This window comes from Salvia miltiorrhiza, chromosome 2 (assembly GCF_028751815.1).
Source record: "Salvia miltiorrhiza cultivar Shanhuang (shh) chromosome 2, IMPLAD_Smil_shh, whole genome shotgun sequence".
Taxonomy (NCBI): Eukaryota; Viridiplantae; Streptophyta; class Magnoliopsida; order Lamiales; family Lamiaceae; genus Salvia; species Salvia miltiorrhiza.
In genome coordinates this window covers 36,687,983-36,760,071 of record NC_080388.1, presented here as the reverse complement: position 1 = coordinate 36,760,071, position 72,089 = coordinate 36,687,983, and the positions used below count along the sequence as shown (strand labels likewise).

The following is a 72,089-nucleotide window of genomic DNA, read 5'->3' as shown; positions in this document are numbered from 1 at the left end:
TGGTATGACATGTTTGATGCCGAGGAAGATGAGAACATTGAGAATATTATTTTGGAGCCTACTTCTCCATGTAATGATATGGAGAATCGAGTGTTGTTGATGGATATTCCGGCTATTGGGCAGAAACATGAAATCAGTGCTGAAGCAAGCAGCGCTTCGACTTCGGAGTCACAACGACAGTCGAGAGGTTTAAAATCTGGTTCGGTTTCTCACTCGAACAAGGGCACCATGCCGGTTACTAAAGATAAGACATTGTCCTCGGGCAGCAAAGACAAGATGTCGGCGACTCTGGTCCCAGAGGATATTGTTAGTCGCATTAGTCATTTAGAGGAGCAGGTTAGTCAGGGGATAAAAAGGCTCTCGGACGTGCCGACCAAGCGAGGTCATGGCCATCCAAAGGGCACGAGAAAAGGCATGGAAAGAGAGCCATGTGCAAACAGCTCCGCAAGACAACATAAAAAGTCGCCTCAGGAATATGGATGAAATTGGCTATAAGCCGAGGGAATTTATGGTTGATCTTAGCAATAGTGCTAGTATATGTGCAATGAATAATATAGTCCATGGACGTTGGTCGAATGAAATGGATGTCTATCCTGGTTTGTAGATGATAGATGTATTCTGCGTCTATTTGAGCCTTTGATTAGGTTTCTTTTTGTTTAACGATCTATTTTCGAGTTTCGTGCCTTTAGTTTGCGTTCTTGTGCTTTCAAGGGATTTTTTTTTTCCATTTTCTTTTATAATAAGTCTCAATTCGATCATCTAAGTAAGTTCATGTTGTAATTGAGAGTAAATTGAAATTTGGTGTATTTTCTAGTCAGATTATAAGATAATGTTATAATTGCCATTAAATTGAAAATTGGTGTATCTTGTAGTCAAATTATAAGGTCATGTTATAAACCAGAAAATTGACAAATTATGAGTATTTTCGACAATAACCCCATTTACTTATGTTAAGATTTTCATTTTAAGCGTGTTAGTTAGTGTGTTACCAACATGATGTGAACACGTGTTGGTTGGTGTGTTACCAACATGTTATGTTGTTTGTTAGTTGCTCACTAACAAACATGAAAATCGTTACTCATTTTTGACCACTCGGATTTTCCATCCTTGCGGTTTATTTAATCAGTTTATCTTCCTATTATATGTGCACCATTTTTATAGTGTTTTACAGGTTATACAATAAAGGGGAGGAGCAGTTTTAAAAGGAGTGGGCAATGACGGTTATGGAGATCATGGAGATAATTACTGAAGGAGTTACCTCAACTCATGCAACTGATCATCCATGAAGTCCACGATCTGTGGAACGCCTATAAATACCAGAGAGGACCTCATTCACGAGGTTATGTATTTTGAGATCCATAACCCTTGCTGCAAATTCAAGTGCTCCTCCAAAGTTCATCATTATGCCTGCCTGTGTTGGCTGCTTCGTCGTCTGACAGAGTTGCTGTTAGTTCGGACAGATTGTGTAATCTGTGTGATTCGAACAACACAAGTGAAGGTAGTCTTATTTAGATTGTTCCTAGAATGATCTTATGTTGTTAAACTAGTCTAGGCTTAGATTAGTTCTTATTGTATATTCTCCGAGGCTAGGTCATAGGATCTAGAAGGTAGAATATGTTTGTCAGAGAATTCCTTAGGCAGATTTACGTCTGTAAAGGTTGTTTTCCGTTTTGTTTGTTGTTTCAACTAGTCTAGGCTTAGATTAGTTGTTGGTTCATATTCTCCGAGACTAGATTGTTGAATCTAGATGGTAGAATATGTTTGTTCTACTATGTTGTAATTTGTATTGATTCATCATAGTAATTTACCGTCATTATGACAACCGCAGATTTATCAATGTTGATAAATATGCATAAAGTATTTCTGGTGTCATTTCATTTTCCGTTGTTTGTTATTTATCGTGTTTGTAACACTCGTGATGACACATGAACTGTCAACTTATGTTTATAAGTTTGTTTTAACGAAATTCGTACGTTTTGTACAAAACATGGTTTTCGTAGTAAATTTAGGCACTAAATGTGTTTCAACTTATATATTTTTATTTTTAATAATTTCTTTTTAATATTTGTGTAAATTTCAATTAGCCTATATATATGGGACGAAGATATGAAGGGAGTACATTTGTTTTTATTTTGTGTATCCGAGAAAGTTAATTATGCAAAGCAAATATATTATTTTACACACCTTTACTTAACGAACCTATATATCAATGCAAGGAATATATATTGTTATTTGGACAGAATATGTCCGAACAAAATATGATTAAATACTTTATAAAATAAATTTATTTAAAAACTTTGGTTTAAAATAAAATAGAATTTAACTAGTTTTATTATTTTCTCTGTATTGTAATATTTCAGTAATTTTCTAATAACTTTTTAAATTTTTTATTATTTTTAAAATACAAAAACTACAAAAAAAAACATAAAATAAAACAATTGTTAAAAATTACAAAAAAAAAAAACTACAATACGGAAAAAACAATTAAACTAACTAAGTCTTATTTAAACTTTGTTGGGAACTTAATGAAATATCATAATCCTTGTTTTGATGATACCAAAATCTTTAGGTTTTCCTTGTAATAGACTAGAACTGTTCGAACTCAAGTGTTAGAGTTCTTTTTCTAGTTTAGTTAGTGTTATGAAGACTGAAGCCGGAGGACTGAAGACTGAAGTTGCCGACTGTTGACGATTTAAGGCAGAGTCAAATACTGATATTTGACTAACCAGTCCAAGAATCAGTTACGACTGATTACTTAATGCGAGTCACGTGGATTCAGCGGATTGATACTAAAGTCAAGTATCAGTTAAACATTCTTCCTTGGACTGAAGCTCCAAAGCTTAAAGGAAGCCACGCACTCTAAAAGTACAGCCGCATTAAATGCAGAGATTTCGAGGATCGTCCTTTCTCTGCAGAGGCCCTTCCTTTTTGGTGATTACCTTTTCAGAGATGTCCAATCTCCTGCTCTCAAGTAGCCGTTCTCACTAAACAAAGGAACCTCGAAGATTGAAGCCTCAGCCCAAGTTCAAATTACTCTCTAACGGAAGAATTCTTGAAGACCATTTCAGCCAACGGATCTATTCAAGACGTCTCCTATAAATAGAGCTCGATGATCACTTCAATCTTCACCTATTCAACTACATAAGCTGAAACGCTGTGGAATTCGTCACTCAGCATTCAAAGCCATTCCAAAGTTTGAATCGAAGAAGAGAATTACAAAGCCAAAAATCAGTCACTACTGATTACATGCATTCTCTTAGAACTTAGGAAAATATTGTATATTCAAAGCCTAGGTATAACTGATTGCAGAGAACTTGTTCTTTGTAATCTAGTTGGCAAGTTTTCGAACCTCTATTCAACTGACCGAATTGAGAGTTTGAGTTGTAAAAGAGTTCAGACCAGTGCTCTGTCTCCGAAGAGATCGTAGTGCCCAGTGTGTACTAAGAGTGAGAAATCCAACCAGGTGTGTTGGTACTGAAGATAGGATCTTCAGTTGTCTAGGTTTGCTGTGCACCCGTAAGCACATGCCCAGTGAAGTTTGTCAGTGTGATCGACTGACCGTGGATGTAGGAAGTGTTTCCCGAACCACGTAAAAATCTCTGTGTTGTTTACAGCTTTCAGTTTTTACCTTCTTACTTGTGTTCAAACCTTCTCCAACTGAAAACTGATTAACTGCAAAGAGAAATTTAATTTCTGACAACGTGATTAATCTCACAGGCTATTTCGAAAGAAAAGTTTTCCGCTACGTATGTTATTAGTCTAACAAATGTGGTCGCAGTTAAAAATATTTTGAAACTTTTCCAGTGGATGTCGGGATTGACGGTTAACTTCAACAAAAGCTGCTTGATGGGCATTGGGGTGGATGAAGAAAGGGTGGCTCTTTTGGCTGCTTTGTTAAAGTGTAAGACCGGAAATACTCCTTTCAAATACCTCGGAGTCAAAGTGGGAGGACACTGTAAAAGAGTGGTGGATTGGAACTACGTGGTGGACAAAGTCAAGAAGAAAATTGAGGGGTGGAAAAACAGGAAACTCTCTCTGGCCGGACGGATTACGTTAGTAAAGGCAGTCCTCCAAGCTATTCCAACTTTCCAACTTTCCTTTAACTTTATGCCTAAAGCAACGGTAAAATCTCTTCACTCTTTGTTTGGCCGTTTTTTGTGGGGAGGAGGGAGGTGTGAGTCCTCTCGCTCGATTTCTTGGGTTAGATGGTGTGACCTGTGTCTCAATAAAACCGAAGGGGGATTGGGACTCATTAATATTGAATGGTTTAATATTGCTTTGGTGATGAAATGGTTGTGGAGATTCCTTGCTGGGAAGGATGCTTTGTGGGTTAAAATCGTTAAATCTCTGTATGGGGATTTGGTGCGGGAGGAGGACGGATTGAGATGTGAAGGGAGGAGGAGGGCGAGGACAGGGTGGTGGGATCTGATCGTGAAAGCCGGGAATGGGATGATGGGTGGCTGGTTCGAAAACAACATCTCTCGAAGAATAGGGGATGGAAGGAACACGGGGTTTTGGACTCATAAATGGGTTGGGGATAAACCTCTTTCTCTCGGGTTCCCAAGATTGTTTAATCTCTGCGAGAATAAAGAGGAATTGGTGTGTGATTTGGGAAAATGGGTGAATGGGAGATGGGTTTGGGAATTTAGATGGAGATGGGAACTTCTTGAGAGGGAGAAGGAAAGCGTTAACACTCTACTGTCTTGCCTTTCTGGATGCGTTCTTATTGCAGGCAAAACGGATGGCTGGATCTGGAAAGAGACTAAGGATGGAATTTACACAACAAAATCTGCCTATTCCAGTCTCCAATCTGGAAGTTCGGAGAGCTCGGCGCCAAACGACAGAGTGAAGTTGACAGCAACGGTCTGGGACATTCCAGCCCCGCAGAAAGCTAAAGTCACGGCATGGCGAGCGCTCAGAGATAGATTACCGACGTGCGCAAACTTGAGAAAAAGGAATGTCATGATCGATGATGTTGAGATGAACTGTAACGCATGCTTTGAATCAGTTGAGGACCTTAACCATACTCTTCTCCGCTGTCCGAAGGCTTCGGCAATTTGGGATGGTATTTCAAGGTGGATAGGTTTCCAAACGGCCCGACCGCAAGCTGTGCAAGATCACTATCTTGCTTTCTCTCATTTGGGCAAAGGTAAGAAGAGTAAGAAGTTCTTGAAGTCTCTTTGGGTGTGCACCGTGTGGATTCTTTGGAGACAAAGGAACGTAAGCAGATTCGACCGAAAGGGGTGGGACATCCCTGGTACAGTGGGGGAAATCATCACTAGAATGTGGAGCTGGAATAATATCTTTAACATCTTTGTTTGGGATTCTCCTTTTTCTTCTTGGTTCTATCTTGGCCCCTCGGCCCTCCTCTGTACTTAATTGTTTGTGGTACCTCTGGTACCTTCGGTTCTAGTTTAATCTACCTTCGTTTTTTCTGATCAAAAAAAAAAAAATTATTCTAACTGATTAATCTTCGGATAGTCAGTAAGATTCATAACATCTCTCTGTTCAACAAACTTGACTAAAGTTTTACGTGTATCAGTTGAAGTCTCAGACTTAACTGATAACTCCTTACTGAAGAGTATTCAGTATCAGTCTTCAACCTAAACTTTACTAAACTCCTTTAACTGAAAAGGTTGTGTCAGTTTGTATTTCAAATTTCGTTTTGAAAAATAGCCTATAGGTGTATTCCCCCCCCCATACACCTATTCGAGACCCTCCAGACCTAACAAACTTGAAGTAAAATTTATAAATAAAATAATTTTTAAAAATTTATAATCTTTTTTTGTTTGGACAAATATTATCCAAATAGCATTGCTCTATTGAATAACTGCACATTAACAACAGAATGATACAAATTCCCAAAAATATAATAATGCAATTGTACAATCGAGACCGATAGCATATGTAAGAGTAAGACTAAGAGGAAGAGATTTTGAAAATTTTGACTATGGGGGACCCTTAATCCTTCAATAATGAATAATTAGGAAACGATTAGCATGAATTGGATGAGATTGGGCATGTGGTCGGCAATTGATCCAAGAAAAGTTCGTAGTTTCCAAATTCCAATGTAGAAGAAAATAACAGAAAATAATAATAAACAAAATGTAAAAAGCGTAGGAAGAAAATGTCTGGAGAGTGGCAGCAATAAAAGTAAATTGGTTGCTGTCTATCACATGCTTCTCCCAACATGCCAACTCCTGTCCCCTTCGCCCCAACACCACCACTCCAAATTACCAACCACCTCATTTTCCACCATTATTCAAAAATACACTAAATTCTTATTAAATATTTCAATATAGAGAGTGGTTCAATTGAAAAGCTCAAATGTGTTTAAGAAGTTGAGAAGCAATCTAATAGATGAACATGTTAATACATTTTGATGAACATGGCAATTAGACCCTAGATCAATAAATTCTTTGAACATACCAAATATAACTGACGAACATACGAATCTATTTAATTTGTTAAAAAATACATCACCGCCAAGGATCGAACCCCAGATCAAACTCGTGTTCATAAAAGCATGTTCATCTATTAGATTGTTTCTCAACTTCTCAACACATTTGAGCTTCTCAATAAAACCTAACTCTATTCTAAATTATTATGTATTTATCAATTTTACTTCGACTAATTAGTAGCAACTATACAAATCTACTACTGAGTACTGAATAAAATTTTTATATTTGAAAGTTGGATAGGATCGTAGCGAATCAAGATTCAAGCATGAAAATATATGCTCTCTCCGTCCCGTAAAACTTGAGCAGTATTTTTTTTCGATTGTCCCGTTAAACTTGAGTATTTATTCACATTTTCACCTACTATACTTAACATATAAAATACTAACTCTTCCAAATTCGTGTCGAAAAAAAATTGCTTAAGCTTCGAGGGATGGAAAGAGTATTTAAAAATGAAGTTATTTAATGCGGCATAAGCTCATTTTATTCATTTTTTTTTTAAAAAAAAATTAGCCTTTAAATAGTACTCCATTTTTTTTTACACATATACGTCCACGTCAAGGTGTATCAAATTCATGACGATCCAACTTAAGTTTCAGGAACCCAATAATATAGATCGTGTATTAATATGTCAAAGTCGGTAGTTCATGATATTTTTTTAAGTGATAATTATATTTTGTGATAAATGAATAAAATAAAATAAAATTACCTCAAATAATATAATTGAGATATCTCAAAGTTTCAATTCATTTTAATAACATAATGAATAGGCTTATATTATTTTTATTTATCTAGCATATTTCTCAAAAGTAAACACCTCCTAAATAATTTAAATATTTAGTTATTCTTAGAGCATGCACAGCGGGGCTCAATCGAGCGGCTCGAGCTGGCCCTCAGCAAGCCCCACCCCATTGTCGAGCTCCCTGGCTCGAGAAGGGGTGCGATGTGGAGAGCCCAACTCTAGGGAAAAAGTGGGGCGCGTGCATTGCACGTGCTCCTCTTTAAAAAAATTAAATATTTATATTTTTAATTCTAAAAATGATACTCCCTTCGTCGGCCAAAAGTAGACCACTTTGGTTGGGCACAGGATTTAATAAAATTGGTGATGATTTTGATGTAGTGGAGAAAGAGTCCCACCACTTTTATGAGATGTGTGGTTGAGATTTAATTTGTGGTGATTTTTTTGTAAATAAAGAGTGTTTGTAAGGATAAAAGATTAAAGTGGGTGGTGGGACCATTTCCATAAGAGGAAAGTGGTCTACTCTTTGCGGACGCCCAATATAGTAAAAGTGGTCTACTTTTGGCGGACGGATGGAGTAAAAACATAATTTTAAATGTAGTTTTTCTTTCTATAATGAACTTCACATTGTAGAGAAGCCTACTCTTTTCATATGAAATTCAATACAAAATCAAATTAATGTAGTTGCTCTTTTTTATAGTGCACTTCACATTGTAGAAAAATCTACGCTCTTCGATGTGGGACTCAAAGTGTATATTTTTCTAAATAGCTTCAATTGTAATTATTGTTATTTTTAAATTTAAATTTAATGAAATTTTTATTTAACATTCAATATTTATTTTAATCTTGAAATGTATTATTTTTACAAAATGAAATTTAAATCTAATGGGCTCTTCATTATGGATGCTCTTAGATCATCCAAAAAAATATACTCCCTCCATCCCCATAATAATTTTGTAGGACAGAAAGACATGAATTTTAAGACGAAAATGTGAAAATGTGAAAAATAAGGATAAATGAGGTATTGTGTAATACCCCGTTTCCTCGAGCTAAATTTAGAATAATTTTGAACTTAGAATTTAGATGATTCACGTCGGATTGAGAAAAAGAATTTATTTTAATTCCAACAAAAATGATTTACAAAAGCATTTGTAAATTTAGTAATTGAATTTATATGCATTGCATATTTATTTAATTAAGCATTCAAGCTTTTAAATGTGAGTATGTGAATTTCTTTTCATGTTGGGCCTTATGTTTTATTTACATTTGAGTAAATAAATGAAAGCCCAACCCATCTTCACATCAAGCCCAATCCATCTTCACCAAGATATTTCACTCCACCTCCACCGCCTCACTATTCCCCCTCTTCAAATATAACCTCCTCCATTGCTACGCCCAAATCATTTTTTCTCTCATTCACTCACTTCATCTCTCTCGGACTGAACCTCAAGAACAGCACCCAGCGAATTCAAGAACATCAACCATAGCTCATTCTCGATTCACACAGCAGCCCAGCATTCAAGCCAAGGTTTCATCTATGAACTCCTTTGCCCTTTCATTCTTACTCAAGATCGAGCAAATGATTTAAAAAAAAAATACATGTTCATACTCTGTTATGTTTTATGCTTGCATACATTGGGTGTTGGTGTTATAGAATAAGGATAAAGGTAGAGTCTTGATTTATGTTGCTGTAAATCGAGTTTTGAGTGTGTTGTTTTGTGGAGTTGGCTGTGTGGGCGGATAAGTCGAGAGTAGATGAGAGTGAGGGTAGCGGCCGTGGTTTGTTGCGATCGCCGGAAACAGAGGGAGGTGACGGCGCTTCGCCGTTGCCAAGGAAGGTGATCGGCGTGAGTTGTACTGGTAGGCTGAGAAAGAGAGAGTCGGCGTATGTTCAGAGGTTGGGGATGAAGAGGTGAGTAGGGAGATGAGTACTGAACAGAGTAGCGAGAGTCCAGAGCTGGGATACCCGAGCTGAAATGCCATAGCTGGAAGCCAGAGCTGAAATGCCAGAGCTGGAAGCCAGAGCTGAAAGGCAGAGCTGAAAGACAGAGTTGGAAGCCAGAGCTGATGCCAGAGCTGACCGGCAGAGCTGACTAGCAGAGCTAGAATGAAGAGCAGAGCTAGATCGCAGAGCAGAGCTAGATTTGCAGAGCAGAGCTGGGATACCCGAGTTGTAGAGCAGAGCTGGGATAGCCAGAGCTGGTAGAGACCAGAGCTGGTTAACGTAGCAGAGCAGAACGAACTAGGAACTTGTGCATATTTTAGTAAACACTTGTTATGCTTATGTATGAAATGAGTCATGCATTGCATTATGATTTAATTGGGTTTTAAAACTCCAATTACAAGAAAGACGAGTAAGAATATTGTTGGTGTTCTTAACTCAAGAAAAATATTTTCAAATATTTATTCATTAAATTTTGAAAATCCGGCTAAGTGAATCATAGAATGTTAAGCATTTTACCGTGACTTGAGTTTAGATTTAAGAGACCTATTGAGAATAGATTTCTTGTAGGCTTTGAACGTCAGGAGGATTAGCACTGCTATTCCGATTCAGAGATAAGTTAAACGACAGGCATTGCCTATTCAGGTGGGCTTATTTTCCAAATGTATGATTGAGCTAATGAGCTTAAATGTTCGTAAAATAAACTGTTTATCCAATAAAATGTTTATGTGCACTCTACCATGTTTAAGGCTCGCCACAACGAATCAATTGAGGTTCTCTTATAGCCTAACACGTTATTTGAGAATTGTGTACACTTGTTAGCTGACTCAGTGGGTTGATCTCCATCGGGCACTAACCAGAGGCGTTATAAGGGTGCTCGACGGGATGTGTTCCGGAGCATAGAAATGATAGGCCTGTCTGGATTAATTTTCGAGGTTTATTTTACTTGGCTGGGTTACGCCCTCAGTTCAAGTCAGCGGGAGAAAGAGATCCGTCGGTGACTAAATGGTCCGGGATCACAGCGAGTAACAGAATGGAGTGTGCAAACGCGCGCAAAATGATTAAGTATATATATATAACGAAATGTTTTAACATGCTTAGAAGTTATTTCCCTTCAAAAACCTTCTAAGTCATGTCAGTATGATTGGATAAACTGTTCTTCAGATTATGAAATGTTTCAAAAGTTGCAGCCCACTAAGTACATTAGTACTTAGCCCAAAAATCTTTAAATGTTTTTCAGGTTAAAGGCCGGTGCTGATGGGATGAGCTGAGGCTAGAGTTCAACTCCTTATTTTGACTTCCGCTGTAGAACTAGCTAGTATATGTCTTTTGTTTTCCTTAACTTAAGACCTTTATGTTGTGACTCTAAACAATATCTTTTGTTGAGTCGAGACTATAAATTCGCAAGTATTTCATTTTAAATGTTGGTTATCTGAAGCATGACACTAAACTTGTGATCCTGATGTTATTATGCTTGTTTATTGATTTGTATCGTTTGAATACCTGTCTTTTTTCATCCAAATGGGCTAAGCCCGATTGTTATCCCTTTTATTCGGATTTAACAAGGTTTTTCCCTTGTTCATATTAAATGATGAGTCGTACCCCAGTTATAGTTATTGTTTCAAGAATTGGGGTGTGACATATTGGGAGTGCTAAGGTGAAAAATAAGGTTAAGTGAAGTATTATTAGTGGTGGAGTATAGTCCAAAATAGAAAGAGAAGTTTTTTGGGGCACAATCCAAAAAAAAATTATGAAGTTATTTGGGTGATGGATGGAGTATTATCTTCTGAAAATATGAATTTTCTGAAATTTGAGAATAATTGTGGCCCAAAAAAAGTCAAGAAGTTATTATAAAGGCGGAGGGAGTATTATCTTCTAAAAATATAGTAACTTTTTAAAATTTGAGAATAAAATTGTATCAGTTCCTTCCTAATTCGAATGATAGCTTGAAGCCTCAATCCCCTATCCTTATACTGCCTTTGATCTTATAAAAAATATTCATTTCTAAATGACACATGTTTTAATAAAGTACTTTATTATGAGTGGAGTAAGAGTCTTATTTTATTGTGAGCGAAAAATTTATCAAATATAGTCTGGATACATTTTATGAGGACGAACAAAAATGACAAATTTGATACATTTTATAAGGACGAATGAAGTATGGAAAATTTAATTGATTACATCACTCAAATAAAGTGATTCTATTGGGCATTTACTTTGTATAATTGGTAAAATGTATGATTGAGTATTTTTTTTCTCAAGAGTATGATTTTCCAATTTCATTCTTTTTAATGAGATATGAATCAAGCAAAATTAGTTTAAATCATAGAAATAATTAATGTCATTAGAATATCTTAAAATTTCAATCCATCAAAATAAATAAGAGATTAGTCTTATTATTTTTAGAGTCAATTCAGTTGTGAGATAGTCATATTGAGCAATGAAACTCAATATTTAGCCACCCATCTAACAAACACAAATTTTGGCCATTTTTAATTATGTTTTTGGACTATTTTGCCCTTAATTAGGGTGGACCGGATTCGGGTTTGCGCGCTGGTTAGGTACACTTGGCACTATTAGTGCCAAAAGTACCAATAGAAAAAAAAAAAACCAAATAAATTGATACTTTTGGCACAAATGACAATATTAGTGCCAAAAGTACAAACAGAAAGTCAAAAAAAAAAAAAACAAGTAAATGACAATATTAGTGTCAAAATTATCAACAGAAAAAAACCCCCCCAAGTAAATTGGTTCATTTGGCACAAATGATAATTTTAGTGCCAAAAGTATTATTCGATAATTAAATCCTAAATGGAGAATTTAAACCATAAATCGAGAATGTAAATACTAAATGGGGAATCTAAACCCTAAATGAGAATCTAAACCCTAAATGTAGAATCTAAATCCTATGGAGAAGTGTTCAAAATGGTCATACAACTGCACTCATCTATATAAGACAAGGTAGTGTATCAACACAAGTATATGTCACTATTGGCACTAATATGGTCACTAGTATCATTCGTGCAGCACAAATAGGCGTGACCAACGGGTAAAAGAGGCAGAACGCGTAAAATATGGCCAGATTTTGTATTTTTCAAAGCAGGGCCAAAATTTATATTTGCTTGTTCAAAATGGCCATATGACTGCATATTTTCTTATTTTTATTTATTAAGACTAATTTTTTAGGGTGTGTTCTCTATGGTTAATAAACTTTCATGAGAAAATGAGGGATAACAAAAAAAAATCTCCTTTAAATGTCTCATTCCTTTTCCTCATATTCTATAAATAAAGAATTTCATTATTTCTCATTCATTATTTCCACTTCAAGGAGGGATAGTGTAATAGTATTATTTCTTCTTGGAGTGAAAAGAATGAATGGGAAAAGATGAAATTCTCTTTTTGTAGAAAATGAGGAAAAAGAAATGAGATATTGAAAGAAGGTTTTTTTTTTTTTTTTTTTTTTTTTGTAATCTCTCTCATTTTTTTATGATAAATTTATTAAAAGAGAACAAACACCTATGAGAGTAAAGGCGCTTCAACGGACAAATTTACTCTAATCTGACATTACATATATCTATACTATATTAAAAAGAGAGTTTTCAATTACAAATTGATTTCAAATCAATTTCAAAATTGAGTGGCAATTTTGTAATTAGAATAAAATTGAAGGTTTATTTATAAGCTATACATCTTTTTTTTCTTTCTCTTTAACTTCTTATTTTTCTATTTTATTTCTTTTTAAAAATTATGAAATTCGACTAATTATAGAATATTTGATATGCATGTCAAATTAAAGATCATGAAAAGAGCTTTAATTTGATACTATATGTTATGTAAATATTAGATTTAAAATATAAAAATTATATTTATTTAAAGATTAAAACTTAAAAAAATTCTCTCTCATCTCTCCTCTTTTTTTTTGAATAAATCTATTTTTTTTAATTATCTTTTAACTTATATTGTTTTCTTTTTTTACAATATCAATGTTTATTAATAAGAATTATTCTTTATTATTTTTATATTAAACTAAAATATATTTATCTTAAATTATAGCATTTTAAATTATATTTAGAATTTTTATATAATAATCAAATTAATATTAATTTTATATATAATAAAATACAAAAAATATTTTTCATGTATTGCACGAGTGAAAATGCTAGTATGAAATAAATGGCAAGAAATGTGCGGATCCTCTTAGATGTTCATTGCATTCATTCAACGTTTTGATACATCATTGGTTCAATTCATGTAATAATGCATCCAAAATAAAAAAGAAACATACCATATTGCGCTTCGTAGGCAATAATAGTAGTTAAATTGCGTAATTAATGTCTTAATAATGAGTAGCTCCCATGGGGCTAGATTCCCCTAAAAATTTAATTCTTTTATCCTACTTTTTCCTTTTCCTTTACTATGAAATTTCTATATGACATACATATACTTTTGATTATCCTTTTTAAACTTATGATAATTCAAGAACTTTATGTACCTATGTATCTACTACTAACATCTTTATGTGCCTAAGAGACCGATCATTTTTTATTCTGATGGTGTGTTCTCTTTGATTGTAAATATATTATTGGGAAAATAAGAAATAATCAAAATTTCACCCTTTAAATCATTTCTTTCTTTTTTCTCATTTCCTACTTAACCCTTATCCATTTTTCATTTTCACTACAAATGAAGGATAATATTATCACACCATTTTTGAAGGGATAATATTATTCCTCCTTTATAGTGTAAATGAGAAATGAGTAAGGGTCAAGTAGAAAATATGGAAAAAGAAAGGAAGGATTTAAAAGGCGAAATTTTTTTATCCTTCATTTTCCCATGATAAATTTACAATCAAAGAGAACGCGCCCTTAGGAAATATATTTAAGAGGAAAATCTTATTATAGCCCTCTTTCATAAAAACATAAGTTTTATAGTCCTAATATAAAATAGATAAGTTATATAGCCATTTTAAATTTAAAAGACTATAATACCCTTTGACTTTTTTGTATTTTCATTTACTTGATGGCACCATCGAGTACTCGATGACACCATTGAGTACTTCGATTACTCGATGATGTTATAGAAAATCTTCATTCTTTTTCATTACTCGATGGTGTACACGATGGTGCCATCGAGTACGGCGACGGTGATTGGAACGGCGCAGCGATGGCGACCCGCCGGAGGCAATTTTGATGTAGAGAGAGAATGTGTAGAGAATAAAATGTTAAATAAAATGTAAAATATTGAATAAAAATATAATGTAAAATATTAAATAAAAATACAAAAAAGTCAAAGGGTGTTATAGTCTCTTAAGCCTAAAATGACTATATAACTTATCTATTATAAACTAAGGCTATAAAACTTATGCTTTTAATAAAAAAAAAGGCTATAAATAATTCCCACTACAGTTAATGTACTTTGTAAATATTTTATCTTTATTTACTCATTCAAGATGAACATATTGTATTGCATGTTATGAACATGCATAAGCATAAATGGAAGTATAACAAACACATAAAAGAAAGAACAAAGTATAATAAATTCGCTAATTTGGATATTAAGGCATTGTTTAAAGAGTTATTATCTGTCTATAAAAAAAAGTTATTATTAAAAAATACCTTGAACTTTGACTTCATGGTGATTTTTAGTTCGAATTTACAAAGACTATAAATATAGTATGGACTTATCTTTCTCGTTCAATTTATATCCTCAGTCAGAATTTCGGCGAACTAAAGGGAGGGTAACGTGGCTCTTCAGGTAGCTTGTCAGAAATTGATTTGGAAATAAATAAAGAGAGCGCTTTTGAAATAGTCATTTTGAAGAAAGAAACACAATATTTGGTCACTAATTGAAAAAAATACAAAATCTGGCCATTTATTACGTGTAAAGACTGTTTTGCCCTTAATTAGGGCGGACCGGATTCAGGTCTAATTCGTGTTTGCTCGCGGGTTAGGCACATATGACACTAATAGTGTCATGTGCCAACCGAAAAAGAAAAAAAAAATCTAAGTATATGGCACTAATGACACTAATATGGCCATAAGTACCGTTCGTATGGCACTAATGACACTAATATGGCCATAAGTACCATTCGTGCAACACTGAACATATGACACTAATAGTGCCATGTGTGCCTAACCCGCGCGCAAACCCGAATGCGACCCGAATTTTATCTGCCCTAATTAAGGACAAAACAGTCCTAAAACGTAAAAAATGATAAGATATTTTTTCAATTAGTGGTCAAATATTGTGTTTTCTTATTCAAAATGACCATGTGAGTTTATTGTTTCACAAAATAAAACTGTATCAGATGTTTTATCCACACATAAACTCTCAAACGTCACTATTTTACTCAAATTTAAATCTAATGTTTGAAAGTTGATGTGGAGATAAGACATCTGATGTAATTTTTATTCTTTTCTTACCAAAGTTAACTTCCGACGAGTCATGCCACCCCTCAGTTAGCAAGCATTTTGACTTATAAACTCAGCAACATAAATAAATTCAGCCTTTATTTTGAATTTTTGTAAATTTAAACTAAAAGTCATTGTGAGGTCAAAGTTCAAGCTATTTTTTAATAATAACTCTAGATTAAAATAATTCAAATGCATATTACTCCCTTTGTGCCCAACTTTTAGTATTCATATTTCCATTTTAGTATATCCCATATTATGGTATCCATTTTTATTTTTGGCAAAAGTAGGTGAGACTCTTACTCTACTTTAATTATTTTAACACTTACAAAAAGGTGAGACCCTTATTCCAATCACAACACACCCAACCACTTTATTAAAACTTGTGTCACTCTGACATGAATCTGAGACGGAGGAAGTATAATACTGTTTTTTGAAAAATAAAATATTTGAGATCTCACTTATCCTAGTATTAGGACAAAAAAAAAAAACACCTATTAAAAGTGGATAATCTTGTCTATTTGGTAAATCGAATTTTTCTCTAATGATAATGTTAAAAGATTATATTGAACCCATAACTCTATGAAATTATCAGAGCACTCATATCGGGTTGATTCATACATCGGCTCGAGTTAGCCTTGATCACGATGAATCAACCGATTCAGGCGGAGAGGGGAGGGGCACGAGTCCTAGCATGATTATATGAGCTGAGCCCATGAGGTAAAAAAGTGTGGCGCATGTGGATAGGTCACCTACTATTCCAAACGATAAAATCGGTTTTTTTTTTGTCCTTATTTCATCTATAAAATTCTCATGCTCTTCACTATTTCATCAAAACTTCACTCACTTCCTTTCTTCCTTTCAAATCTTTCTTTCTTTTAAATTATTTCTTTCTTTTTGAAACGATGGGAAAAATCGAAGAAGGGTTGATTTAGAGTTGATGTTGATGCTTTATTTGACAAAGATAACAATGCGTTTGTCGTAACCATATTCAGGTGGTCGTGGCAAAAGTACGAGTCCGACGTCAGCGACGATGATGGGGGAGGTAATGACTACTGTTCATGGTATTATTACGAGCATGGAGCATGGATCGCCTCTCGTGGAGATCTACATCGACTCCATTCTTGGTGCGCAGCTTATGGCAAACTCCGAAGAGGAGGCTTAGTTCTTGCCAGATGATATTCTTTATATTTTGAGTATTACTATGCAAAATTTTCTTGTAAAGATTGCCGATGTTTATTGAACTAACCAAGCAGCTCATAGATTAGCTCAGTTTTCTAAATCTTGTTCTCAGCCGATTTGTTTGACCATGGCTTTCCTTATTGGCTGATGGATTTTGTTTCAGATGATATTTCTTGAATAAATGTATGGCTTTCCTCTCAAATTCTTTTTTCCTCTCAAATGGATCCCAATAATCCCAATTTTTTTATCTTCAAATTTTTTTGTTCATGGATACGTAGAGAATGAAACCAGAATAAATAGAAATACATGCGCAAAGGTGGTTAAAATTCTCACACGAAGAGGAGCTGAATATGTCCCATTTTCATATTTTAAATTTATGTAATTTTAAATTTTTTTCATTTAAATTTAAGTAATTGTCTTATTTAAATTTGTGTCATTGCATTAATATAATTTTGAATTTAAATTAAATTAAAATTCAAAAAATCAAAACTAATTCATCTGATATAACATAATAAGCTAACTCAATGTAGCAGTTGATTCATAAGTTCACCCAAAATATGGATGAGTTAAAGGTTGGCTCAATCAATGTTGATGCCCTTAGAAAAAGAAGTAATTGTTTTAAGGGTTAAGGTACAGATACCCTCCTAAACATGACCTCCCTAGAGCGTATACCCCCCATTCTCCAACTTGGTACAAATTGCCCCCCAAACTCGACGGAAAGTATACATTTAAGTCCAGGCGTTAGACAGACGTCTAACGCCGTCAAGAAAAAAAAAATTCGCCGCTGCAATTACGGGTTTGGGATCTCCGCCGCCGCGTCGCCCCCTTCTGAACTCCGGCGAGAGGTCGCTATCTCCATCTCCATCCCATCTTCATTTATCCTCTCTCGAAATCTACCGAAGAAACGAAGAGAAGCCTCAAATCTGAACTCGAATGGAGCCCCAGTTTTCCAAAATTTGGGATCGCCGCTGCAACTCCCGGCCATCTCAGTCGCCGACGGCGTCGCCTCGAGGAATTTGGTATTGTCAGTCGTCATTCGTCCTCCTCTCTTTCTCTCTGGACCTAGCGCCACCGATTAAAAATGATAGTGTCTCCGTTCTTCATACGATTTCCGGCGAAGCTTATAGGTGTAGCTCCCTCCTTTATTTTCACAGTTGCCTGCGTTTCTCCGGCGAGCGGAGAAAGGTCTGTCATTGCTACTTTCTCCTGGTCGACGGCTCGACGCAGCCGTGCTGCTGCTGGATTCGGGGATGGTTACGCCGCTGCCGCCGTTGAGGACCTTCTCCGGCGAACGGTCAGCCCCGTTGCTCCACTTCCGGGCCCAGCATTAAATTAAAAAAAATTATTTTCTTAACGGCGTTAGACGGACGTCTAACGCCTGGACTTAAATGTATACTTTCCGTCGAGTTTGGGGGGCAATCTGTACCAAGTTGGAGAATGGGGGGGTATACGCTCTAGGGGGGTCATGTTTAGGGGGGTATCTGTACCTTAACCCTTGTTTTAATATAGTCATGACACAAAATTCAGTTTAGACTTATAATAATTTGGAATGAAGCCTCAAGATGAAATCTCGTTAATTATATTGTAGCTGAATTCACTTCTTGTACATAGTACTCCCATCGTTCAATTGATATTGACTCATTTTTTTTTTTTTTTGTCTATCTTATTAATATTGACCTAGTATAAAAATAGTCTTTACTTTACACTATAAATTTATTATATATATACATCATCTTTATATGTGGTTTTTACTTACTCTCCTCGTCCCATAAAAATATGCATAGTTTGAGACTGCACGAGTTTTTAGATTTCCTGTAAAGTGTAGTATGAGTGGAGAAAGAGTCTCATATTGATTGTGATGTTTAGTAAGAGAATTATTACTATAAATAAATTATGCTTATTTTTATGGGACGGATGAAAAGGAAAATTATGCATATTTTTATGAGATGAAGGGAGTATTTTATATTTGAAAACATATTTTTTTTATTTTTGGTGTCCAAGTGAAATGAGTTATTATCATGGTGAGTAGTATGTTAGTATTAAAAATAAAGATTATGTAAGTAGGTGGTGTATGCGATGAGGGTGGCAGTGCACATAAAGCTGGTTGTGGGGCTCAAGAGTACACGTGGCGGCATGATAGGAGGGGGTCACATGGGGGTGGTGGTGGGTTCAAGGGATTCATGTGACCGCATGTGCTCTTCGCCTCTTTACGGACCCCCGTGGCCCCCTATCCGGTTCCCTCCCATTTCCCGTTCCGTCCCCTAATTTCTTACCCCAAATCTTATCAGACTCCACCTCAATCATCTAATTTCATTTTTCTTAGAATTAGATGGTTCCAATCCAGATTACAATTCCACTACAACAGTCTTCACATATTTTGGTGTCGAAAAATATAATTGAAACATTCTTATCATAATTATAAAATGATTATTACAAAATTAAACATATATGTTAATATATTATTTGCATTCAGTCTAAACGTTAAAATATTATCTGGCATTTTCCCAATATCATACTTACAATTTCATTAATAATATAAAATATTATAATTTAAGCCATATATAATTTCATTTATATACTAAAATTTAGATCACAATTCATGGGAGTCATCTTCATCCATCCGTGGAAGTTCAAACCATCTTATCTACTAGAGTATCCACATCCAAAGAGTTCCTTTGGGGTGTTTAAAAAGGTCGGATCTCATTTAAGACTGTATTCGGGGCTCTAAAATGGATTTAAATGTATTTTAAAGTAAGAATAGATATTATAAATGGATTTAATTTTATTCTAAAATATTAAATTATTGAAAATGTACACTCAATTTGATTATAAATTTGTTACAAAAAAAATATAAAAAAAATCTGTTTGAATTTATTATTTTCTATAATTTATTTTTAATTTTTCTTATTGTTGTTTTCCAATCCAAAAAAGGATAATAATAATAGGCCGCAGACTGAGAGGATTAATCCAAAAGCAAAGCCGTGATCAGGGGATTATAAGTAGGCCCCACCTGGGTTGGCATTTGACATTTCTCTACTTACTCCATTCATTCAACTCCAATAACTCCTCCTCTCTCCATTCTCCACCACCCCACCCATGAACACTCAAACCACGGCGGCGCAACACCCCTCCTCCGCTGCCGCCCTCCGCCTGAGGAGCACAAGGAACCACACGAAAAGTGCCCACGGCGATGAAGAAGCGGATGACAAGGCTGAGGTGGAGAAGAAGATAGTGGCGCTGCAGAAGATAGTTCCCGGCGGAGAGAAGCTGCCGGTGGAGGAGCTGTTTCAAGAGACGGCGGAGTATATATTTGCGTTGGAGAGCCAAGTTGAGGCATTGAGGTTTCTTGCTGCCTTCGTTCAAACCTCCCAGAAGAGAAAGAGGAAGCTTGGTGGTTAATTAATTTTATTTTTTTTCTTTTTTCTTTTCCAGATTTGTCTTTTTTCCCTACCTCGTTTTATTATATATGGAATTTCTTTAGGTCAAAAATATAAATACAATAATAATGGTTAACTATATGTGGATTTTAGTGGTCAGTTTGGATAATTCTTATGATAGGAGGAGAATGGACTTTGGTGTATATATATTTGGTCGGTTGATATGGTTTTCAACAAAAATAGTGAGAATCGAATGGCAAAATTAACCAAATTGAAAGTAGATATAAAGTGAGGGATTTGATTATTCGCGTCGATGTTAATTCTTCTTCTTCTTCTTCTTCTTCTTTTTTTTTTTTGTTTCTAATTTTTGTTATCAAATTAAACGGAGATATATCTATATATATCAAGGCATGATGTTCAACACTTCAACTTAGTTTTGGAGAGTTTGCTAATACGTTTGCATTTTGGCTGATAATTTTACTTTTTATTACAATTCTTGAGTTTTGGTGTGTGCTTCATAACACATGCAACAAATGATGTTGCCGCCGTCTCTTTGTAATTATAAATACAATAAAAATATGTTTTTGTTGAAGTGCAATGATGACGAAGTTAACACATGTATACTATCAAATTAAAATATCTTTCATCGTGAGCGGACGAAGGATTTAAGGTTAGGGTTAGGGGAGGCTCAATTTGGTGAACTATGCCGTTTGAAAATATTTATACGGGATTCGGGGATGAGAACCATCGAAGTAAATTTTTTTGAGCATTCCATTCACTTTATTTTTATACAATTTTTAACAATCATTTAATATAATAGATAATTGTTTGCAATTCAACATCAAGTAGATTGAAAGCATATAAAAACATATATACTTTTAAAAATATTTCATCTTCTAAATAAATAAATTAATTTTCATTATTAATAATTCGTAATTTTACTTTTAACTTGAGAAATTGACTCAAATTCAATATTAAAAATAAGAAAGAAAAACAGGATAAAAATAATTAACATAAATATAACAAATCAATGTACAATATTTTTTTTATTAGAATTAATCAATGTACAATATATGTTAAATAAGTAATATGGATAGTTGGATATTATAAACAATGTATTATATTTTTTTATTATATTTCTTATTTACACACACACACACACACATATATATATATATATATATATATATATATATATATATAATAAAATAAAAAATATATATCTATATTTAAAAAAACTCAAAAATTAGGAGGGGACTTCAGCCCCCGGGATCCGCCAGTGTCTTTAAAATAAAGTGCAATATTTTGTTGCAATTATACATACGATAAGAATATGCATGTTTTGCTCCCATACTTCGATTAGTATGTTTCATTAATATTTCAATAATTTATATTAATATTTCAATATACAATAGAATTATGTATATAATTGTGTTTTGAAACGACGGACAACTAAAATAGGTTGTATGCTGGAGCTAGTATATATGATGTTGAAATATGAGTGTAAACAAAATATATATTGTCCATGTCAGACGCATCAGAGCCTGATATGAAAATATATGTTCCAATTTATAATTTGATAGTTTTCATATGAGTCCAAAACAAGGGCGCCCATGTGAGAGATTTATGGTGCAAGAATTGTCATCTTAAGATATAAATTGTCAAAAAATGTTGAAAAGTCGACATTAATTTTAATTTGTTGAACGTTAGAGCATTTTTTTTTGGAAAAAAGCACAAACCCTTGAGACGTAAAATGATATTTGCCCAATTTATATGGTGGTTGTGGGTTTTCATTTTTTATTTTCGTGGATGAGGAAATTATGCTATAAGAAGCAAATAAGGTATGGTTAGATGATCCCATCAATTTAATAAGGGGCGCTAATTAGCTTAAATTGGTATCCAGAAAGAAACTGATTGAATAAATTAGTACACCATTAACATATATCGTTAAATTGTACAAGTGAATCACCAAAATTCAAAATTTCAAAGGTTTGCTCTATTGTGGCGTAGCCCATATTTATTTTTTTATTTACATCTTCATGTAAGCATTATTTGTAAGCAGCGCTCTCATTTAATTTACGTTAGCATTTTCTTTTATTATATATATTTATTTTGATTCTAATACCAAAAAAACTATTATTGGCATCATTTACTTTTACTAATTACATAAAAATGTTAACTTATTTTGTTATTTTATTCATTTATTTGAAGTTATAGGAAAAATGAATAAATCAAGCTTTAATTTTTAAGTAATTGTAAAATTAATGACACTAATTTCTTTTTGAGATATTAAAATCAAAATAAATGTATATAATAAAATATACTCCAAACTAAACAAGAGTGATGTTCACAGGAGGCAGGGACAGAGCCGGGGGGGGGGGCTAGAGCCCCCTCCCAAATTTTGAGTTTTTTTTATAATATATACAGATATATGTTTATACCTATTATAAAATAATTTTATTTTATAAAAGAGTATTTGGTTATTATATTCTTTCATATATACTTAATTTAAGGATAATTTTGTTATTTAAAACTATATAATCTATGACATATTGTTTGTTATTATTACTATTATACCTTTCTTTTAATAAAAAATGCCTAATATGTATGAAATGCTAAAAAAAATTATAATGTATTGAAACTAATTTGTAATATATAGAAAATATATAATCTATGAACATGTTTGTTATTATTATTATTATGCTTGCCTTTTAATACAAAATGTATTAAATATACGGAATGTCCAAAAAACGTTTTGTGATATATTGAAACTATATAATCTATGAAAATATTGTTCGTTATTATTAGTATTATGCTCGTATTTTAATAAAAAAAAATACCTTAAATATATAGAATGCCCAAAAAAAATTCTCGGGGGCGGAAAAATGCCTAATATGTATGAAATGCTAAAAAAAATTATAATGTATTGAAACTAATTTGTAATATATAGAAAATATATAATCTATGAACATGTTGTTTGTTATTATTATTATTATGCTTGTCTTTTAATAAAAAAATATCTTAAATATACGGAATGTTCAAAAAAAGTTTTGTGATATATTGAAACTATATAATCTATGAAAATATTGTTCGTTATTATTAGTATTATGCTCGTATTTTAATAAAAAAAATACCTTAAATATACAGAATGCCCAAAAAAATTTCTCGGGGCAGCCCCCGAACTTAATTCCTGGCTCCGTCCCTGACAGGAGGTACGTGGTATAGCATTCTTACATCTTTAGTGTCATAGTGTGTGCGTGTGTGTGTGTGTTTTCACTATTTTCATTATATGAATATGATTATGGATACATATAATATTTCCAATGAAATATATATACGTCAATAGTATCGTAAAAACTAACATCCTGATATATTAAACATATTATGAGCCTTCATATAAAGCCCATGTATACTTGGAAATTTCATAAGTCAAAAATTGTCGTAACAAAAAATAAAAAGAACGCAAAAGCGCAATAGTTTAGTCTAAATTAAACCATGGATGCCACACCATCATTTTTGTTGTCAGATTAAGAAGAGTTTTGGTGAAATTTAAAAGGAAAGATTTCATCGCAAGACTTCATCACTTGATTATAGTGTGTGCAAACACAGTAGAATTGCATTTACATCTACCTAAGCTAAGATTAACAGAAAATGTTGTTCTATTCTACCTCGTTCGGCCAGACTACAATTTAGGCAAGCCAAATCAAGAACTTCAAATTTAACTCATTTATTATTAAACTAGTGCGTAACCCGTCGAAATTCGATGGAAAATTATTTTAAATTATTATTTAAATTATATGATACGCCCTCCATCCTTCAAAATTATGCATACCATTACTTTGTGGTACGACTCCCAAAATTATTCTTATCCTATTTTTAAACACTACCACACATATAATTCTTATAATTTTACCCTTTTAACTTGCACTATTTACTCTTAATCTATTTAACAATACCTTCACCGTGGGACCCTTTCTCCAATATCATTACTACAAACTTCCATTCCATGCATAATTTTGGGGGATGGGAGAGTATTATTTTTGTATAAATAATTATTTATATATAAATTATTTTTAAATTTATTTAATTTAAGGTAATATAGTTCAAATTATATTAATTCGAATCATATTCCTCAATTAAATGTTAACCTTTTGTTAGAATAATAAATATTCTTTTTATATAAATTTTTAATTAATAATATTTTGGAAAAAGTTCAATATTGAAGATTTTATTTCATCTGAGCATCATCTCGTCTAAACCACCCTGTAGGATCATATCATCATCTAAAGCCCGAAAGACGATATCTAATGTTTGAACACCAGACTTTTGAGCATCATCTCGTCTAGACCTTAAAATACAAAAAATGAACTTTTATTCGTCAATTTTTTTAACATCACTATCTGGAGGTTTAAAAATCAAATTTGACTTGTGAGATTGTATGATTTGAAGCTTCTAATATCATAACTAACTTGTAAACATCATTTTGTATGGAACTTGAAAAAATCATGACAAACTTTTATGCATTATTAGCTTCAAATATTATAATTGGGTTCCAAGAATCATCTCGTTTGGAGTTTGAAAGAGCAAATTTAACTTACGAGTATCATCATTTAATTGGGTTCCGAGAATCATCTCGCTTGGAGCAATTCAAATTGTATTAGTCTCAATCATTCCGTCAATTAAATATAGATTTTTAATTTGGAGAGCAAGAGCTTCTTCTTGTATAAGTTTTATTTTAGTGAAACCTTATAAAAAAAAAAAATCAATATGAAATGAGGTGATTTATATGAATTCTTCACTCGATTGAGATTATTATCAATGTAATGCATAATTAAAGATTTCTAATGTATTTTAACATCATATCCTCTATTGTTCTTTATCTAAATTCTTCATTTATGCATTACTAATTTCATAATTTATTATTATTATTATTATTATTATTATTATTATTATTATTATTATTATTATTATTATTATTATTATTATTATTATTATTATTATTATTGACGAAACTGAAACAAATAAAGTTTTTAGATATGAAAAATATATTTTTCTTCCCTATACAAATAAAATGTACGGATATATTTTATAAAAAAATTAAAATAAAATTTTAATTATTTTGATAGACATAAAATAAGATTTTGTTTTAAAGTAACCAGGTTATAGAATTTGTGCCTTATTATTCAAACATGTAAATCAATGACTGAACCCGTTTATAATTGACATACACGTGCATGTCTCAATTTAAACTCAATTTAAAATTGATTTTATTGAAAATTAAGAAGATAAATATTATATATATATATATATATATATATATATATATATATATATATATAAAAATTCATACAGTATAATATATTGCAACATATACATATAATATATACGCTTTTGAGAAATATAAAATTATTAACAAATATACATCTAATCACTAACATTCAATTAAAATCATTTATTGTATATAAATTATAATTTTTTTTCTTGTCAGACATGTAAATCTAATTTTTATCGAGATAAAAAAAATAATAAAATTTATTGATTTAGATTATATGTAAGTTAATATTATATATATATATATATATACACACACATTTATTATTAATTATATTTATTAAGATTAATGAATCTTTATATGGAATGTAATAGTTAATTAATTAATAAATGATGAAGATTATATATGGTAAATTATTGAAATGGAACAATTCTAAGGATGCCACATAGGTTAAGGCTTTTTTTTTCTTTTTTTTGATTTGGGGGAGTTGGGGAGGGGGAGCAGTAGGGTTTGAACTCGGGACCTCACTGTTCACACACAGAAGGTCGCACCACTTGGTGTCCCCTTGGGGACACATAGGTTAAGGCTTAATCATATTATAAAGAAGATTGATCCCTCATTTTAGTTATTGGGGTTCATGAACTTGTTTGGCCTTTATAATAGGTAAACAAGCTTTCTAAATATAGATCTAAATTTAAATATTGGTGAATCGTGAATGAACAGGTGGAGATTTAATCGGTGAATTATTATTGAATTATAAGTTTTACCTAGTGTTGGAAAGTGAAGATTGAGAGAAAGTAGCTAAATTGCCGAAAACACGAGTGGAGTTGCTGTTGTATTCAAAGTAGAGAGCGTGTGTTACAGAGTGTGGTTGCATGGGTATTTATAGATTACATGCCAGGGGCAAAATAGTAACTTCATCTCTAAAAACATGCTCCCCACGTGGTCGAGGGCATAATAGTAAATTTGCCCATAGGCGGGCGATTCCTCTGCTCTGTCGCGTGGGCCGATCACCCTTCTGTTCTTTAGTGACTTCTCTGGCGAGGGTCATTCCTCTGGCGAAGATCATTCCTCTGGCGGGGGTCATTCCTCTGGCGAAGACCATTCCTCTGGCAAGGGTCATTCCTCTGGCGAGGGTCATTCCTCTGGCGAAGACCGTTCCTCTGGCGAGGTCCGTTCCTTTGACCCTAGTGGGTCCTTTGTCCGCGTTCATTCCTCTGCTCCGCATATATTACTCTTCATTAGCTACTCCCCCCTCTGGTCTGACTAGTTCGCTCTGAGGCAGTGTAACTAGTCAGCGTGTTCGCCCGCGTGGCTGTCGTCATCAGCATTAAATGCCCGCCCTTTCACAGTGTACTTTCTCGTGTCTCGAGGTTACTGTTTTAACCTTTGCATCTTTTCGTTTCTCCGCAGAAATCCTTGACCGTCTATCATCTCCCTGGTGCCACGTGTCATCCATCCCGCTACTTGGTAGGTGCCCGTGTACGTTATACTTATGCGGTTCAAGTTTTCACTTTTCATCTTCTTCATTTTTCTCTCCAAACCCTTTCGACTGTTCTTCCGATTTTCGGCGATCCTCCATCTTCAACTCCGGCGTGTACCTTGCGACCCCTCATTTCCAGTCCCTTCCGCCGACTCTAAAGAATATTTTCCTAGGTAAATCGCGTATCTCCCTCCCCTGGTACTGTTATTAGTGTAGATTAGCTTTATTAAGTTTGTTGGTGCTCTGATTGAGCGTGCGAGCCCTAGGTTTTTCCGGCCATGGCTTCCTCCTCCGCCGCCCAGCCTGCGTTCTCCCCTTCCCCCTCTCCCTCTCCTCGGGCTTCTTCGCCTTCTTCCCCTCACTCCCAAAACCCTCCGAAACTTTCGGCTTCATCCCATCCTCCCAGTCCCCAGGATCCCCGATCTCGTCCGAATCTCTCCCCACTCCTCTCAAAACGCCAAAGACCATTTCCGCATCCCGGTTGGGTGTTGCGGAAATGCATAAAATGTTCAATAGGTGCAGACGTCCTGAGGGCCTGAGATTTGAGCCCCATTCTAAGGCTTCAGAGCCCTTCCATAAAATGCACATGAATAAAATAGCTATTTGGCGAGCCCAGATAGATGCTGGTTTAAGGCTTCCCCCTCCTTCTCTCCTAGTGGATGTTTGTAACCACTTCCACATCCCCTTCTATCAAGTAACTCCCTCCGCCATTCGGAGGTTGTATTGTTTCCATATTTTGTGCAAGGCCCACGGTGTCGAGGACACCAAGAAATTATTTGTCCAAACCCAATCCCTAAGAATGCAGGGCAGCCCCTTGTACAGTTTTGCTGCTCACAAGAAATACCCTGCCACCTTCCTCAATTCCTTAAACTCTTATGATAAGGGTTTCCTTCCCTACTACTGCTATGTAGTAACTGCCACTGGCACTTGGCGCCAGTATGGTGCCCAAGAGCTGGAATGACATAGCTCCCGTACCACATACCAGCCTGCCTCCCAAGAAACCCCCTCTGATTATGACCTGGGGGTATTGGCCTACCTCAATGCCCTCAATCGTCGAAAGCCCTTCCCCTGTAGAGAGTTTACTGAGGATAATTCGGCTTTGGCAACCAACGACCTGTTTCCCCTGTATCCACGCACAGCCATATGTAAAATCGTGTGTTAGTAGATGTATAAGTTATCATTACCTTGATTCTAACCATACAACTTTGTTTGTTTGCAGGGATGTCGTGGCGACAAAAGTGCCGAACCACGTTGTTGGCCAACCGTCCTACTGACAGCGGGGGGCAGGGTTCTGGAGATACCAGCTCCAGAACCGACACCGTAGAGCAGCATGCGGATTCTGGGGTGGACACCTCCCAGACGGTGTCGGATGCCGCTGGGGTGATTACCCCTGTTCAGCGCTTCCCCCGGGCAAGGGGAAGGATATGGAGATTCTGGGCTTGTTCAGCCCAGACAGCCAGGGGGCGGGCGGATCAGGTTCTGGCTCTGGCCAGGTAGGGAGAAGGTCCACCACTTCCGCGAGTACTATCCCAGTGGTGGACATCTCTGAGGATGTCACCATTCCCGAAGAAGTCCAATATATTCCCACTCCTGCGTTTGCCAAGAAGAAAAGGAAGAGTGATCTACTGGCCCTCGCAACGAAACGGGGGAAGGAGAGCCTGCAAAAGGCCAGTAGGTTTGTAGATCCGGAGGGTGAGCCGGCAGGTGCAGCGGAGGCCACCTCCGCGGATGCTGAAGGGAGCAGAGGTCTGGCCCTGACCTCTGGGGCCTCGGAGGCCTCTGGCTCCAAGCCAGTCTCGTCCATGAAAGGGCGGGAATTTGTGAGGAAACTGCTTACCCAGATTCATCCCAAGGATCGGGAAGCAGCGAGGAAGCTGGAGAAGACGAGGCTGGCTAGTAGCCTCGGCCAACTGTGGATTCAGGTACCCTGCAATGTTTACCTTACCTTAATGATTTTGCTATTTAACCCTTGGATCCCTCTGCTCTGACATTTTCCCTTTGATTTCCTGCAGTTGGAATCCCGAGTTGATGAAGCGATCCAGTGCATCGACGACTATGGTGCACTGGAGAAAGACCTTGAAAAGGAGAGGAAGGCGCAGGCAAAACGTGACGAGGAGGTCACGGGCATGGTGGAGCGTTACAGCCATGCTGAGGCGGAGGCCGCCGCGCTGCGGGCCCGGATTGATCAACTGGAGGTGTAGAAAGCCTCCCTGGCCTTTGAACTGGACAGGGCCAAAAAGGAGGGATATGATAACCTTGTCCGGTTCCGGATGAGGTATGAGGAGTAGCATAAAGCGTCCAGGCGCCGCTGGAAGAAGGCCTGCGAGGGTGCCCAAAACCGGGGCTTTGTGATGGGTGTCCGGGACCAGCACCTGGAGTTCTTCATCTCTCTCCAGGGCCAGCAGTTCCTGGACACGATGCTGGAGGGTACCTTGGCAGCCTTCCAGAGGACTCCCGATTATTTGGAGGGGTTTTCCCAACTCTTCGCCCACGTGATTAAAGAGACAGCCATGAAGACGGCGGAGGTGTTGGGAGCGTCAGCGGAGCAGGCTGCTGCTCTGGACCTAGGGGCCTTGATGGATAATATCAAGGACGAGGACCTCAATGATCTGCTGGGCATTACTGCTGAATCCCCAAAGAAGCCTGAGTGGTGGTATCCGGTCCTGGAGAAGGCCCTTCCCCAATTCGCCTTCGGGGTCTGCTCTGACCCGGTGTCCACTGCTCTGAAGTACCGGCCCTCCTTCTGCACTTCTTTGGCGAGGTTTGTGGATCAGCTGTGGGGTCAGGCTGGTGCTGCTTCCCGGGGGTTCTCGCAGTACAGTATGGAGCCTCCCTTGCCCTCTGGCTTCGATGCCTCCGCTTTTGGGGATCAAGCTTCCCGCCCTGCAGCTATGGACCAGCTTTATGCCCTGTACAAGGATGAGACAATATATACTCAAGAGGCATTGAAGTTGCTGGACGTAGAACAGCGTTTGCCTGCAATGGCTGACTCGGACACGTTGCCAGTGTTCGCAGAAGGGGGCCCCTCTAGCGAAGCTTCTGGTACTGTTGCTGGTCCCTTAGCCCCGATCTCCCCTGCCCCTGCTCCTCCGGACTCCTCTGGCCCTACTCCTCCATCCTGACTGCCCTCTGTTATCTGCTCCCTTCCTTTAGAATTTGTAAATTTGAATTTATAGACACTTTGTTGTGACTGACTATAATGTACAGTTTTATCATATTTGAATTGCTAATGAATTTTCTTCGTCATTCCCTTCTTCTTTTAATTTCTGATCTGGTTCTGTATCAATTCATCTTTCGTGTTGTTTTGTTGTTGTTGTCCTGCTTTTGATGTGAACTTGTATTTCAAAACCTCGATATGTGGCAATCGTTTTCTCCGTGTAGAGTAGGATTTTTATTTTTTGTTGAAGTGTTCATGATTCCTCTGGTCGGCTTCCCTCTGGGCGGTTCCTCTGGCAGATTCCTCTGACTCCTGGTCAAACCGATAGCTTTATCTTGACAATATGACCTGATTGTGTTATTGGGACCGCTGCTCTGATCTCCTCCCTGGATGCCCTGCTTTGATTTTTCCTTTTGCTGCTCTGGTTCTTACATGTGTGTATTTCTCTGGCCCTTTCCTCTCGGAGCGCTCCTCTGACACTTCAATTCTTGGCGTTCCTCTGACGCTTCCCTTCTGGCCATTCCTCTGCTGCTTCCCTTCAAGCCATCCCTCTGCCGCTTCCCTTCAAGCCATCCCTCTGCTGCTTCCCTTTTAGGCTGGAACACTTGATCACTAATTTCTTAGCAACAAATACCGCAACTAACACGGTGCAATTGTAGCAAATAATCAGTAACTGAGTATCGTATCCACAGGGACTGACACACACCCGTCGTGCGGTGCGGACAAAATACCTGTGTATGCCCAGTACAGACAATACACGCTCCTACTTCTCACAACAAGAACTTAGTCTTAATGGCAAGCATAGGGTCAAATCCCACAGGGAGTGAGGAACCACTTTGTTCTCCTACGACAAACTGAGGTGTCACAATTCTCAATCTGTATACGCTGCACAAGAAATAAACAAGATCAATAATAACAAGGGGTGAGGTTATTCGGTTAGGTCATAACTGTTGTTAACATTCGTTTCGGTCATAGGCACACTGATGATCCGTCTATGATCCATACAATTTCAAGGCGTGGCCCAAAGACATTGGGGCGTTTCAAGGAATTGTACTTCTCATATAGGATGGTTGATCTCATTATGGTCACTTGGTCCGAAGGTCACACAATCCCCGGTCGCAAGGCAGTGCTTCACTTCTCCATAGATAGTAGTCATACCCGTTACTCACCAAGTATGGCCCTCACCAACCTTCTCTCCCGAGGTCCCCAACTTTGCGCTTTTGGTGACACATGCCTCCTAGACTCAACTATTTCCGGCTTTGTCAGCCGACCAGTCATAGACATGCTACGGCGCCGAGATTGCTTTCCTCGTTTGATAACCATGGCTTTATGCCTCGTCACAGTTGATGGATAGTCTCTAGAGAAGCCCAAGACTGAGGAGGGACAGTGTATCCCATCAATCCTCTCCCCACCTTCCGGATCTGCAGCGCCTTTTGTTGACGCTGCTCAGCTACTCGGTCTTGGGTATACCGGTTGTCACGCCTTGGTATACCCTGGCCTTTGCTTGACACGGACAGCGTTTTACCGAACGGAGATCACCCGTTAGGTCCCTACCGCCCATGGTTTCGAACAGATCCTTCCGGAACCACGAGACTCAACCGAAAGAACAAATGCCTCAGGAATGTTTACATGTTAACAACAATTACTTCCACCCCCTAAAACCTCACCAAGGGAATTACTCACACATAACACAATTCATAAATGCAAAAAGAATTAAACACATGATAGAACGAAATGAAATGCTGAAATAGATAAAATAGTACCTAGGCTTCAAGCCTTCGAACTTGTCCAAAAGTAATAACACAACGGAAAAGGGAAAATACGGAATTGTAAAAATGTTTTGGATGCCACACGCGGCGATCTTAAAATGATAACTAAAGTAACAAAAGTTTTAAGGGGTCCAAGAAGTTGTGCACGCTGCACACTGTTTTGCTTTTATACTGCTGGATGGTAAAGGCCTAACCCTAGCTGCGCCGGTTCCAAATCTTCGCTGGGATCTTCCTTCCTTAATTAACTCGATCTTTGATTGATCCTGATTGAAGATGGCGTCCAGCTGCAAGCTTAGTCAACCCTTCCCATTCTTTCGATCCTTCCAGTTTCTTCTTCAACCTTCCGCTTGTTCCATGAGATCTCCGAGATTGACCTTCCTTTTATGGCTCTGGCTGTCTGCTTCTTCTAGTAACGATCAGACTGACTGCTCTTATCGGTGTGGCTTATACCAGGTGGTTGCTCCAGGTTCCCATGCCCCAAGTTGAATTGGAGAGGTACTTGTTGGCCGAAGCTCCATGCTGGTAAACATGACTTAGCAATCTGGGCTCGGTAGTGCCCATTCTGATCGCATTTCTTCCGTTTCCGCTCTACTGACCTTCCTTCCTTCACGACTCGTTTTTCCCCCGGACAGACCTGAACTGACACAAATAAAGGAAAAAAGAGGGCCAAATGGCCCAAAAGTCGAAGACGCATCACTTCCCTTTTAGGCTGGAACACTTGATCACTAATTTCTTAGCAATAAATACCGCAACTAACAATATGCAATTGTAGCAAATAATCAGTAACCGAGTATCGTATCCACAGGGACTGACATAACGAAATAACTCTAGCTATCTCCTAAACAGACTATAACAGTAGACAGGCAAACGAAAGTAGAAGGTTTAATTATCTTAAACTAAAACGCAAATAATAAATAAAAGTACGTAGGAGAAAATTCAAAGAGTAAAAGCAACTGATCCTAGGGCAGTAAATTCATTAACTAAATCTATGTAATAAACCTATTAATCCTATGTACCAGTTTAATCCAGTTATGATGAGAGATCACTTAATTAATCAATTACTCTCGCTAGAGCAGCAACGATCGTAGATTAGTAAATTATCTATCTCCGTTAGGTCACAAGAAAATCTACTAACTCCCAATAGCTCCTAAGAATAGGTCCCTATGATCCACCTATCTCCGCTAGGTCTCAAGGTTAAAATCATATCATACATTCCTGAATCCACTAAACAGTTATCTCCGCTAGGTCTCAAACCGAATAGCTAAACATGCAAACTATTGGCCAAATAATTCACAAGAATTCAAACACCAGGAATTATGAATCATAAACTGAAAGGCACAAAGGTATTAACAAATAAATCACATAAATTCAATCAACTATTTACAAACCCTAGAATCAGCTAAAGGAAACTAGTCAGACATGCTTAAATTAAACATAAACATAATTAAAGAGAACGCAATAGTAAAAACTGAATTATATAAAAACCGAATAAAAACTGAAGTAGCGGCTTGAATCTTCAATCTTGATCCAAACCTTGAAAACTAGAAAGCTAAAAATATTCTAACGCTAAAAAAAACTAAAATATGAATGTTGAAAGCTCGGGTATCAGGGTTGTGTCTCGAATAGGTCAAAGGAGGACCTATTTATAAGCTTCAGATTTCCTTCGGATCACCATGGAAGTTATAATGCAAAGTGGGATTCTAAAGGTAATAGAATCATGTGAAATAAGGCAACTCTCCAGCTGGATGCGCGCTCCGGAAAAACTCTCCCACTCGCGCCGAATTCGCAGCTCTCGCCAGAGAAATGGTATCGCCAGAGGAATGGGTCGCCAGCGGAATGGTGATCTCTCTGCTGTCGCCAGAGGATTCATGATTTCTCTGGCGCTTCGATTCCGCTGTAATGGAGATGTCGGTTCCGCTCCTCTGTATCCCGCGGATTTCTCTGGACCGGCCTTTGATTCCTCTGACACTTCCGCGCTCGCTTCGATTCCTCTGGCGCTTCCTCGCTCGCTTCGATTCCTCTGGCTCTTCCTCGCTCGCTTCGATTCCTCTAACTCCAGAGGAACGGTGATTTCTCTGCTCTCGAGATGTCGGTTCCTCTGAAAAACGCTAGATTCATCCAAAACTGCATTTTTTCATCTCGAAAACCTAAATCTCCTGCAAAGCATAAAATACACCATAAACGCACCAAATTCCAGAAGATTATCTTAAAACACGCACATTCAAACCCTTAAAAATAGAGTAAATTAAGCATAAATCAACACTCTGCGCAGAGCATGGATGATCCGGGGGATGCATCCAACTTTCGCGGCTTACGATTAAATAGTAACCCTCTGCACGGAGCATGGATGATCCGGGGTATGCATCCAACTTTTGCGGCTTACGATTAAGAGAACACCCTGCACGGAGCATGGATGATCCGGGGGATGCATCCAACTTTCGTGGCTTACGGTTAAATAGTAACCCTCTGCGCGGAATATGGATGATCCGGGGGATGCATCCAACTTTCGCGGCTTACGATTAAGAGAACACCCTGCACGGAGCATGGATGATCCGGGGGATGCATCCAACTTTCGTGGCTTACGGTTAAGAGAACACCCTGCACGGAGCATGGATGATCCGGGGGATGCATCCAACTTTCGTGGCTTACGGTTAAGAGAACACCCTGCACGGAGCATAGACGGTCAGAGGGACCCGCCTAACTTTCGTGGCTTACGGTAAAGTCGAACCCTCTGCACAGAGCATGGATAATCCAGGGGATGCATCCATCTTTCGCGGCTTACGATTGAAGTGATTCATCTGCTCTTCCCTTGATGTTTGTTTTTCCCTTGACTTGCTAAGTAGCAATTTGAATTTGTGTTTCCCTTGACTTGCTAGGCAGCAATTGTGAATTGTAATTGTGAATTATGGGTATATACCCTACTCCCCCCTCTGGTGACATGTGCAATGCTCTGCATGAACATGTTAAATGAAATATGCGATTTGAAAAGCAATAAATTAAAGTAAATGAGTCAACACCGGGGAATTCCCTAAAACCACGTATCCGATTTTATTGATATCATGGCCCCGAACCTCGTTAAAACCCCTGTGGGGAAAAAGAGTATTCGGTCTACAATGTGTTATTTCGTCGAACAACATTACACGTAAAACTTTTTCAGAGTATTAATGTTCCACGGTCTGGGGAGAGCTCTGCCGTCTGGATCCGACAATGTGTACGCTCCGCCACTAAGGACCTCGGTGATGATGAAAGGGCCTTCCCAATTAGGTTTGAATTTTCCCACCGGCTTCAATGCATCAGCCTTCTTGAGGACTAAGTCGCCTTTGGATAGCTTCCATGCTCTGACCCTCTTGTCGTATCCTGCTTTGATGATGCTTTTGTATTTCGCTGCTCTGACTTGGGCTTCATCCCTCTCTGCTTCCACAAGATCAAGCTCTGCTCTGCGGAGTTCCGAGTTTTGCTCTGTGTTATAAGTTGTTATTCGGTATGACTCCAGCCTTGCCTCCGCTGGTACCACTGCGTTGGATCCATACACCAGGGTAAAGGGTGCTTCCCCAGTCGCTGTCTTTGGGCTGGTACGATAGGCCCAGAGTATAGTGTCCAACTCCTCGACTCACTTCCCTCTGCTATGGTTCAGCCGTTTCTTGATCCCCTCACAAATTGATCTATTCGCCAACTCCACTTGCCCATTTGCTTGTGGGTGAGCCACTGACACGAAACGTTGTGTTATGTCCATCCGGTCACAGAAATCAGTGATCCTCTGCCCTGTGAACTGGGTTCCATTGTCTGACACGATGATTCTCGGGATTCCGTACCGGCAACATATATTTCGCCAGATGAATCGCTCCACTGTCACCTCATCGATCTTTGCCACAGCCTCAGCTTCCACCTACTTGGAGAAGTAAGCTACCGCCACAATGAAGAAACACTTGCCCCCTGGTGCTGTGGGCAATTTCCCCACAATGTCTATACCTCATTTATCGAATGGGCAAGCAGCATACATTACTCCCATTGTTTCCCCTGGAACATTGATTTTTCCCGCATACCTCTGACAAGCTTCGCACTTGCGAACGAACTCTCTGGCGTCCTTGGTAACGGTTGGCCAGTAGAACCCTGCCCGGATGATTTTTCGTATGAGATCCCTGAATCCCATGTGCCCAGCACAACAACCTGCATAAATTTCTTTTAAAGCAAAATTAGCCTCCTCCGGAGATAAACATTTTAGTAGAGGATGGGTAAAAGAACGCTTGTAGAGTTGATCATTAATCAAGCAATAATTCTCACTGATTAGATTCTTTGTTCAGTCGTTCCCCGGTCTTTAGAAAGTGTATAATTGGTGCTCGCCAATCATCCCGAATTTCCACCGCGAAAATCTGGAAAGTCCCCATTTCTCTGGTGTTACAGAGCAACGTAATCTCGTCACTCCAGGTCTGTTCCACTGCGCTGGCAACCCGTGCCAATAAATCTGCTTTGGTGTTCTCCTCCCGAGGAATCTGTTCGATTTTGAATTCCATGAACTTTGTCTTTATTTCGTTGATCTTATTATGATATGCCCGCATCCGGTCCTCTTTAATATGATAGCCCCCCTGAGAATTGTTGAGCCACCAATTGCGAATCGGTTCTAATGATACACTCAGCCCGCAGCTCTGACAAAATGTGCGCTGCTCTAACCACAGCCTCATATTCGGCTTCATTGTTAGACATTTTGCAAGTGAATTTAATGGCAAATTGGTACACTTCTGAACTAGGGGAGACAACGTACACCCCAATTCCACATCCCTCATTCGTGACCGATCCATCCACGAAGGCTATCCAAAATTCTTGCACGGGACGGCGAGTAGTTTCTTGGATAAAATTTGCGAGAGCTTGGGCTTTGATGGCCATTCTTGGTTCATATTCTACATCGTACTCACCCAATTCCACTGCCCACTTTACCATACGCCCTGAAAGATCCGACCTCCCTAACACCTGCCTGAAAGGTAAGGCCGTTCGAACCACCACCCGGTGTGACAAGAAGTAAGGTCTCAGCTTCCGGGCCATGACCATGACTGCCAGAGCATCCTTTTCGATCTTAGAGTAGTTCAACTCGGGCCCTTGAATTATTTTGCTCACAAAGTAGATTGGCCTCTGATGGCTCCCCCCTTCTCTGATCAGGACAGAGCTAACTGATTCATCCCCGACTGCAATGTATAAATATAATATTTCCCCCGGAACGGGTTTGGTCAGAGTTGGGAGCTCCGCTAAGTACGCCTTAAGATCCTTAAAGGCTAATCGACATCCTGCGTCCCATTGAAATCTGGTCCCCTTCCTCAAAATCTTAAAGAATGGTAAGCTCCTCTCTGCCGATCGCGAGATGAACCGGCTCAGAGCAGTGATACGCCCGTTTAGAGTCTGTACCTCCTTGATCTCTCTGGGTGGTGTCATATCCATGATGGCCTTGACTTTTTCAGAATTAACCTCGATTCCCGCCGGGGTGACCTTATATCCCAATAATTTCCCAGTGGTAACCCCAAATATGCATTTCGCTGGATTGAGCATAAGTCTATGCTTTCGAATGACTTCGAAGATTTCCTCTAAATCAGAGATATGATCCTCTGCTCTGACACTGCGCACCAGCATGTCGTCCACATATACTGAGATATTTTTCGAGAGTTGATCTTTGAATATTTTCTCCATCATCCTCTGATACGTGGCTCCTGCATTTTTTAAGCCGAATGGCATGCTTCTCCAACCAAAAACCCCGCAACAAACAGCGAAGGCTATTTTAGCAATGTCCCCTCGGTGCATTTTAACCTGGTGGTAGCCCTGATATGCATCCATCATTGATAATAGTGCACAGCCGGATGTAGAGTCCACGAGTTGATCAATCATCGGCAGATGATAATGGTCCTTCGGGCAAGCAGCATTTAGGTCTCTGTAGTCCACGCACATTCGCCAAGTATTCATCTTTTTTGCCACCATCACGGCGTTCAAAATCTATTCCGGATACTGTACTTCCTCAATGTGGCCCGCGTCCAGCAGCCCCTAGATTTGTTCTTTGATTGCAGCGTCTTTCTTAGCCCCAAAATATCTCGTTCTTTGCTTCACTGGTTTGATATTGGGATCCACATTGAGGCCATGCTCTGCCAACCCTCTGTCGATACCTTTTAAATCGGCTGTGCTGAAGGCAAACACATCCGCATTTCGCTGGAGGCAACTGATTAACTCCCCTCTGGTCTGTTCGCTCATAGAAGACCCGATTTTGGTTTGGAAGCCCTCCCACCCTGGAAATAATTCGATCATATTGCACACATCACTGGTGGATATTAAGGTGGATTTCTCTGTGTTATCCCGGTCATTTAACATCTCTGTCAATTTCCGCCGTTCCTCTGCCAGAGCAGCGACTTCGCCCACCTTCCCTTTTTTCCGGGTGTCTGGTCCCTCTGCTATCCTTTCCCTTTTCTGCCCCGACGAGTGTGTAAGCATCCGCACATGGTATTCCTTTGACATTTTCTGATCACCCCAAACCTCCCCCACTCTTCCACCTCCGATGGGGAATTTCATCTTCAGATGGAACATGGAAATAACTGCTCTGAACGCTGTCAGAGCAGGGCGACCGAGTATTACATTGTACGACGGGTTGGGCATATCTACCACCAGGAATCGGATCATCCTGTTCTTACAAGCGTCAGCTCTACCAAGTGTAACTAGCAACTCTACAAACCCTAAAGGCATGACAATCTCTCCCCCAAATCCGAATAGAGGCGAATTCGTAGGCTCGATGTTGGCTTCGATCCCCATTTTTTTGAAGGTATTTCAAGTACAAAATGTTCACCGCACTTTCGGAATCTACAAAGACGCGATGTACTATGCAGGTTGCTATATCCGCTATGAAGACCAATGCATCATCATGAGGGTACATTAGCGTTCTCAGGTCCTCTGCCCCGAAACTAATAACTGGCTCCTCTGCCGCGCCTGTGATCTCCATCACTTGCTTGGGGTAGTATCCTGTTTTCACCGCACGTACGACTTGTTTCTTGGCCCGATTGGATGTTGGTATTCCATTCTCCCCAAAAATCATGTGTACTTCCCTCCTGGCTGGGTGGGGAGGTACTTATCCTTGTATGGCCCCTCTGCGATTATCGCGGTTTTCCTCTGGTCGACGGTGTCGGTTATTCCCCTGATCCTGCCTTTGATCATTTCTCTGCTCTGGCCTCTGACCCTGGCCTTCATTCCTTCTGGCTATGAACTGATCCAGATTACCCTGTCGTACCAAAAGCTACAACTGGTGCTTAAGATGCCCACAATATTTGGTATAATACCCGTAAGAATTATGATATTCACACAATTTGTTATTGGGCCCCGATTGTGGCTGCCCATCCCTGTGAGTGCCCGGTGCCCTGAAGAACGACTGATTTTTAATCATATAAAAGATCTCCTCCTGTGGCCTGTTCAGGGGGGTGTATTCATCGAAACGGTTGACCTCATTCACAGTCCGCTGCTGGCGAGGTGGCATCTCTGCCTGGGGAGGAGGCACCCTCGGGGGCAACCCTCTGAAAAGAGCCCGGTCCTGGTTTCTATTGTTCCGCTCCGGTGCTTCTTTGGCCTTTTTAGCCTTGTGTTTGTCGTTTTCAGCTTTCCACGCCATCCTGGCGTGCTCCAGTTATAAGTACCCCGGCAACCTTGCCATGATATCATCGAAATCCCGAGCCGGTCTGATTTGTAATTCATAAAAAAAGAGCCCCGACTTCAACCCTCTGACATAGGCGTAATTCTTTATTTGTGACTCCGCCTCTGGTACTTCCAAAGCAGCGAGATTGAACCGAGCGGTATACTCTCGTAGTGTTTCGTTTTGGTTTTGTTTTATGTCCATCAGGGAAAGAGCTGACTTTCCAACCCTTCGCGAGCTCGCGAATTGCCTCAGAAAACGTGTCTGTAAATCTTCGAAAGAGTGAATGGAATTTGGTGCGAGCGTTCCAAACCACAGCTGGGCGGGTCCAGACAAAGTGGTGGAGAATATTCGACATTTAATGCCTTCCGTGTACATGTGAAGTGTAACCAGTCCCTCGAACCGGTTAAGGTGTACCTCTGGATCAGTGGTACCGTCGTAATCCAGTGAGATAGGCTTATAACTTCTTGGCAGAGTGTCCGCGGAGAACGGGCTCCGGCTGATGGTGGTTGGGACCACAATAGCACATTGAACATCTAATGCTTTTCTAGACCTAAAAATTAAATATAGAATAAGCTATGCTATGATAAATATTCGATCACCTGATATTTGACTACGTATGGTAGCATCATAGACCATTAAATGAGTCTCCCAACAAAAGCTAGTATTTCACTTACACAAATCTACTTAACAGAAAGTTTGTGACAAATCTCCAAGTGCCTTATTACTTTCATGATCAAGAAAGGGGAAAAAAGAAAGACAGAAAAAAGAGCCTGAATATTACAAAAAATACATAAAACATTGAGGAACCAAACAAAGTTGTGATTCTCGATTAAACAAGATGGAAACGGATGTCAATAAATGCCATTAGGTTTGCCATGGAATAATTAAGATAACTTCATTTTAGCTTCAACAGTTTTGCCATGAAATTATTATGGTAATCTAGCCTGGTATTTGGACCGGCCATCAATATAACTAATCCAAGAACCAACAAAGATTTCTTTGCCAGTGATTTTGGAGAATTGGACATTTGAAATGGTTGCAGTATCAGTTCGTCCGATACCAACTAGCTGGAGGCCTTAGATCTACTGTCACATTCAACATGCCCCACGTTCATTTCTTTTAAAAGAGATATGCTATATCTATAGTGTTCATCATAACAAATGTTGTTTGAAAGGAGATAGAAAAATAGCAACGTTCAAGCACAATCAACCAAAATCTTGATAATTCCAAACCGGGTAATGTGTCTAAGCCGAAGAAACACAATGCAGAATATGTTTTTTTTTAAGCAACTACAATAAATCCACAAATTCATTGTAACACCCTAATCTAATTAAGAAGTTAAATATAAAATTTAAATAAATATTTAATGCGGAAGTCTTTTAAAATAATTTAAAACTCACTTTTAAAATAAAAATTTTCGAAAATAATTTTAAGAAAAAAAAACCTTTAAATAAAATTGGTTTTTAAAGCACTTTTAAAACGATTTATAAGATATCAAAAATTTTCAATAATGTATTCAAATATAAATCTTGATTTTGAAATAATAAATTTAACAACTTTATTTTCAAAGCACGACATGAAGATGTCAGAAAAATAATTAACTAATTAATAAAACTTTTACTAAGGAAAAACTCTAAATATAAAATAATATCTTTTTAGCAGCGGAAAATATAACAAAATAAAATCTTTATATAATTAAAAATTATGTATGTATCCATGTATATATTTTCGTAAAGATATAAATTCTTAAATAAATATTTGAAATGAATTTAAATATAAATTAAACAAGTCATGACATTAAAATAATATAACAACATTTATTTAGACAAATCACACACAAATCTCAAATAGTATAGAATTTCAGAGTTTACATAACCAAAAGATATCACATGAAATAACATAATATGTTTTAAGAAACATTTATTTTTAAATAGATGCGACGCGCCCATTCGACTCTCCACGCGCCTCCAATATCATTCACCTGAAACTGTTGAATATGGGATGAGCATACAGGGTACACTCAGTGTGGAAACATGCAATAATTGTCCATGTTAATAAAATGGTAACACATATTGTCATAACATAACATAAATTCCATACGCACTGTGGCAATCCAAGGACTTTAATGTCCCGGACCCTATATGTGGGCCCCTGGCGATAATATAATGGTTGCAACCCTGTAACATGAAATCGCATTGTGGCATACCAAGGACGGTGAAGTCCTGGACCAATTATGCTGGCCCCTAGCGATAAATATTTTTACAACACATACAGTAAACACATAATATTAAAATGGACAAATATTAACCACGTGCATGTACTGAAATAAATCCCACACCTGAAACTTGAACTTTTGAGCTTTGAAAATTAACTGCAAGAATTTAAAGTTCACATCCTAGTCGCGCCGCACCTAGTCAGATAAATTTAAATAATAAGACATGAGGGCCTAATTAAACTTTAGAAAATAATTTAGATTATAGGATCATATAAAAATAATTGATCTAATAAATTTAAGTAGTAAAATATATTTTCTTATAAAAAGATTTGGGTGGGTTGATATTTATTTAATTAAAACTTGAGTATTTGATTTATAAAATTCTTAATCCATTAAATATAATAAAATGAAATAAATAATGAGATGCATGCTTCTTTAAAATTTGGGTTAGTGTTAAAAATACCAAGTCCAATTTAATTAAAAGAATTATGCAGCCCAAAGCAAAATAAATGCAGCCCAATTACTTAATTAATCTGAGCCCAACTATCTTAAATAAATTGAGCCCATTAGCCAGCCCAAGCCCATTTCCCTTCCATTCACCCTAATTTATATTCACACCACACACATACGCAGCAGCGCAGCTCCCATTTCCTCACTCTCTCTCTGCCGCTCTCTCCTCTCTCTCCTCTTCTCTGCCCTCCTCCTGCCGCCACCACCGGACGGCATCGCCGTCGCCGGAGCCGGCGGCCCTGCCTCATCTCTCTACTTTATTTCCTTCATCCTCTCCCTCTTCCCATATCTCTCTTTCCCTCTCTGCCAGACGGCCCTCGGCGAAGCCGACGCCGCCCCCTGTCCTCTCCTCACCGCGCCCAGCCGCGGCGTCCACCCTTCTCCGGCGACAGTCGCCGCCAGCCACCACCCTCTCTCCCTTTTGGCCGACAGCAACAGCCGCCTGCGCCGCTCCCGGGTCGCCAGCAGCTGTCCCAGCTACTTCTACCCTCGGCCGGACAGCACAGCAGCGGCCGTGGCCACCGCGCCGCCGCCCTTGTCCCCTACCTCTCAGGTTGCCGTGGCGCGTAGCGCCGGCGGCAACACTCCAGAATTCCTTCTTCATCTCTAACCCTTTCTTTTATCCTATGTAATTACTCTTTATTTGGTTTCTTATGAAAAATAGATAATAGATTTGATGATGTGTATATTTTGATTTGAAAACAAAATTCTGTTGTAAAGTTTTGATTTTTGGCAGAAATAAGAAACCATGAATGAAAAGAAACTTTGCAAAAATAATTAAAATTTACCAGCTGGGATTCGTAGGGAGAATCTGCAGATTTTTGTTAAATGAACAGATGAAGAGGTGAGTTGGGGTTGAGGAATTGAGGTTTAAATAGATTGATTTCGCCAAAGATTTGAATGTGAAAGATGTTAGCCAAAAACATGGAGGCTCCACCACCACAACTTTAAGGAAAGTTGTCTGCCACCACCACAACTTTGCCACCACTAAAGGGGAAAAGTGCAGCTCCATTTTGGAGTGTGCGGTGTAATCAACTTTGAGAAAGTTGGGGTGTGAGGTGGAATCAACAAACATGGAGGCTATAAATGGGAGCATCGCAGCAGCTTGAAGATTATCCCAAATTCATATTAAAAGAATATTTGGAAAAATAAATTTCTATTTCTATAGATATAATTTATAGTTCAAAGTCACATCTAACTAGGGGCGCGATTAGATAATTCATGATTTAGACTAAAATTTTAAATAACTTCACAATTTAAATATAAAATGCTTCAAAATAATTTAAATATGAAATAATGTAAAACAAAAATTTAAATGAATTACTTGGTTTCGGGCTGTCACAACCCTACCCATTTAAATAAAATTTCGTCCTCGAAATTTAACTTACTTGGTTCTAACTGGGGATATCGAGTTAGAATTTCTTCTTCACGTTCCCAAGTAGCTTCATCAGGTCCGTGCCTAGTCCATTGAATTTTGACTAAGGGTATTTCTTTACCTCGCAAGACCTTTACTTTTCGATCTAATATAACACTTGGCTCTTCTTCGTATGTAAGGTCCTTGTTGATTTGGAGATTTTCATACTGGACGATGTGACTAGGATCGTGCAGATACTTTCGCAACATGGAGACGTGAAACACATTGTGCACTGCTGACAATTCTGGTGTTAAAGCTAAACGATAGGCAACATCACCTATGCGTTCTAGGATTTCAAACGGTCCAATAAATCGAGGTCTCAATTTTCCTTTCTTCCCGAATCGTAGAACTCCTTTCATTGGTGCTACTTTGATAAATACTTTTTCGCCAACCTCGAAATATAACTCCTTTCTTCTGCGATCTGCATAAGATTTCTGTCGATCCTGCGCCATTTTAATCCTCTCCTTTATCTTTTCAATGACCCCAACCGTCTTCTCAATGATTTCCGGACCTAACACTTTTCGTTCACCAACTTCGTCCCAATATAATGGCGATCTACACTTTCTTCCATATAATGCCTCATACGGAGCCATTCTAAGAGTTGTTTGAAAACTGTTGTTGTATGCAAACTCGATTAATGGTAGATGAGTTTCCCAAGTGCCTCCAATATCCATGATACTAGTCCGCAACATGTCTTCCAAAATTTGTATAGTCCTTTCGGATTGTCCGTCTGATTGAGGATGATATGCTGTTGAAAAGTTAAGTTTAGTTCCCATAGCTGCGTGTAAGCTTTTCCAGAATCTGGATGTAAATCTTGGATCTCGATCAGAGACAATAGATACTGGCACTCCATGTAGTCTAACCACCTCTTGAACATACAGTCTCGCCAATTGGTCCATTGAGTGTGTCATTTTTACTGGAATGAAGTGTGCGGACTTAGTGAGTCGATCTACAACTACCCAAACTGCATCGTGTCCACGTGTTGTTCTTGGAAGTCTCACCACGAAGTCCATCGTAATGTGTTCCCATTTCCATTCGGGTATCTCCAATGGATTTAGCAATCCCGACGGTCGTTGATGTTCAGCTTTCACTTGTTGACATGTCATACATCTTCCAACATACTCAGCTATTGACCTCTTCATTCCTCTCCACCAAAATATATTTCGAAGATCTTTGTACATCTTGGTGCTTCCTGGGTGTGCTGTGTAAGTCGTGCAGTGTGCCTCATCCAAAATTTCTCTTAGCAATTCTTTATCCTTAGGGACGCAAATTCTCCCTGCATATGTAAGTGTTCCATCACTTGCCAATGAGAAGCTTGTATTATTGTCTTTTAACCCCTTACTTTTCATTTTCTGGAGGAAGCTGTTGGTCTCCTGCGCTTTTCTAATACGATCACGCAATGTAGGTTTAACAACTAGTGCTGCAAGCGTAGCCTCTGGGGTATTTGGACTAACCACCTCGAGATTCATCCTTTCAAATTCTTTTATCAAGGTTTCTTGTTGAGTTATCATTGAGGCTAGTTGTCCTTCTCCTTTTCTGCTAAGTGCATCGGCCACCACATTAGCCTTTCCAGGGTGATACTGTATGGTACAATCATAATCCTTCACGAGTTCTAGCCACCTTCTTTGCCTCATATTCAACTCCTTTTGCGTGAAGAAATATTTCAAACTCTTATGATCTGTGAAGATCTCACATTTTCCCCCATACAAGTAATGTCTCCAAATCTTTAGCGCGTGCACTACAGCTGCTAGCTCCAAATCATGCGTAGGGTAGTTATGTTCGTGCGTCTTCAACTGCCTTGACGCGTAAGCGATAACCTTTCCTTTCTGCATTAAAACACATCCCAGACCTTGCTTCGAGGCGTCGGTATAGATGACGAAATTTCCTGATTCATCGGGTATGGTCAACACTGGTGCTGTTGTTAACCTTCTTTTCAATTCCTGAAAACTCTGCTCGCATTGATCAGTCCACCTGAACACGACTCCTTTTCTGGTTAATTGTGTCATTGAGCCTGCTATCTTTGAAAATCCCTCGATGAATCTTCTATAATAACCAGCGAGCCCTAAGAAACTTCTCACTTCACTGGCGTTGGTAGGTGCCTTCCAGTTATTTACAGCTTCCACCTTCGCTGGGTCCACCTTAATTCCATTAGCACTCACCACATGACCGAGAAAAACAACTTGATCTAGCCAAAATTCACACTTCTTAAATTTGGCGTAGAGTTTCTCATTTCGTAAGGTTTCCAAAGTGATTCTGAGATGTACTTCGTGTTGCGCTTTGTCCTTAGAATATATCAGAATGTCATCAATGAACACTATGACAAACTTATCCAAATAAGGATGGAAAACGCGGTTCATCAAATCCATAAATACCGCAGGGGCGTTTGTTAAACCAAAAGGCATGACTACGAATTCGTAATAGCCATATCTCGTTCGAAAAGCCGTCTTTGGTATATCACCTTCCTTTATTTTGAGTTGGTGATAACCCGACCTCAAATCGATTTTTGAAAACACTCCTGCTTCTTTCAACTGATCGAATAAATCCTCTATCCTTGGCAGAGGATACTTGTTCTTGATGGTGAGTTGATTGAGTTCTCGATAGTCGATACACATCCGCATTGTTCCGTCTTTCTTCTTGACAAACAAGACTGGCGCTCCCCAAGGTGATACACTTGGTCGAATAAACCCTAGGTCTACAAGTTCTTGCAATTGTGTCTTCAATTCCTCCAATTCCTTTGGTGCCATTCTATACGGTGCTTTCGAAACAGGTGCTACTCCAGGTAACAAATCGATCGTAAACTCTACTTGCCTATCAGGTGGTATTCCAGGTAGATTTTCGGGGAAAACATCGGGGAATTCGCATACTACTGGAACATTTTCAAGGGTGAGTTCATCATTTTCTTTGCCTACTATGCTCACCAAATAAGCGTTGCAGCCTCCTTTATTCAATATCTTCATCGCCTTCATAGCAGATATCACCATGGGCATTTTCCTTAACTTTGATCCTTGAATAGCAACTTCTTTCTCCCCTGGTATTTTGAACACGACTTCTCTTTCGCGGCACTTAATTGTTGCATGGTTTCGACTTAACCAATCCATTCCCAGAATCACATCGAAATCGTGCATTTCGATAAGGTACAAGTCAGCTTCAAGCTTTCTATTCCTAAAATTCAAGGAAATTTTTCTAGCAATCCTATTAGTCTTAATGGATTCTCCAGAGGGGATACTTATGTTCAAGTCTAAGTTCTCTACCTCCCAAATGATCTTATTCTTTTGACAAAACTTAGGGGAAATAAATGAGTGTGAAGCTCCAGAATCAAAAAGAACAACAGCAGGTGTTCCTGATATCATTAACGTACCCGTCATTGTGTTGTCATCCTCAACTTCTTCTTGTTGTGTTAAGGAAAAGAAACGAGCATTTCCTTTTCTTTCTGGCTCTTTGCCACTTCCTTTGTTTAGCCCAACGTTCATTCTCCCTTCTGGCACATTTCGCTTGTTCTTAGGACAAGTACTCACTGTATGTCCCGGTTCATGGCAAAAGAAGCAAACTCCTTTTCCCCACAGACACTCTCCATTGTGGAACTTTCCACACTTCTGACATTGTGGTTTGGTTACTTGTGTGTTTGCACTGGTGTTACTGCCAAATTTCGACCTCTTATCTTGGAAGTTTCCTCCACTTTGGTTAGGATTTTCCCATTTCCTCTTCATTGGTTGATTTGTCGATTTTGATGTAGGATGGTTTGTTCCAAGAGCCGTGCCCACTTCTTCCGCTCGCTTAACCAGGTCGCTGAAATCGTCAATCACATGTGCAGCCATAATTCCTTTGATGTCAATTCTTAACCCTTTTCTGAACCTAGCGATCATCTTATCTTCTGTATCAACTAGGTGTGGAGCAAAATGGGCCAACTCATTGAATTTCCTTTCATACTCCTCTATAGTCATATTCTCTTGTTTCAACTCAAAGAACTCGGTCTCCTTCTTTTCTCTGAATGAGAGGGGAAAGTATTTATTCATTACCACATCCTTGAAATTTTTCCAATTTAGAACATTGCGATCTTCCTCTCCCAACAAGCGATAGAAATGTTTCCACCATTGTCGAGCGTCCTCTTTGAGTTGAAAAACCGCGCATGAAACTTTCTGCTCATCACTACAGTTGATGTGAGTGAAGATACGTTCGAGCTCTTCCAACCACTCTTCGACTGCTAGTGGTCCATCACGTCCATTGAATCGTGGTGGATTATAGTTCCGAAATCGCTCTACAGCTTGATCTATCGTGTTAGAGGTTCGGTTTAGGTCGGTTTGGGTAGCCTGAGTTTGGGCCTGCTGTTGGACAAAACCCTGTAAAGCGCTCAAGAATTGACTCATGAAGTCTCCTCCATTTGTTGGATGAGTTCGTCCTGCTTCTGCTTCGTGATTAGTATTTGAACTCTCGGCGTTGTGGGACTGTGCGCGTGTATTCCTCATTGTTCTATATTCAAAGGCACTATCAGTTTCTATTCTACACTCGCTTGAGAGAATGATACTAAAAGAAAATTCTAGGTTATTCGTAATTCGAGGACTATGTTCAAAAAATAAATTTTCGTGAATCATACTTTAACATCATGAACTGAAATAATTTCTGAAATAAATTCATTGCTGCAAATAAATCTTCAACATAATAACTTGTATACTGAACTTTCTCATAATAACTTGCATAATGAACTTGAACTTTCTGATAACAACCTCAATTATTGCAGCAAATTTAACATAAATTCGGAATATAAACAGTTTATACTCATCCCCTTGAAAACTTTTAAAATAACTTTTACCTTGATGTCGGAGCACGTAGAGGTCGAATGGATTTGTCATACTTGACTTAAAAACATTTTAAAAAAAAAAAATTTATTTTGCAGAGTCTAAGAAAATTTTTATTTTGCAGAGTCTACAGGAAAGTAGACCTGCTTTGATACCATGCTGTAACACCCTAATCTAATTAAGAAGTTAAATATAAAATTTAAATAAATATTTAATGCGGAAGTCTTTTAAAATAATTTAAAACTCACTTTTAAAATAAAAATTTTCGAAAATAATTTTAAGAAAAAAAAACCTTTAAATAAAATTGGTTTTTAAAGCACTTTTAAAACGATTTATAAGATATCAAAAATTTTCAATAATGTATTCAAATATAAATCTTGATTTTGAAATAATAAATTTAACAACTTTATTTTCAAAGCACGACATGAAGATGTCAGAAAAATAATTAACTAATTAATAAAACTTTTACTAAGGAAAAACTCTAAATATAAAATAATATCTTTTTAGCAGCGGAAAATATAACAAAATAAAATCTTTATATAATTAAAAATTATGTATGTATCCATGTATATATTTTCGTAAAGATATAAATTCTTAAATAAATATTTGAAATGAATTTAAATATAAATTAAACAAGTCATGACATTAAAATAATATAACAACATTTATTTAGACAAATCACACACAAATCTCAAATAGTATAGAATTTCAGAGTTTACATAACCAAAAGATATCACATGAAATAACATAATATGTTTTAAGAAACATTTATTTTTAAATAGATGCGACGCGCCCATTCGACTCTCCACGCGCCTCCAATATCATTCACCTGAAACTGTTGAATATGGGATGAGCATACAGGGTACACTCAGTGTGGAAACATGCAATAATTGTCCATGTTAATAAAATGGTAACACATATTGTCATAACATAACATAAATTCCATACGCACTGTGGCAATCCAAGGACTTTAATGTCCCGGACCCTATATGTGGGCCCCTGGCGATAATATAATGGTTGCAACCCTGTAACATGAAATTGCATTGTGGCATACCAAGGACGGTGAAGTTCTGGACCAATTATGCTGGCCCCTAGCGATAAATATTTTTACAACACATACAGTAAACACGTAATATTAAAATGGACAAATATTAACCACGTGCATGTACTGAAATAAATCCCACACCTGAAACTTGAACTTTTGAGCTTTGAAAATTAACTGCAAGAATTTAAAGTTCACATCCTAGTCGCGCCGCACCTGGTCAGATAAATTTAAATAATAAGACATGAGGGCCTAATTAAACTTTAGAAAATAATTTAGATTATAGGATCATATAAAAATAATTGATCTAATAAATTTAAGTAGTAAAATACATTTTCTTATAAAAAGATTTGGGTGGGTTGATATTTATTTAATTAAAACTTGAGTATTTGATTTATAAAATTCTTAATCCATTAAATATAATAAAATGAAATAAATAATGAGATGCATGCTTCTTTAAAATTTGGGTTAGTGTTAAAAATACCAAGTCCAATTTAATTAAAAGAATTATGCAGCCCAAAGCAAAATAAATGCAGCCCAATTACTTAATTAATCTGAGCCCAACTATCTTAAATAAATTGAGCCCATTAGCCAGCCCAAGCCCATTTCCCTTCCATTCACCCTAATTTATATTCACACCACACACATACGCAGCAGCGCAGCTCCCATTTCCTCACTCTCTCTCTGCCGCTCTCTCCTCCCTCTCCTCTTCTCTGCCCTCCTCCTGCCGCCACCACCGGACGGCATCGCCGTCGCCGGAGCCGGCGGCCCTGCCTCATCTCTCTACTTTATTTCCTTCATCCTCTCCCTCTTCCCATATCTCTCTTTCCCTCTCTGCCAGACGGCCCTCGGCGAAGCCGACGCCGCCCCCTGTCCTCTCCTCACCGCGCCCAGCCGCGGCGTCCACCCTTCTCCGGCGACAGTCGCCGCCAGCCACCACCCTCTCTCCCTTTTGGCCGACAGCAACAGCCGCCTGCGCCGCTCCCGGGTCGCCAGCAGCTGTCCCAGCTACTTCTACCCTCGGCCGGACAGCACAGCAGCGGCCGTGGCCACCGCGCCGCCGTCCTTGTCCCCTACCTCTCAGGTCGCCGTGGCGCGTAGCGCCGGCGGCAACACTCCAGAATTCCTTCTTCATCTCTAACCCTTTCTTTTATCCTATGTAATTACTCTTTATTTGGTTTCTTATGAAAAATAGATAATAGATTTGATGATGTGTATATTTTGATTTGAAAACAAAATTCTGTTGTAAAGTTTTGATTTTTGGCAGAAATAAGAAACCATGAATGAAAAGAAACTTTGCAAAAATAATTAAAATTTACCAGCTGGGATTCGTAGGGAGAATCTGCAGATTTTTGTTAAATGAACAGATGAAGAGGTGAGTTGGGGTTGAGGAATTGAGGTTTAAATAGATTGATTTCGCCAAAGATTTGAATGTGAAAGATGTTAGCCAAAAACATGGAGGCTCCACCACCACAACTTTGAGGAAAGTTGTCTGCCACCACCACAACTTTGCCACCACTAAAGGGGAAAAGTGCAGCTCCATTTTGGAGTGTGCGGTGTAATCAACTTTGAGAAAGTTGGGGTGTGAGGTGGAATCAACAAACATGGAGGCTATAAATGGGAGCATCGCAGCAGCTTGAAGATTATCCCAAATTCATATTAAAAGAATATTTGGAAAAATAAATTTCTATTTCTATAGATATAATTTATAGTTCAAAGTCACATCTAACTAGGGGCGCGATTAGATAATTCATGATTTAGACTAAAATTTTAAATAACTTCACAATTTAAATATAAAATGCTTCAAAATAATTTAAATATGAAATAATGTAAAACAAAAATTTAAATGAATTACTTGGTTTCGGGCTGTCACATTCATAATCCAAAGGGAAGCATGGCAGAAGGCTCATTTTGTTGCTAGCAGTTTTTAGCCAATTCGGTATCACCCAATCGTGTGTAAACAGAATCACGAAGCAAGAACTATTTGTGTGCAAACGCGAGAATTGCCAAGTACCCAATACAAGGTTCAATTTTGCAGAAAAATTACAAACAATAATAAAGGTGTGAAAATATATAAAACCAAAAAACCATAAAGAATCAGAACCAACTAGATATAATTACTTGATAAAAGTCTCGAGAGCGAAATCTGCAGCAGAAATTCAAATGAAAAAGGAAAAAGTTCTGAAACAATTGAAAAAGAAGGAATTACCAGAATCAGGATGGATGAGATTGAATTCCAAAGTGAAAGGGATGTTGGCAAATTTAAGATAAATGTAAGCAGGCAGACAGTTGGGGCAAGCGGTGGGCAGCGAGAAACTGGGCTTTCTTGCCACAAGTGTCAGCGCCTCTCTTTGGCCTCTCCCATCTTCCATTGCTCCCACAGATTAACTAAGACAATATTGTTGGAATGCTTAATGTTACACCTTGAATCGGATTTTGATCTTATTGGACAAGAAAGTGATGAATTCGACTGTTAAACCCTAACGAAGGGGTTTGAGTCATTGTCTTATTTTCATATTTCGTTTAGGAATTGTAATCTCAAATTTGTATAAGAAAAATCCTATAATTATTTGTTTTTTCTTATACTCTCCCCTCAAGAAACATCTCCCTAAAATTAGGATCGTAAACTAATCAAATATTTTTATTTGATTCAGTATTCGATTCGAAATTATGATATTCGTATTTAAAAATATTCGATTCGAATCAAATATATATATTCGATTCGATTTAATTAGTATTCAAATACAAATATGAAATTATGATATTCGATTCGATTCAATTCAATGTTCGTAGATACCTAATTAAATATTTAAATATTATATATATATATATATATATATATATATATATATATGTGTGTGTGTGTGTGTGTGTGTGTGTGTGTGTGGATGGGTTAAAATAAATTATGAAGTATTTTTCAACCTTAGAATGTAAAATTACGATGAATTCATCACATTGTTGGATGAACTTAATTTTATATTCACAAATATTTAATTATATATGCATTAAAGTCATTTATCACAATTTTAAAAGTAAAACTTCACAATTTATAAAATCAAAATTTTAAATTGAAGTCATTTTTTCACTACAAGTCGCGCTTCTTCATTGCGATTGTAAACTAATCAAATAATTCGTATTCGATTCGATATTCGAATTTTGATATTTGTATTCGATAAATATTCGATTCGAAATATACATATTCGATTCGATTCGGGATTCGTTTACAATCCTACCTAAGATGGCACGAAAAAAAGAAAAAGAAAAAAAAAGCTAGTTTTAAATTAGGTGGGTGGAAAAAAGATTTCACAAGTCAGAATATGTGATGACAATTAGTAAGATTATTTTTTCAAGAAGGGATGAGTCCACTAGTGATAATTTCATGTCTCATGAGTAAATATATGATAATCATAAGAGTGATACTTAGGTAGAATTATTTTTAAAAATGAACTATAAAGATGTTTTTGTGGATTGACCAAAAGAAATATGAAGATGTTTTGTGAACGAAGGAAGTAAATATTATGAAAGAGAAAACATACGAACAAAATTAATAATGCATACACCATATTATTATCATAGTATTTAATATAATGCATTAATATATTTGTCATATGAGTGTTGTCATATAATACATTGTTCGAAATGATATAGTATTAAATTACTTAGGTCGAAATGATATAGTATTAAATTACTTAGGTTCCATAGATAATTATATTTTTCGAGAGAATGGAGAATAACGAACAAATAAATAAATTTTACGAACATAACATAACTCATGACAAACGTATTTAATAAATATAGTGAAATTCTCGCCACCTTTAGGATTCGAAACCAGACCAAATATTTGTTCATACAGTATATAGATTTGTTCATAAAAATTATTGACTTGTTCGTTATTTTGGCGCATTCTTTATTCTTTAAATATTTAGCATTCACCATGGATCCATTCTCTCTCTCTATATAGAAAGGTTCAACGTAGAATGCTAAATATTTAAAGAATAGAGAATGCGTTGAAAAAAAATGAACAAATCTATAATTTTGATGAACAAATCAATGTACCGCATGAACAACATTTTGGCCTGGGTTCAAATTCTGAGGGTGGCGAGATTTTCACTATTTTTACTAAATACGTCTATTCATTAGTTATATTGATTTGTTCGTAAAATGTATAGATTTATTTATTCTCTCGAAAAAGATAATTCTCTATGGAACCTAACCAGGGAGAAGATCCATAGAGAATGATATATATTTTGAGAATGAAGAATGAATCCTAGCCCTTAGATTAATACAATCTAACCGTCCACATTAAGTATATTATGAATTATCCGTTTTTTACATTAAGGCTAATTAAGTAATTGTGTTTATTTAGTAACCGTATGTCATTCATTTAGGTTGACCGAATCTAATTTATTTTTGGATGTGGTTATGTAGATATCAATCTGTAATTTTATATTATTTATTTATTCTATCATTCCTCTTTTTTTCTTTTTTTTTTCTTTTTTAATTATGTAACCGTTTTCTTTTTTTTTTTTGCTGTTACCCTAAATTCGATAATAGTCATCCCTGTAAAGTTTTTGAAGCTTTAAATTTTTTCTATCGTTTTTTTTTTGAGGAAGTTAATTAATTTTTTCTGTCGTTGATAATGGAAGAAGAAGGTAATTATTTTACTTTATAAATATTTTATTTACCTTCATTTATTTATATATTCATATTCAAAAAATTAATTTAGTTATTCGAAATATTATACTGGAAAATATATGTTTAATTATTTGTGTGTTCAAATTGTAAATTTGTTTATTCGAATTCTAAATTTATTTATTCGAATTTACGTAGACTTATTCAAACAAAAAATATACTTCATATTCAAAGAGTAACGCTTCCTTCGAATACTTATTCAAAACAATCGAATACATATTCAAAAGAATCCATCGATACAGTGCCATTCAAGAGAATGTATACTATAAAATAATAAAGAGTAGATAATAACAACTTATCGAATGTTTAACTAGAAACTTTGAACAACAAGTTCATCAAACATTGATTTTGATAACTATGGCATAAAACAAATAAGTGTGAAATAATATAGAGCACAAATCCTTAATAAATGAATAGAATACAAATCAGTCATCTTCTTCAGCTTCAATTCCTTCAACTATTACTTTGCGTCTAGGTATACTGATTTATGCTTAAATTGCTCTATTTTTAAGGGTTTGTATGTGCGTGTTTTAAGATAATCTTCTGGAAATTGGTGCGTTTTATGGTGTATTTTATGCTTTGCAGGAGATTTAGGCTTTCGAGATGGAAGAATGCAATTTTGGAGAATTTTGGATGAATTTGGCGATTTCTAGGTGTTCTGATCATCCAGAGCAGAGGAACCGACATCTCCAAAGCAGAGATGCACTCGCCAGAGAAATCAAAGTCCAGAGCAGCGAAGTCTCCAGAGCAGAGAAGTCGCCAGAGCAGAGAAATGTACCAAGTCAGAGAAATGCTCAAGTCAGAGAAATCGCTTAAGTCAGAGAAGTCGTCAGAGCAGAGGAGAAGGATGCTGTAACAACCCGCTCTTTTATATTTTTTTTATTCCAGTATTGCGTGTTTAGTTGTCTATCTGATAGTAAATGAAGCACTTTATGATTTCAACTATGTTTCTGAATTACGTATTTTTGGAGACAGAGTCACTACACTAGCAGTATGCATTTCTATTTATCTTCGCGTGTTTAAGACCGCGACGAGAATCTTTGAGTCGATGAATAATTATTATTCAAAGTTATAACCAACTTAGCAAAGTTGTGTTATTTATCAAGATGGAGTTTATTTCACATTTTTGCTTAAGTCGTGAATTACTTCCGACTTTGAAGCTAATTAAATCTACGTTTTTAATTTAAGAATTAGAATGTCGAACGAATTAAATCTACGGATTTAATTTAGCATTTATCGATTTTAGCAGAAACGCGAAACCTGTATTTCAAATACAGAGAAATCAACACTGAAGGATTTTACTTAGATCTTTTTCTCTTAGATCACATCACCACCTACGCCACCCTATCCTGCCACCTGCCAACGCCATAATTAAGAAAAAAAAAAGGAGAAAGGGAGAAAAGAAAAGGTGAAAAAGGTGCTGCAACAACAGCTCTTCCCTATGGCTGGGCAGCCGAAAGGCCTCCCATCAAGCTGCAGCAACAGCTCTTCCCATTGGCTGGGCAGCCGAAAGGCCTCCCATCACCCCACCTGCTGCACCCCATCCCACGCCATGCAGTACTACAACCAATGCCCTCCCTTCGGCACTCAAGTGCACACCAACAGAGCTCCTAGTATAAATTCACTCTTCAACCCTTGAGCCACCCCTTTCTCCTTTCAGCACTTAGAGTTTTCAGCAGCAACAGTAAGAAGTTTCATCTCTCTCGACGCCTTGCACGAAGGGGAGTAGAGCGAGATTCTTGCTGCCGATTTGAACAAGTTTGCACCTCGACGCTCGACAAAGCGAGAGAGAAACCATCGTTCTTTACCCGACCAAAGCACGCGAGATATCAAGGTAACCTTCGACCTCTGTTGCTACTCCAATCGGCATGAATCACACTCGCAGAAATCATGTTTTATGGGCTGTAAACGAATGAACAAAAAGCATGTTAAGTCACGTTTTTGTGGAACCTACAACTTGAACCTTGATGAACGACGAGAACTTTAGCTTTAAACATAGACGAACGTGAATAATCACAGCATGCTCACATAGGTAGAGATTAAGGTCTGTATACGAGTGAGAATCGAGGCGAGATAAGGACGGAGAATTCTGGTTTAGGAAACTGGAGTCCCCGTCGCTCTTCCCAGAGCAGAGGAATGGCCAGAGCAGAGGAATCGCCTTGCCAGAGGAATCGCCTCGCTAGAGGAATCGCCTCGCCAGAGTAATCGCTTCGCCAGAGGAATCGCCTCACCAGAGGAATCACCTCGCAAGAGGAATCGCTTCGCCACAGAGCTAACTCAGCCAGTGCTGACTTAGAGGCCAGAGCTGACCTCCAGAGCAGAAAGCGAAGAAGCAGAGCAGACCGCGAGAGAGAGAGAGAGAGAGAGAGAGAGAGAGAGAGAGAGAGAGAAGAGAACATAGGGTGTTTAAATCTTTATTATTTTCTTTCCCTTGCTTACACGGAGGGAGATTATTATGTTTTACTGACAGTTTAGAACACCCTAATGAGAACGAATCAATGTAGTTAATTACTTGACTTCATGGGACGGAACCTAGTTGGGTTAATTGTTTAATAAAAAAGAATATGAGCCATGCATAATTACACTACGCATCCTCATTTATTTTAGAATTTCCTCGGACTAAGACCTTACGTTATTTCTTTTCCGAATCAAGGTTGAACGCAAGAGTTTAAGGCTTAGTCGTGAGTCTCCACTACCAGGTGGGCTTTCTTACGTATAAACTAAAACCATATTATAGAATTGTTACGACTTTATGCTTATGAATTTGAATGATATTGTCAATGCCTAAATGCTTTATGTTTTGTTATTAGTTGCCTATCTGATGTTAATCGAATTCGGATTTCGGATGGGACCGCAAATCCCTTCGGAATTAGTGTACACCTTTGTGATCGTGAGTCATCTAGCGGGTTGGCCGATCATAGTGTCCGCAGAGGGAGGCCTCCCTCTCGGCACGAGTTACTGATATGGTGATTAATGATATTAAAATGCCTGCGCGGGTTATTGATGAAAGAAATGATATTATTTTTGGTAAATACGAGTCTTTAAAGGAAAACCCTCGTATCTTACTACTGTTGAAAGGCTTGACAATAAAATATTATGCATGTATGTATATTTCGGCAAGTGTCCACTAAGTACTCCCGTACTTAGCCCTACATGTATTTCTAAATGTGCAAGTTGAGCTGTGATCGGGGATGTAGTGTGCAGGCGGAGCTTTTGCCAATCTAGGACGAGAACCTCAGAGTGGAGTATATGTCGCCATACATATACTCAAATTGTTGTCTTTCCGCTGCGAACACTGATTTTTGCTAAGATATCATGTCATTTGTCAAACAATATGTATTATTTAACAATGTACTCAAACTCATTGAATACCCTTTTGGATAATATTATGTACGGTCCCCTTGTGGCCTTCGTTAATATCTAGTTATTTCAATTGTTTCCCTTTTACAAAGTCGAGTCATCAAGAAGCTAAATATGCCCCTTTTCTAATCCCGCTCCTAAATTCCCTCCCCTAGTCGCGGTTCCCCCGAGTTTGCTATCCTTAGCAAATGCGGTCGTGACAGAATGGTATCAGAGCGATTCTTCTGCTCTGAATACTAATCATTCCTTCTAAGTTGGGCCTAGATTAAGTAAGTCAATATACTTTTGAACTAGTTGACAAAAGCTTGGCACTACATCTCATCACGCTCAACGGAGGTTATGGTAAGTGCTTTCAAGTTTTATTAAGTTAATTTCTTGAAATGCATGAAGCATGAATAAGTATGATTATTGTATGAATCACTAGAACTTAGAACTATTAAGCTATATACATACTCACTCTCACGATGGAACATAGGAGAGTTCATCATCATCGCATGATAGGCCGTAAGATCGGTAAACTATAACACTAGAACTTTATGATTGTCGAATTCTTAATCTGTGATTAAGTATTAAGGACCTCTATGACATGTGCTTGAAAACTAGATTTAGATGATGTTGTGATGTCTAGATTTTACAAGTTATGATTTTCGAACCGATTCTTGATTGCCAAGTATAGACGTTTGGAACCTTATCGCTTTTAGGTAATTGTCGCGTGTTACTTTTTGAAGATGGAACTTCTTTTGTTAGATGGCGAGGACTGTCTTTACTCGACGACGACCATTGCCCCCGTGGGCTAGTCCAGAGGAGGTCGAGCGGTCCTACCGCACTTATGCCCCATGTCACGGGGATAACCTTGGACAGTTCCTCGCGAGTTTTCACAGACACTGGGTTGAGGCGAGTGCACACGGAGTGTCAGGGTATGACGGCATCCTGAGGTTGATCTTGCTATTACCTTCTGAGTGGCAGGGATGGGCTAGACAGATCTCTGCCCACTACATCTTTCGCCGGGAGGATTACCACGACCTCGTGGGAGACTTTTCTAGTTTCATTGCGGAGCTCCAGGCCTGTTTCACCTTGTGGGGCAGCGCCCCTCTAGGGCCCTACATCCTCCCAGGAGACTACGTACAAGTAGGGACGCCTTTGCCCGCTGAGGCACCCTCTGCTGCACCCGAGCCCCCGATGGCCTTGCCACAAGACCCTCCACCACGTGCCTCAGTTCTAGGGCGCCGTGGTAGGCACGATGACGAGGTAGGCCCTTCTCGTCCACGGGCTCGCAGGGATTTCCCGTCGCCTCCCGACTCAGCTCTCCGGGCAACTACTCCTCCACCACCACCGATGCCCACGGAAGACGCAGAGCTTGCGGCGGCCATGGCAGACATCGACAGGGTCATGGCCAACATGAGGGAGTTCCTAGATAGGGGCAAAGCCCCTATGCAGGAGGATGATGATACGGCACCGTATGGTGCGATGAGGAGGATTACTCGCCCCGAGCCATTGCCACCTCCAGCCCCGGCCGAGCCTCGTGCCATGGCCAAAATCCGCACTAAGGACGATCCGATCCGTGAGATTGCGGACGGCATCTTCCGCACAACCCAGATCATGTGGGAGACGGGTGAAGGTCAGGGAGAGACCCTGTCGCCCAGCGAGGAGGAGGAGGAGGAGGATCCCGGGGAGGATCCGGAGGAGGACCCCCTGGCATCACCGAGGAGCAGCCGTACCGCGACTCAGGGTTCGCAGATCTGATAGTTTTAGCTTACGGGTGTAATCCGAAAACAATGATTCGTTCCGATGTTTTTGTAACCCTATGACTTTTTTTATTTTGATGTCGTTAGCTAACGATAGTACGGAAACATTGATCTCTAGGACATTCCGCGACTAAGTACCCTTTTGTGATTGCCCAGCTAGTAAGTCGGTACATCATAGGGAGTACTTGGATTGACTTTACTTACGTTTCGACTGATGATGTAAAAGTCCTCGATGAGGCAATTTTTCCATCATATGTATGTATGACCCTAGCATGGGCTTTCTGCGACAATCTCGCGTACGTTTCTCTACGGGTTTTATTCTTCACAAGCCAGTTCAGGATGTAGTATCTATGATTTTGTGACTTGTACATGCAAGCAGTTCTTTGTTTTTGCCTTAGAGACTCCCGTATAGAATGTGTTAAAATAGGTGTTTTGTAATTTGCAGAATGCCGCCTAAACGAGGTCGCCCCGCTAGGAGAAACGTTAACAACGATGGAAATCGCAATGAAATACCAGAAGGACCGCGAAACGACAGGGAACCTACCCCACCCCCTCCATCCCCTGCTAGGAGAACTGAAGAACTTTTTCTTCGACAGAATCTGCCCACGTTCACTGGGACAGGCGACCCAGCCGAGGCCGAAGCTTGGATACGCGCTTTGGAGCGTATTTTCACCTTTCTACACTGCACGGAAGAGGAGCGACTCTTGTGCGTGTCTTTCCAACTAGCCGGATCGGCTGACTTTTGGTGGGAAGCCCGCCGAAAGACTCTGACTCCCGAGCAATGGGCAGCCTATACTTGAGAAGACTTTAAGACTGGGTTATACGATAAGTATATTCCCAAAAGCTACAGGAAGAAGAAGGAGGCTGAGTTCTATAGCCTGAAACAGGGAAAGAAGACAGTGACAGAATATGACAGAGAGTTCTGCGATCTATCACGTTATGCTCCACAGCAGGTGGATACTAATGAGAAAATGGCTGAGAAATTTTGTGCCGGTCTGAGGCACGAGATTCGGATGACCCTAGCTAGTCATGGTGGACTCTCATACACTGAGTCTTTGAACAGGGCACTGGACATCGAAGCTGCGATGCCAGTGGAAAGGTTGGCTCCGTCACAGACCTCAGCGCCAGTCAACCCACCTGCACGCCCTCAGAACTTTAAAGGGAAGCGCAACTGGAACGACCAGGGAGGGAGTGAAAACCAGACTAACAAGAGGCCATGGCAAGAAAGTGCGCCGTTTGGACAATTTCAGCCACAAGGACAAGGGAAACAATAGGGTCCTGCCCCGGCCAGGGGCAACCAAAGACAAAATGAAGTTCCCCTTTGTCCAAAATGCAACAAACCACATCGTGGTGTCTGTAGGGCTGGAACTGACAGTTGCTACACGTGTGGCCAGAAGGGCCACTACTCCTCTCAGTGCCCCAACAAATAGCAGGGCGCGGCAATTAGGGCCACTTGTGCCCAGCCCCTGCGAGCAGTTCTAGGGCAACACCAGCCCCGCCAACAACAGCCACACCAGCAGCAACACCAACACCAACACCAGCACCAACAGCAACAGAAACAACCGCAATAATTACCGCAGCAGGCAAGAGCCTTTGCTATCACCCAAAACCAGCCCGAGAAAAACCAGGGAAACCTGGCAGGTATGGGCAAGCTTAAAGGTTTTTCCATTATGATTCTGTTCGATACTGGTGCCTCGCATTCTTTTATTTCTGCCCCTTGCGTAGATACCTTAGAAATCGAATCAGAACGAGCTAAGTGTGCCTTAAGAATCACTACACCCTCAGGAGGAAGATCTACTACCACTCATGTTTGCTCGAACGTAGAATTTGAAATGGGAGAACTTAAGATGGTAGCGAACAATCTTAATATTCTACTCATGTGGGACGTAGATATGATCTTAGGAATGGACTGGCTAGCCGAGAATTACGCCACCATCCTTCGTAATGAACGAAAGATTTCTCTTCGACCACCTGGAAAAGAACCAACAAAATTTCACGGCATCGGTATGAAGAAAAGAGTACCAGTGATATCCGCACTGCAAGCCAGAAAAAAGATGATGAAGGAAGGAAGCACAGCTTATCTCGTCTACCTAAACGGGGAAGCTAGTGATGACAAAAGGGTGGAAGATATGGCAATAGTACGGGACTTCCCAGAAGTTTTTCCGGAAATATTGCCAGGACTACCTCCAGACAGGCAACTAGATTTCACCATTGATCTAGAACCTGGATCTGCCCCAGTATCAAAGGCACCGTACAGGATGGCCCCAAAGGAATTACAAGAATTGAAGGTGCAACTACAAGAACTCTTGGACTTGGGTTTCATCAGGCCCAGTGTCTCGCCTTGGGGAGCGCCTGTACTCTTTGTCAAAAAGAAAGATGGAACCATGAGGATGTGCATTGATTATAGAGAGTTGAACAAACTGACGCTTAAAAACAAATACCCTCTCCCAAGGATAGATGATTTGTTTGATCAACTCAAAGGAGCTAGTGTATTCTTAAAAAATAGATTTAAGGTCTGGGTATCACCAACTGAAGATCAGACCAGAGGATATACCTAAGACCGCTTTCCGCACAAGATATGGTCACTATGAATTCGTTGTCATGCCATTTGGTCTAACCAATGCACCGGCAGTATTCATGGACCTCATTAATCGAGTTTTCCATCCATACTTAGACAAATTTGTCTTAGTATTTATAGATGATATCCTCATCTATTCTAAGAATGACCAAGAGCATGAAAAGCATTTGAGAATCATCCTGGAGACATTAAAGACGGAAAAGTTGTTCGCCAAATTCAGCAAGTGCGAATTTTGGCTGAAAGAAGTAATGTTCCTAGGACACATCGTGTCAGCAGATGGAATCAAGGTAGACCCCGCCAAGGTGCAAGCAGTGCGCGAGTGGAAATCACCAACCACACCTAATGAAATTCGGAGTTTCTTAGGTTTGGCGGGATACTACCGGAGATTCATCGAAGGATTCTCTAAGATAGCAAGGCTAATGACGCAATTACTTTGCAAAGGAATCAAGTATAAATGGACCGAAGAGTGTGAAGCCAGCTTTCCAAGAGCTGAAGAGGAAATTGACAACTGCACCAGTGCTAGCAGTTCCAGCAGCCGATAAAGAATACGTGATCTTCACAAACGCGTCCAAAAATGGGCTAGGTTGTGTGTTGATGCAGGAAGGGAAGGTCATCGCCTACGCCTCGCGACAACTAAGGCCACATGAGTTGAACTACCCCACTCATGATCTGGAACTGACAGCAATTGTGCATGCTTTGAAAATTTGGAGGCACCATCTATACGGAGTTAGATGTGAAGTCTTCACTGATCATAAAAGCCTTAAGTACTTTTTCGAGCAGAAAGACCTGAACATGAGACAGAGGAGATGGCTCGAGCTCGTGAAGGATTACGATTGCGGTATCAATTACCACCCGGGAAAAGCTAATGTAATAGCTGATGCTTTAAGTCGTAAAACTTAATCCGAGTTAGGACTTCTTCTCACTCAAGAGGACACGCTTGTAAGGGATTTCGACAAATTGAAAATAGAAGTGGTTCAGCCACCGGCAACGACAAGAGCAATTATTGCAACTCTGGTAGCCGCCCCAGACCTCAGAGGAAGGATCATCAGTGCCCAGAGAGCGGACGAGGGCTTGGAAAAAGTTCGTCTCAAGATCCGAACAGGCACGCCAGGAGGCTACCAAGAGGCAACGGATAACGCCGTTCTTTTTGAAGGAAGATTGTGTGTTCCCCACAACGAGGAACTCAGAAACGAGATCATGAGTGAAGCTCATGACACACCCTATACCGCTCATCCCGGGAGTACCAAAATGTACCAAGATCTGAAACAGAAGTTTTGGTGGGACGGGATGAAACGAGATATAGCCTCGTTTGTAGAGCGCTGCCTTGCATGCCAGCAAGTGAAAGCTTTACATCAACGACCATATGGGAAATTGCAGCCTTTGGAAATCCCAGAATGGAAGTGGGAGCACATAGCGATGGATTTCGTGACGGGCTTACCCAAGACGAATAGGGGCAACACAGCTATTTGGGTAATAGTAGACCGCCTCACGAAGTGCGCTCATTTTATACCGATTCCAATTACCCATGGATCGGAGAAGCTAGCCCAATTGTACATCCGTGAGATTGTACGGCTACATGGAATACCAATATCCATTACTTCGGATAGAGATTCAAAATTTACTTCTAGATTTTGGATCAGCTTGCAGAAAGAGTTAGGAACGAGATTAAACTTTAGCACATCATTTCATCCACAAACCGATGGACAATCGGAAAGGACAATTCAGACCCTTGAAGATATGTTGAGGACAGTGGTGCTAGACCGAGGAGGAAGTTGGGAATCAGTGCTGCCACTGATCGAATTCGCCTACAACAACAGTTACCAGGCGACCATTGATATGACACCTTACGAGGCGCTTTATGGAAGAAAGTGTAGATCACCACTTTACTGGGATGAAGTGGGTGAAAGAAAAATCCTTGGGCCAGATGCAGTAAGCGAGATGATCGAGACCATCCGCCAGATTAGAGCAAGAATTAAATAGGCCCAGGACAGACAGAAGTCTTATGCTGATACCCGACGAACCGAACTATAATTTCAGATTGGAGACAAGGTTTTCCTTAAAGTATCACCCTCGAAAGGGATCGTTAGATTCGGTGTTAAGGGTAAGTTGAGACCCCGTTTTGTAGGACCTTATGAAATCCTCGAAAGGATAGGTCCCGTAGCATATAGGTTGGCGCTGCCACCTAGCTTTGGAAACGTCCACAATGTGTTCCACGTGTCACAGTTGAGACGGTACGTGTTTGACCCCAAACACGTGATCCACCAAGAGGAAATGATTCTTAACCCAGACTTGACGTACGAGGAAAGTCCTGAAGCCATTTTGGACCGAAAGGTGCAAGAGTCGAGGAATAAATCGATCGCGTCAGTCAAAATACTATGGAGACACCATGGACCTGAAGAAGTGACGTGGGAACTTGAGGACCAGATGAAAGAAAAATACCCAGAACTTTTCACATAGATATGCAAATTTCAGGACGAAATTTTTGTTAAGAGGGGTAGTATGTAACAACCCGCTCTTTTATATTTTTTTAATTCCAGTATTGCGTGTTTAGTTGTCTATCTGATAGTAAATGAAGCACTTTATGATTTCAACTATGTTTCTGAATTACGTATTTTTGGAGACAGAGTCACTACACTAGCAGTATGCATTTCTATTTATCTTCGCGTGTTTAAGACCGCGACGAGAATCTTTGAGTCGATGAATAATTATTATTCAAAGCTATAACCAACTTAGCAAAGTTGTGTTATTTATCAAGATGAAGTTTATTTCACATTGTTGCTTAAGTCGTGAATTACTTCCGACTTTGAAGCTAATTAAATCTACGGATTTAATTTAAGAATTAGAATATCGAACGAATTAAATCTACGGATTTAATTTAGCATTTATCGATTTTAGCAGAAACGCGAAACCTGTATTTCAAATACAGAGAAATCAACACTGAAGGATTTTACTTAGATCTTTTTCTCTTAGATCACATCACCACCCACGCCACCCTATCCTGCCACCTGCCAACGCCATAATTAAGAAAAAAAAGGAAAAAGGGAGAAAAGAAAAGGTGAAAAAGGTGTTATTGACGGGTGTAGAAATGTGGACAGAATAACGACGTGAATGTAGGAACCGAGGCAAGAGTTGGACTCTTTCTCCATAAGACAAAATTGCCCCGCACAGTACACACGGTTCGATGGCAAATGTCCCCAAGATACAACGATTTTAATGAGTACGAGACCTTGTACTAGGAACTCGAACTTCCAGCGAACTACAGAATACTCGGGACTTGAGTATGAACTAGAAGAGCGAATGAGTAAAATAATTATCTGAATTAATTTTTTGGTGTTTTTAATCTCATTCTGCAGGGCTGTATTTATAGGTGAAGGAAGGGTGCTATGAAGAGGTGTCTGCCAGGGGTGTCTGTTCGAACCAAACCATGGTGCGAACCATCGCATTTGTTCAGTCAAAGGGTTGCGAACCAACCACCCCCACCTCACCAGTCTGATCCAAACGCTGCCACGTCATCAACCTCATCCACCCAGATTCTTTATCCGTCACGCGGTGCCACGTCACCCGAGCCACCGTTTCTAAAGGTTCCTCAAAACTCCTCGCGACGACGCTCAATGAAAGAGCCAAACTCGCTCCAGAACAGAGCTAAGCTCGCCAGAGCTGAAGTCGCTGTGCCAGAGCAGAGGAGTCCGCAGAGCAGACCAGATGAGTCGAGACGCCAGAGAAGTCGAGACGCCAGAGGAGTCGAGACACCAGAGCAGTCGAGACGCCAGAGGAGTCGAGACGCCAGAGGACTCGAAACGCCAGAGGAGTCGAGACGCTAGCGGAGTCGAAGGCCAGCGGAGTCGAGGCGCCAGAGGAATCGTTTCGCCAGAGGAGACTTGATTCCTCTGCGCCAGACTCCTTATTTTTCCAATGTGGGATGACACTCCACATTTCCATTTTCAATGGCTATCTTTTGGCATTTAATTACTCATTCAAATTAAGTCATTTATTCCAACAATCCCCCACATGAATGATGATTAATGCAAATGCAAAAAACTAAGTCCCGACGATCTATTATTGCATTAGGATAGGTAGTTGTTAGCTTTGAACCTTCCTTAGTGTAATGCCATCGGATTTACTCGTTGCTCGGTGAACATGATGTCTTGAACCGGTCAACTTCTGTGTAAACCTAGTCAACAACATACACACAATAATAGATCTAATATCTTTCGTTCTCACGTTGTGTCCATTTCGGCCTTGGACCATCTCTTGGATTTATAAGTGTTTTTTGATAATTGAAGCGGCCCCACTTCTTCACTTATATAGGTGATCTCCTATAAGGAGTATCCTGCCATACTCCACCTAATAAGGCTATAGGAATCATTAAAAGCTTTGAAGGCTTACCCTTTACCACAAACTGCAGGTTTTGCACTTGAGCATCTATAGGAATGAATTTTAAAGTTTCAAGTGCTCAACTTGAACTTTCATAATTTAGTTGTCTCATTGAACCATGTTCTTGGGATCTCCATTCATCATGGTTGAGTTACCACTATGAAAGTTCTTTAGTGCGTGGATTTTAATCCCATTCCCCTTACTGCGTTATATAATTGATCACGATTAATACCTTTAGTAAATGGATCCGCAATATTGTCCTTTGACTTTATATAGTCAATACACATTATTCCTGTAGTGATCAATTGTCTAACGGTATTATGTCTTCGACGAATATGTCGTGACTTACCGTTATACAAACTATTTTTTGCCCTCCCTATAGCAGCCATGCTGTCACAATGTATCATAACCGGAGGCAAAGGTTTTTCCCAACAGGAAATATCTTCTAAGAAGTTTCTTATCCATTCGGCTTCTTCACCGGCTTTGTCTAAAGCAATAAATTCCGATTCCATAGTAGATCGGGCTATACATGTTTGCTTAGAAGATTTCCATGATATTGCTCCTCCACCAATGGTAAATACGAACCCACTTGTGGATTTAGAGTCTTTAGTGTCGGATATCCAATTGGCATCACAATATCCTTCCAAAACTGCGGGATATCTCGAATAGTGTATACTATGAGAGATTGTGTGTTTTAAGTATCTTAACACTCTTGTCAACGCGGTCCAATGATCCTTCCCGGGATTACTTGTGTTAGGTCCGGGGGGTCTCGAATAGGTGTATGGGGGGGGAATACACCTATAGGCTATTTTTATGACTATCTACAAACCTCAATCAGAGGGATCTCAGTCAGAGATAGAAATGAAACTTTACACGCAAACAAGACACCTGTTTAACCGAAATAAGTATTGACCAACAGGGTTGACGACTGATACTGAAAGCTCTTCAGTAAAGAGTTATCAGTTAAGTCACTGGAACTTAACTGATCCACGTAAGGGCTTCAGTCGTGTTTGCAAAGATGAAGATGATATCTCTCTTCCTTACTATCAGAGGATAGTGAGTCAGATTGATATCATACGCAGCGGAAATTAAACTTAGTTTCGAATAGCCTCGGTGGAGCAGATAGTTGGATTAAGGTTTCTCTTTTCAGTTAGTCAGCATTCAGTTTTATCAATTGAAATAACGCAGTTATGAATGTAAAACTGAAAGCTGTAAATAACACAGAGACTTTTACGTGGTTCGGAAAAACTCTTTCCTACATCCACGGCTGGTTGATCAGACCAACAATCCACTCCGCAAGTGCTTCCCTGGTGCACTGCAAACCGTGAACTGAAGATAAACTCTCTCTTCAGCACCTACACACCTCGCGTAGGGTTTCCCTACCTACACACCTCGCGCAGGATTTCAGCACCTACACAGCTCGCGCAGGATTTCCTTGCTAAGCACACCTCGTGCTCAGACTTCCCTATCAGAGTTCAGAACACCTTCTGAAACTCCGAGTCACTCAAACACTCTTATGGGGGAGAGGTTTAAACGAGTGCCAACTATACTTACAAAGAACGAGTTCTTTGAAGCAAGTTTGACCTTTGGCTTCTGGGTACACAGAATATATGCCTAGGGTCTAAGAGAATGTATGTAATCAGCAGTGACTGATTTTGGCTTTGGAATTCTCTTCTTCGATTCAAGCTTTGGGCGGTTTAAGCTTTAGGCTGAGTAGCTATTTCGGCAGAGCTTCAGCTTATGTCGTTGAATCGGTGAAGATTGAAGTGATCCTCGAGCGCTATTTGTAGGAGAACTCTTGAATAGATCCGTTGGCGTAAATCGTCCTCAAGATTTCTTCCGTTGGAGAGCAATTCGAATTTGGGCTGAGGCTTCAATCTTCGAGGTTCCTTGTCTGTGTGGAAACGGCTCTCTTTGATGGACAGGAGATGTGACATCTCTGAAAAGTAACCACCAGATAGGAATGACCTCTGCAGAGATAAGATATTGAGATATCTCTGCATTTAATGTGGCTGTACTTGAGCGTACGTGGCTTCCTCTGAACGTTGGAAGATCAGTCCTAGGAGGAATGTTCAACTGATACTTGACTTTAGTATCAGTCCATGGCGCGCATTAAATAATCAGTCTTCAACTGATTCTTCAACTGATACTTCAGTTGGTAACTGCAGTCTTCAGTCTTCAGTCTTCGTTCTTCAGTCTTCAGTCTTCAGTCTTTGACACCGCAACTAAACTAGAAACGAACTCTAACACTTGAGTTCAAAAACGATTCTAGTCTATTACATTTAAGTCCTATGATTTTTGGTATCATCAAAACAAGGGTTAGGATAATCCACAAGGTTCCCAACAACTTGTAAACCGACTTAATTTACTAATCGAATATGCTATATCTGGCCTTGTACAATTTGACAAGTACATTAGGCTTCCAATAACTCTAGCATATTCTGTTTGTGATACGGGTTCTCCTCGATTTTTGGCTAAGTGTATACTTAGGTCAACGGGCGTTTTAGCCGGAGGCAGATCAAAAGCTTTGAATTTCTTAAGTACATTCTCAACATAGTGAGATTGTGATAAGACTATTCCCTCGGGTGTTCTAAGGATTTTAATTCCTAGAATCACGTCAGCTAATCCCATATCTTTCATATCAAAGTTTCTCTTTAACATCTCCTTGGTTTCTAAGATTATTTTATTATTGCTACCCATAATTAGCATATCGTCAACATAGAGACAAACAATGACAAAATTATCGGATGTTCCTTTAATGTATACACATTTATCACATTCATTGATTTTGAATCTGTTTGCCATCATTGCTTGGTCAAATTTCTCATGCCACTGTTTGGGAGCTTGTTTGAGTCCATACAAAGACTTTACAAGTTTACAAACTTTCTTTTCTTGGCCGGGAATCACGAACCCTTCGGGTTGTTCTATATATATCTCATCTTCTAAATCTCCATTTAGAAATGCTGTTTTTACATCCATTTGGTGAATCTCAAGATTATATAATGTGGCTATAGTAAGTAGCATTCTAATGGACGTAATTCGAGTGACTGGAGAGTATGTATCAAAGTAATCATACTCTTCCTTTTGTTTGTAGCCTTTAACTACTAAACGTGCTTTGAATTTATCAATAGATCCATCGGCTTTGTACTTCTTCTTAAGAATCCACTTGCAACCCAATGGTTTATTTTCCGGGGGAAGATTAACAATGTGCCAAGTGTGATTGTTTAAGATTGACTCGATTTCACTATTGATAGCTTCACGCCATAGATCGGCATCAGGACCAGACAATGCTTCTTTGATTGTCTTTGGTTCGTCTTCTAAAGTATAAACTACGAAGTCCGGACCAAACGTTTTTGAAGTTTTTGTTCGCTTCCCGCGCCTTGGTTGCGGTGTTGGTTCACGTGTTGGTCCATTATCCTTAAGCGAAATTTCATCATAAGTTCTCTTTTTCAAACTTATATCATTCTTCTCTTTCTTGGGGAATATATTTTCAAAGAATATGGCATTTCTTGATTCTATAATCATTCCCTCATTCATATCGGGTACTTCCGATTTGTGTACCAAGAATCGGTACGCACTACTATTGTTTGCATATCCAATGAAGATGCAATCAACAGTTTTTGGTCCTATTTTTATTTGTTTGGGTTTAGGTACTTCAACTTTTGCTAAGCACCCCCACACTTTTGTATATTTATAGGACGGCTTCCTTCCTTTCCATAATTCATATGGAATTTTTTCTTGTTTCTTTTGGGGTAATTTATTCAAAATTTTATTAGCCGAAAGAATAGCTTCCCCCCACATGTTATGTGATAGGCCTGAGCTTATCAACATAGCATTCATCATTTCTTTCAATGTTCTGTTCTTACGTTCTGCAACACCATTTGATTGTGGGGAATAAGGTGCAGTCGTTTGATGAATAATGCCATTTTCACGACAAAATTCTTCAAACGGTGCAACATACTCACCTCCTCGATCACTTCGAATCATTTTAATCTTGGTGTTTAGTTGATTTTCAACTTCATTCTTGTATATTTTGAAAGCTTCGAATGCTTCGTCTTTGCTTTTCAAAAGATACACATAGCAAAATCTTGTGCAATCATCTATAAATGTTATAAAGTAATTCTTTCCACCTCTTGTTTGCACAAGTTTTAAATCACATAGATCGGTGTGAATCTGATGAGGGATAAGGTCCTCATCAGCGCAGCACACGACCCGTATCCCATATGTTACCAATATGAAATATCTACTGCCTTAATGATTATCGCACAAAATAGGAAAACTAACAGTGCAGGACAAAAAACGGAGACCCCAGTGCCCCTTTGAGAGAGCAGCGCAGTCATTCCACCCCTGAAGGAGCAGCGCAGTCATTCCACCCCTTGAAGGAGCAGCGCAGTCATCACCACCCTAAGAGAGGGCGGCGCAGCACCGGCACTCCTTGGAGAAGGCAGCGCAAGCTTCAACACCTAGAGATGACGGCACGAGCAAAGAGCTCCCAACTACTTTCTGAAGGATACAAAAGCTGCAAGGCCGTTAGAGCAACGACAACCACCAGTGACAACGACGCCAAGGACGTACCGAGCACGTGCCATGAAGGAAAAGACAATCTTACCCTCTCCTCTCCATCTCTTATAAATAGCATGTCTGTAATAGTAGAAGGGACCGATCTTTTCTCTCGAGTTTTACATGTATGTTTTGGTATCTGTAAAGAACTATTCCATTGAAGAGTAAAAGAAACATCCGTCCGTCTATTTACTTCAGGTTCCGATCTACTATCAACCTTCTAGTTTAGGTGTTGGTGATTCAGTGTATCACCAGAATCAATTCAAGAGGTTTCGTTGATCTTTCCACTGAATGAAAAGGAGATTTTGCCATTTTTGCTTCAACACAAATTTCACATTTTTGGTGTTGATTGAAAGACATCTTTGGCAATAAGTCTAAATTTACTAAACGACGTAGTGTGTTTAGATTTGCATGTCCTAATCTATCATGCCATAAATTAGGAGACTCAACCAAGTAAGTAACCTTTTCCTTTATTTCATTATTACGTACAAGTACAGGGATAGCATTAAGCTTGAAAAGGCCATTATCTAGGTAGCCTTTTCCTATATAGCGACCATTCTTGGTCATTACAACTTTGCCTACTTCAAACACTAGTCTAAATCCGGCGTTGCACAAAGCGGATCCTGAGATCAAGTTCTTGCGAATGTCGGGAACATGCAAAACCTTCTGTAGGGTTACCTTGAGTTCCGACGTCATCTTGAGCACAATGGTTCCAACTCCGATGATAGAGGATGCGGCAGAATTGCCCATATACAATTTTCTGTCGCCGGAAAGAGCTTCATACGAAGAGAACATTGTTTTGTCGACGCAGATATGCCGGGTAGCACCGGTGTCGATCCACCATCCTCTTGGACTGCCGACCATATTGACCTCGTTTACGACGGCACTCAAGTCAAGTTCGCCTAAGTCGAGGGGCACAGACTTTGTCTCCGTTACGTGGGCTTGATGGTGACCATTGTGCTTGTCTTTCTTCGGTTTGCGACAATCTTTTGCCATGTGACCGGGTTTGCCGCAGTTGAAGCAATCTCCTTTGATCCTCTTTTGATCTTTTGAGTCTGGATTTTTGCCTTTGAACTTGCGTTTCTTCTTGTTGCTAGACTCGGCTAGATTTGTTTTTGCCTCCATGGAAGTTTTGTTCGTCTTTTTTTCGGAGATTCTATTGTCCTCTTCGATTCTCAAGCGAACGATCAAGTCTTCAAGTCCCATCTCCTTGCGTTTGTGCTTGAGATAGTTCTTGAAGTCCTTCCAATGTGGTGATAATTTCTCTATCACCGCGGCCACCTGAAAAGATTCAGACAGCTCCATACCTTCGGCAAGAATGTCGTGCAAGATTAGTTGAAATTCTTGCACTTGCTCCACAACAGTTTTG

The 72,089-nt window shown here is 38.9% G+C and overlaps 1 protein-coding gene and 2 long non-coding RNA genes across 3 annotated transcripts; 1 reads left to right on the top strand and 2 right to left on the bottom strand.

Moving 5' to 3' along the window:
- The first annotated feature begins 19,827 nt into the window (after window positions 1-19,827).
- LOC131008395 (transcription factor PAR2-like) lies at window positions 19,828-20,130 on the top strand. Its single transcript, XM_057935279.1, has one exon. It carries the CDS (start codon window positions 19,828-19,830, stop codon window positions 20,128-20,130), a length of 303 nt encoding a protein of 100 aa, XP_057791262.1.
- Window positions 20,131-41,180: 21,050 nt separating this feature from the next.
- On the bottom strand, window positions 41,181-43,038 carry LOC131012250 (uncharacterized). Its single transcript, XR_009097247.1, has 3 exons — window positions 42,951-43,038; window positions 41,776-41,847; window positions 41,181-41,424 (listed from the first exon to the last, which is right to left on the bottom strand). It is a non-coding gene; the product is annotated as an uncharacterized LOC131012250 (long non-coding RNA).
- A 5,922-nt stretch (window positions 43,039-48,960) lies between these two features.
- LOC131012249 (uncharacterized) lies at window positions 48,961-50,984 on the bottom strand. Its single transcript, XR_009097246.1, has 3 exons — window positions 50,731-50,984; window positions 49,556-49,627; window positions 48,961-49,204 (listed from the first exon to the last, which is right to left on the bottom strand). It is a non-coding gene; the product is annotated as an uncharacterized LOC131012249 (long non-coding RNA).
- Between the last annotated feature and the right edge of the window lie 21,105 nt (window positions 50,985-72,089).

Bases quoted from the DNA above. Each gene is read 5' to 3' on its own strand.
- LOC131008395 (XM_057935279.1), top strand. From the start codon at position 19,828: ATGAACACTCAAACCACGGCGGCGCAACACCCCTCCTCCGCTGCCGCC.